Source organism: Microcaecilia unicolor, chromosome 3, assembly GCF_901765095.1.
Source record: "Microcaecilia unicolor chromosome 3, aMicUni1.1, whole genome shotgun sequence".
Classification (NCBI taxonomy): domain Eukaryota; kingdom Metazoa; phylum Chordata; class Amphibia; order Gymnophiona; family Siphonopidae; genus Microcaecilia; species Microcaecilia unicolor.
In genome coordinates this window covers 224357481-224429569 of record NC_044033.1, presented here as the reverse complement: position 1 = coordinate 224429569, position 72089 = coordinate 224357481, and the positions used below count along the sequence as shown (strand labels likewise).

Sequence of the window (72089 nt, the reverse complement as noted above, 5' to 3'; positions counted from 1 at the left end):
TTGCAGCTTGGGTAGTGCAGATGTAGATAAGACCGTGTTGATTCGGATGTATTTCTAATTGGTAAGTCAATCAAGTCTATCATGTAACTCGGGGATTCGCCGTACATGATTTTGTGAACCAGGGTGCAGATTTTGATAGCGATGCGTTCTTTGATTGGGAGCCAGTGTAGTTTTTCGCAGAGGGGTTTTGGGCGAATTTAGTGGTTAGTGCTGATCTTCAGCGGCAGTAACCAGTTAAGTGCTGCTAAATTTCAGCACATAGCCCTAAACAATGATTTAACTGTCCAGGAACCTCTCCTGCCTGATTAAACAACTTTGAATATTGACCCATTAGAATTTTGCAAAAGCCAATCATGAAGCAGAAGTTGTACTCTTCATTGTATAACATCATGCGATTCCTCCTGTTTTATGAGGCATTTTACATAATGTTACATCTCTCTAACCTTGGTAAATGCAGCCTCCCACACTATTATTTTTTCATTGATTGTGAAATCCTCCCCAGAGGAAGCATAGGGTTTATAACTTCCAACAATTTCATATTTCACTGTCCCATTGGGGAGAAAGATCAGATTAATAATACTGTAGTCAATGGGCAGGTCTCCATTTCCATCAAAACTGATCTCTTCACCCAGAATGTTTTTGAAGTGCACATTCTTCAGATAATGATGAAGCTGAAAAATAAAGGGTACATTTTCAGGAATGCCTGGAACTGCCAATTTTCTTTTTATTTATATATTTGTATAAGAACATTTGTAATCTGTTAGTCAGTCTGATGTTCACTCATGGTGACACATATTAAAAATCAAATGACACCTAGATTATTTTCTGGGTGGTGACTCCTAATGTAGATCCTAGCGTCATTTAGTCAATGCATTTATTCTTCCCTATGTGTATCATTTTGCACTTGTCTACTTTTATCTGCAATTATCTCCGCTCTCAAGACAAATCCCTCCTTTCAGTACCCTTCTCCACCACTGCCAACTCCAGGCTCCGCACTTTCTGCCTCGCCTCACCCCATGCTTGGAATAAACTCCCTGAGCCCATACGCCAGGCCTCCTCCCTGCCCATCTTCAAATCCTTGCTCAAAGCCCACCTCTTCAATGTCGCCTTCGGCACCTAACCACTATACCTCTACTCAGGAAATCTAGACTGCCCCAACTTGACATTTTGTCCTTTAGATTGTAAGCTCCTTCGAGCAGGGACTGTCCTTTTTTGTTAAACTGTACAGCGCTGCGTAACCCTTGTAGCACTCTAGAAATGTTAAATATTAGTAGTAGTCTCTCAAAGGTTCACTAGGACAAGACAACTTTGAACAATTTTGCATCATTTGCAAATTTGATCAACTCAGGGGTCCTTTTACTATGGTGCACTGAAAAATGACTTGCAATAGTGTAGGCGCAGGTTTTAGGTGTGCATCAATCTATTTTTTCAGTGTGCCTGTAAAAAAGGCCTTTTTAAAATTTTTGTCGAAAATGGATGTCTGGCAAAATCAAAATTGCCACGTGTCCATTTTGGGTCTCCAAGCTTACCGCCAGCCATTGACCTAGCGGTAAAGACTCACACGGTAACCGGGCGGTAATGACCTATGTGCGTCAAATGTCACTTGGTATTTGTCTGAAATGCTTGTCCGAAAATGAAAATTATTTTTCAGACATGCGCCAAAAATGAAATTACCGCAACAGCCACGTGGTAGCTGGACGGTATCTCCATTTTGGTGCATGTAGACGCTTACGCGGGTTAGTAAAAGGGCCCCTCATTCTTTCCATTTCCAGATCATTTATAAGTATGTTAAAAAGCACCAGTACCAGTACATATCCCTGAGGTACTTCCCTATTTACCTTCCTATATTAAGAAAATTAGCCATTTAACCCTATTCTCTGGTTTCTATCATTAAACCACTGTTCAATTCACAATAGGACACTGCCTCCTGTCTCATGGCTTTGTAAATATTCCTTAGCAGTATCTCATGACGGACTTTGTCAATTACTTTCTGAAAATCTAGATACACTATAGCTGATATTCAGCTATTGGCAGTCAGCATTTTCTTGTCCATTCTTCATGTATTCTCAGATATTCAATGCTGGGCCATGTCTGGACACCGGCACAGACTATCCAGTTATATGTTGCTTGCTAAAACTTATGTAGTTAAGTGCAATATTCAGCCCTTAACCCCATAAAATTTCCAAAAATATTAGGACTAGGGGGCATGCAATGAAGCTACAAATGTAATAAATAAAATAAAAAAAACAAATCAGAGAAAATATTTCTTCACTCAATGTGTAATTAAACTCTGGTATTTGTTGCCAGAGAATGTAATAAAAGCAGTTAACTTAGGCGGGGTTTAAAAAAGGTTTGGATTGCTTCCTAAAGGAAAAGTCCATAAGCCATTATTAAAATGGACTTGGGGAAAATCCACTGCTTATTTCTAGGATAAGCAGCATAAAATGTATTGTACTGTTTTGGGATCTTGCCAAGTACTTGAGACCTGGATTGGCCCTGTTGGAAACAGGATGCTGGGCTTGATGGACCTTCGGTCTGTCCCAGTATGTTAACTGCATAAGAAAGAACTGATTTTTATGTGGTCCAGTTCATGCAGTTACCTTATGCATTTAAGGGCTGAATATCAGCACTTAACCACATAAATGCCAACTCAGGCCCTGGAACACCCATAAGTTAGCTGTTTTCAGCTCAGGCACTAAATGCAAATATTCAGTGGCACTAGTGGGTTAAGTGCCACTGAATATTTGCAGTTAGCTATGGACAAGAAATTTAAATGTCCAAGAGCATCTCAGGGCCTTTTAAATCGCTTTGAATATTAGGAAGACTGTTAATTGGCTCACTTTTATCCACAAATTTATTGAAGCTTTTAAGAAAATGTAGTAGATTGGTACAGAAAGATCTCCCTTGGTTAAATCCGTGTTTACTTTACCTATTCATTTTTTTCAGAACTCTGTGATGTATACCATCTGATCCAGGTGATTTTCTGATCTTTAGTTTGTTGATTTGACCTTTTACATCTTCCAGGTTCACTGAGATTTGTTTCACTTCATCTGAATCATCATCACTAAATGCCATTTCTGGCATCGGTAGTTCTCTTACATATATCTTGGTAAAATCAAAGCAAATAACTCATTTAGGGCATGATTACTGAAGTGCAGTAAGAATTTGCACTTTCCACACATTAACATCCAGTGTCAACATGTGGAAAGTGCAAGGAAGTATGATAGCTGTTGGGGGCATGTCTAACATTCATAAGTACATAAGAAATGCCACACTGGGAAAAGACCAAGGGTCCATCGAGCCCAGCATCCTGTCCATGACAGCGGTCAATCCAGGCCAAGGGCACCTGGCAAGCTTCCCAAACGTACAAACATTCTATACATGTGATTCCTGGAATTGTGGATTTTTCCCAAGTCCATTTAGTAGTGGTTTATGGACGTGCCCTTTAGGAAACCGTCTAACCCCTTTTTAAACTCTGCCAAGCTAACCGCCTTCACCACGTTCTCCGGCAACGACTTCCAGAGTTTAATTACGCATTGGGTGAAGAAAAATATTCTCCGATTTGTTTTACATTTACTACACTGTAGTTTCATCGCATACCCCTAGTTCTAGTATTTTTGGAAAGCATGAACAGACGCTTCACATCCACCTGTTCCACTCCACTCTATCATGTCTCCCCTCAGCCGTCTCTTCTCCAAGCTGAAAAGCCCTAGCCTCCTTAGTCTTTCTTCATAGGGAAGTCGTCCCATCCCCGCTATCATTTTCATCGCCCTTCGCTGCACCTTTTCCAATTCTACTATATCTTTCTTGAGATGCGGCGACCAGAATTGAACACAATACTCAAGGTGCGGTTGCACCATGGAGCGATACAATGGCATTATAACATCCTCACACCTGTTTGCCATACCTTTCCTAATAATACCCAACATTCTATTCGCTTTCCTAGCCGCAGCAGCACACTGAGCAGAAGATTTCAGTGTATTATCGACGACGACACCAGATCCCTTTCTTGGTCCGTAACTCCTAACATGGAACCTTGCATGACGTAGCTATAATTCGGGTTCTTTTTTCCCACATGCATCACCTTGCACTTGCTCACATTAAATATCATCTGCCATTTAGCCGCCCAGTCTCCTAGTCTCGTAAAGTCCTTCTGTAATTTTTCACAATCCTGTTGCGAGTTAACGACTTTGAATAACTTTGTGTCATCAGCAAATTTAATTACCTCGCTAGTTACTCCCATCTCTAAATCATTTATAAATATATTAAAAAGCAGTGGTCCTAGCACAGACCCCTGAGGAACCCCACTAACTACCCTTCTCCATTGTGAACACTGCACATTTAACCCCACTCTCTGTTTCCTATCCTTCAACCAGTTTTTAATCCACAACAGGACATTTCCTCCTATCCCTTGACCCTCCAATTTCATCTGTAGCCTTTCATGAGGTACCTTATCAAACGCCTTTTGAAAATCCAGATACACAATATCAACCGGCTCCCCTTTGTCCACATGTTTGTTTACTCCGTCAAAGAATTGAAGTAAATTGGTCAGGCAAGATTTCCCCACACAAAAGCTGTGCTGACTCGGTCTCAGTAATCCATGTCCTCGGATGTGCTCTGTAATTTTGTTTTTAATAATAGCCTCTACCATTTTCCCCGGCACCGACGTCAGACTCACCGGTCTATAATTTCCCGGATCTCCCCTGGAACCTTTTTAAAAATGGGCGTTACATTGGCTGCCCTCCAATCTTCCGGTGCCACGCTCGATTTTAAGGATAAATTGCATATCACTAGCAGTAGCTCCGCAAGCTCATTTTTCAGTTCTATCTGTACTCTAGGATGAATACCATCCGGTCCAGGAGATTTGCTACTCTTCAGTTTGCTGAACTGTCCCATTACGTCCTCCAGGTTTACTGTGAAGTCAGTAAGTTTCTCCGACTCGTCCGCTTGAAATATCATTTCCGACACCGGTATCCCACCCAAATCTTCCTCAGTGAAGACCGAAGCAAAGAATTCATTCAATCTCTCCACTACGTCTTTTTCTTCTTTGATCGCCCCTTTTACCCCTCGGTCATCCAGTGGCCCAACTGATTCTTTTGCCGGCTTCCTGCTTTTAATATACCAAATTTTTTTTTACTATGCTTTTTTGCCTCTAATGCTATCTTTTTTTCATATCACTAGACATCGAAAGATGTCTGAATGAATGACTTATACATGAAAATGAAAATGTTGAATCAACTGGACATTTAAAAGACATGAAAATGTATCACAATCGTGTTTAATTGGGTGGTGTTGTTATGAATGGCAGCCATCATTATGTGTGTGTATGTATTAAAAACTAAAAAATACCATGGAAGAGTCTGTAAAATATGACATAAAAATAAGTATTATAAATAAATGTCAAAAATAAGATAGAGTACAATGGATAAAGTACAAATGAAAAGAACACTGACCTGTATGCATGAAGCAAAACTCAATGATGGAAAATGATGATTTATGGCTTAAATCCAAAGTAGATGAGAATCCAGAAATGATGAATTGAGGTGGTCTATGTAAAAAGAACCCATGAATACTAGACGATATCACAAAGAGTTAGCATTAAAAAAAAAGAAGAAATGTCCGGTTGATTCAACATTTTCATGTATAAGTCATTCTTACAGACATCTTTCGATGTCTAGTGATATATGCATTCATGTTTTTAAATATTGACTGCGCTTTTATTTTATTTTATGTTCACATATGCATTTCATGTTTTAAGTCTTTGTCTGTGTTTTACATGTTATGTTTGTATTTTATTCTTATATAATGTTTTTATTTGTAGACTCCTGATGTAGGCCTTGTGGCCGAAACACAACGTTGTGTCGAGCCATTCAATAAACTTTGCTTTGTTTTCACTATCACTGTGGTCCAGACTTTGGGAATCCTGGTTTTTATTCCCAGCAAGTAAAGCACTTGCCATGCGGCCATTTCAGGGGGACCCCTTACCGCCACCCATTGAGGCCTCCCGCGTTAATCCAGTGGTAACCAGGCAGCGCACGGCACTGCCCCATTACCACAGGGTACACTCTGCACTATAAAAATAAATAAAGTTTTGTAGCACCAGAAATGACAGCACATTAGGTGTGGGAAGTACTGCCAGGCTGCTGCAGTAGCCCGGCGGTACTTCCTGTTTAGCGAGCAGTAAGCCCGCATTGGGCTTATCGGCACTTAGTAAAAGAGGGCTTTACTCAACTGACTGACTTTAATTATTGACCCCATGTTCCTATCTTACTTTCAAAAGGGTGACTATCATATAAGGAGAAAAATGGTTTTAAAGAGTCAGTAAGGAGCATCTGCAAAGATTAAGACATAACATCAGAAATGAACAAATAATACCACTTCTAATCTAATATCGACTACTAAGCAACCACAAAATGCCGACTAACTTTACTGCCATACACTAATACTCTCATTAATGTCCTCACCTGAGCAACTACACAATGCCGACACTACACAAGATCACAATGCATTCTTCTACCATGTATGTACGCAGTGGCGTTCCTAGGGGGGGGGTGGGGGCGGTCCGCCCCGGGTGCACGCCGGGGGGTGCCGCGCGCACCTGTCCTTCGTTGGTCCATGCTTCTTCTCTGCCCGGAACAGGTTACTTCCTGTTCCAGGGCAGAGAAGAAGCATGGACCAACGGAGAGCAGGCGCGCGCGGCACCCCCCCCCCCAGCGGCGTGCACCTGGCGGGGGGGGTTCCCTCGCGGGGTGTCCTTTCGCCGGGGGGGGGGGGTCCGCGCTGCATCAGGGGGGTGGGGCGCTGCACCCGGGGAGGCAGGGCACATCGGCGATCCGCCCCGGGTGCCAGCCCCCCAGGAAACGCCACTGTATGTACGCACTTGATTGTAAAACCATGTACTAATATGTACGCAAGATCACAATGTATTCTTTCACCATGTTTGTACGCACTTGATTGTAAAACCATGTGCATATTTGTAGTCCGGAATGGCAATTGCCATTACGGCAAATGTAAGCCACATTGAGCCTGCAAATAGGTGGGAAAATTGTGGGATACAAATGCTACAAATAAATAAATAAATAATGTTATTAAAAAAAAACCCTCCTGGAAGCCCAGGTCAGATGTTGTCCCAGTTATTAAGAAAGACAGAGGAAAGGCCAAATGACAACCAGCTCGGTCAAAAGATGAGATGAAAAAGGCTATTAGAGCCAAAAGAACATCTTTAAAAAAAAAAAAACGGATAAAGAATGCAAATGAGGAACACTAGTGAGAAACAAAATGTATGAAAAAAATCCACAAAATAAAATGAACCAAAATGAAAAATTCTGAATGCACACCACTAGTAGTTGCAGTTATATAGGGTGTCTGAACATTGCCTGCAGCATTTGTAATGCTTATTTTCAAAGCATATAGACCTATCAAAGTACCCAAATGGGCTTTCATGTGCTTGAAAGGTCCAAATCCCGATTTTGCAAAGGCAGAAAAGGGACAGCCAACACTTTAGTACATCCAAATAGCAAGGGGGTGTGTTGTGGATCTGTTTGGGGCAGGACTAGGGAGGGCCCAAGCTCAGGAAGTCAAAGCAATAACTGAACAGGAAAAGTATCCAAATCTAAAAAGGACATTCTTACTTAAACCTGTTTCAATCACATCTAGGGTATGAAAAGGTGCTCCGAGTAGGGTTACCATATGTCTGGATTTACCCGGACATGTCCTCTTTTTGAGAACATGTCCGGGCAACCGGGCGGGTTTTTCCAATCTGCCCATTTGTCCGGATTTCTGGACAAACGGGCAGGCTGGTGGGCGGACAAATGGGCAGATTGCTAGCCTCCCCTCCCCTTACTTACTACTGCCCTGGTGGTCTAGTGATCTCTTCTGCCTTCGGGGCAGGAAAGAGCCCCTTCTTTCCTGCCCGGAGCGCTGCCCTGCATGCATCCTTCCTGTTGCTGATCTCAGTGCCGATTCAAAATGGCCGCCGAGAGTTGCAGTGACCTCACGAGACTTCAACTCCCGGTGGCCATTTTGAATCGGCGCCGAGATCAGCAATATGAAGGATGCATGCAGGGCAGCGTTCCGGGCAGGAAAGAGGGGGCTCTTTCCTGCCCCGAAGAGGTCACTAGACCACCAGGGCAGTGGTAAGGGGAGGGGGGTGACGGGGTGTGTGACAGGGGGGGGGAAATGTGAAAGGGGCGGAGTGAGGGCATAAAAGGGGGTGGGTGGGTGTGAAAGGGGGCGGGGAGGGATTGGTGGGGGCAGGGCATGTGTCATCCTTTTTGGGGGACAAAATATGGTAACCCTAGCTCTGAGCAGCTGGACACTGGAGGGAATAACACGATACCTCCTTAAACCCGAAGTAGTTGCTGTCCCCCTCTCTCCCCCCCCCCCCCCTCTCTTTGGATACAGGCTATACATTTTTCATTTACGTGTGTTGTTAATATATTTAGGGGTCCTTTTACAAAGGCGCACTGAAAAATGGCTTGTGGTAGAGTAGGTGTGGGTTTTGGGCGTGCACTGATCCATTTTTCAGCACGCCTGTAAAAAAGGGCTTTTAAAATTTTTGCCTAATATGGATGTGCAGCAAAATCAAAATTGCCGCGTGTCCGTTTTGGGTCTGAGACCTTACTGCCAGCCATTGACCTAGCAGTAAAGACTATCGCGGTAACCAGGGGCTAATGACCTACACCCGTCAAGTGCCACTTGGCATGTCCGATATGCGCGTCCGAAAATAAATCAGATACGCGTATTGGACATGCACCAAAAATGAGAGCCACGTGGTAGTCATGCAGTAAATTCATTTTGGCGCGCCTTAGGTGCGCGATGACACTTACGTGGCTTAGTAAAAGGGCCCCTTAAAAATTTATTTTAGAAAAAGAAATTTATGTTACCTTCCAAGGCAAATAATCTGATAATCTCCGGTGGTCTCCATTCCACATGGTGGTCTTTCCAGAGCCAGAGAAAAGCATGTCTTTCAGTGCATGTGCCAGGGCATACACAGCATTGTAAATGTTATAACTGTTGGCAAAGTGGGTATAGATACAGGGGAATATGTAGTAACGATATTCATCTGTACTGCAGGCTTTTTTGATGCTTTGGGAGCACTTGTTGTCACACAGTCCAATCCACCAATATGTAGTTACATCATCATTAGGAAACATAATAGGATTTACCTCGCGTATAAAATTTAAAAAGCTTGGAATATGTTTCTTTACTCCTGTGAATACCAAGGTGTTATTCTTTAAACTAAGCTCCACTGGATAGATTAATTGAAAATCAATGTCAGTTGTGGTGATCCAGACCTTGCCAGGTATCTCCAGAATATTGATCTCCCCAAACACACTCCATGTATTCTCTGTATTAAAATGACCAATGATCACATTAGTTGATGATTTACGAATAGTCTCATTAATTTTACCATATCTCTTTTGTGAGACAGCATAGATGTGACTGAATATTTCTATGAATTCAATGCAGGCTCCATTCTGCTCAATCCCTTCTTTCAGGATCTGGACAAACCTCAGACTGCTGTCATCATCAGGTGCGATGATACCAACCCAGGTCCAATTGAAATGTTTTAGTAACTTCACAATCCCAGTAATGATGTTAAGAATGCTGGTCATAGTCTGATATAAATATGGAAATGTATTAACATCACTCATGAAAGGGTTCTGAGAAGTATAGCTGATCTGTCAAAAATATAATTAATTCAGAATTATCTTTGTCCTCCAGTGATTGTGGGAGTTAGTTTCTAAGATGTGGTAAAATATCTCATAACCACACCTTAATTTACTTTGGGAGTCAATAACCAAACTTATAATCATGATCACCATAGTATTTTGCCGTTAAAAAAATTAAATATCAATTGATGACTTGGTTCTTTATTCAGGTTTATAGCAACACAAGCTAACCATGATCACTCGATTGAGGTCCCACTTTCTCTGTATTGTCCAACATGTATCTTCTCTAATTCTTCTTTACCCCTCTCCTTTTAATTTTCTTTATATCTATCAATCTCTGTCCTGTCATAAATGGAGCTCCTTTCCATCTTTCAGTTTTAGCCTGCACACTGCTTTGCTCTGTGATGTCAGTTTGAGTGGTATAATGTGTTTTAATAAACTATAAACTAATTAATAATTGTTATCCCAGTATTTTTAAAGCTAAGCACCATCTTGTTTTTCTTGCCACTGTGACATAAGAGTCTATGGCTTAAAGATTTTGATGCAATTCAAGAACAAACAACATTTTTTTATAAGGTATATTTTGGTCCTATTTCTCTGAAGCAGCAGTGTTACTGTGAAACACAGTTAGAAATGGACACTTGAAATGAGAATTTCATGCCAGTTAAGTGCTTTATTCTCCATAGAGTTGCTTATGTTCTTTTGAATGAATGTTAACTAGTTTTGATAAGTTAAAGGAAGGCTTTTTGTCTGTGATGAGTTTATTAAGCAATGAACAAGCTTTAATCTGAAAGCTAGAAGGAAAACTTAAATAAGTGACAGGAACATAGTGAAGAATCAAGTGACTATCAGGTGCATTTTCGAAAGAGAAGGGCGCCCATCTTCCGACACAAATCGGGAGATGGGCGTCCTTCTCTCAGGGGCGCCCAAATCGTCATAATCGAAAGCCGATTTTGGGCGTCCTCAACTGCTTTCCGTCGCGGGGACGACCAAGATCCCGAGAGCATGTCAGCAGCGTACTGAAGGCGGGATGAGGGCGTGCTTAAGAGATGGGCGTCCTTGGCCGATAATGGAAAAAAGAAGGGCGTCCCTGATGAGCATTTGGCCGACTTGGTCCCTTTTTTTTCACGACCAAGCCTCGAAAAGGTGCCCGAACTGACCAGATGACCACCGGAGGGAATGGGGGATGACCTCCCCTTACTCCCCCAGTGGTCACCAACCCCCTCCCACTAAAAAAAAAAATAAACATTTTTTGCCAGCCTCAAATGATATACCCAGCTCCATCACAGCAGTATGCAAGTCCCTGAAGCAGTTTTTAGTGAATGTAGTGCACTTCAGGCAGGCGGACCCAGGCCCATCCCCCCCCCCCCCCACCTGTTACACTTGTGGTGGTAAATGTGAGCCCTCCAAAACCTACCACAAACTCACTGTACCCACGTCTAGGTGTCCCCCTTCATCCCTCAGGGCTATGGTAGTGGTGTACAGTTGTGGGGGGTAGGCTTTGTGGGGCTCAGCACCCAAAGTAAGGGAGCTATGCACCTGGGAGCAATTTGTGAAGTCCACTGCAGTGCCCCCTAGGGTGTCCGGTTGATGTCTTGGCATGTGAAGGGGACCAGTGCTCTACGAATGCTGGCTCCTCCCATGACCAAAATGGCTTGGATTTGGTCGTTTTGAGATGGGCGTCCTCGGTTTCCATTATTGGCGAAAACTGAGGTCGCCCATCTCTAAGGTCAGCGATCTCAACATTTAGGTCGACCATCTCTTAGGTTGACTTAAATGTTGAGATTTGGGCTTCCCCAATCGTATTATCAAAAAGAAAGATGGACGCCCATCTTGTTTTGATAATACGGGATGCCCTTGCTCTTCGCGGCACCGTCCTCAGGGATTGACACCCTTAGAGATGGTCATCCCTGGTCGAAAATGCCCCTCCATGTCACTTACTTTTGATGCACATGGACATCTCAGAAAGGTGAAATGGACGTTCATGTGCTTGAAACATTTAAGTACCGATTTTGCAAAGGCAGAAAAGGAATGTCCAACACTGCAGTATATCCAAATGGCATGTTGTTGGCATGTTTTGGGTGGGATTAAGGAGGGCCTGAAATCTGGACATTCAAAAACAATTAACAAAGGGGGAAAAAGTCCATGTCTAAAAAAGAGGGCATCTTTATTTATACCTGTTTCAGTCATGTCCAGAGTACAAAAACTAGACCTGATTGAGCAGGTGTCCACTGGAGGGATTAAAACATGACACCTCATTAATCCTGCAGTGGCTGCTGTCCCTCTATCTCTCCCCTGAAAGTGAAACTGAAAGGGAATACCAGCTTCAGGTATGATGGGAATTATTAACAAAGCTGGAAGCAAGCCTGAGGAGTAGCCTGTTGGTTAGTGCAATGCAGGGCTTTTTTTTTAGGGGGTACTCGGGGGTACTGAGTACCGGCACCTTTTCCAGTGTCTCCTAAAATTGACCCATGGACCACAAGTTTTGATGAAAGAACTTAGGCTCAAGACACTAATTCTGCCTTTGTCATAGATTCTGTGACTGGTTGCAGGGGGCCTGGCTATTGTGGAGTCCCTCAGTGATCATCCCACCCCTTAAGGGTGGGCTAGCATTTGAGTACTGGCACCTTTTTTGCTAGAAAAATTGCACTGGTGCAATGGACTGTAAACTAAAGAACCAATGTTCAACTCCCACATCAGCACATTAGCCACCTGCAAGCCTAAAGTCTTTAGAAGTGGCATATATTTAGACACAGTAGATGTGAGCCCTTCAGAAATGACAACATAATACAAAATAAAAGAGTTAAAGTGGGATATGAGCCTGAGTCTCCTGGTTCACCCTCCACTGCACTAACCACTGGGCTTCCCCTCTGCTCTGCATGGATGCTTGTGTAACCATTTTCAAAGAATGCTGCCATACAGACATCCATGACCCCAGTTCATAATTTGGACATTCCAGTTTGTAAAACAGTTGTTCATGCTGGGTGTTTCCAGTGTACGGACGCCTTTCTCGCATATTTTCAAACAGGAAATCTTGACGTATTTCCTGTTCGAAAATACATGTTAGATGGACGTCCATTTGGGATGTTCTGACTTTGATGTCATTATTCTCACTTGGACATCCTAACTGGAACAAGAACCACTTTCCCAGAAGAAAGACCACCAACCTGCCACTAGAAGAATTAAGGACAAAGTTTATGTCTTACTTGTCTAAATAACAAATTTTGCCTTTAACTGATGCCGACTTATACAATGCATTGAAAATATGATGCATGTACCTTGACTGTGAGCCCTCTCTGTCATGTGCCTCTAAAAGGAGTACTAAGCTGCACACTGGGTGATAATACATGTTATATGTGGCCAGATCAACATTCAGGATAATGCTACACAGGCAGATGAGAGTACATGTACATTTCTTACACACACTAAAACCGAGTGTGTTTGATAGTCAGCTCGTGGCGGTCAATCTTTTTATACAGTAACATGGTCAGAATTAGCCCCAGATATTCAGTGCTGGGCCATGAGTGATCACTCTTACTGAATATCAGGGACTATTTGAGCCTGTGGTAGCTGCCGGACTATTTTCAAATTGCCCTTTTCTGTCAAAACACTTGTACCTTCTGTTCAAAAATTGGTTTGATCAACTTAGTATATACAGCATAGCATATACATTTGATTTTGCAAGTAGATGTGGTACTGAAAATGTATCTTTCAATTGCCATCCTCTCATTTCAGGAGCTTATAACATTTATATCTTTGTGGAGAGCAATTTGGATTCACTTTTATGAAGATGATGGTCTATCAAAATGGAATATAGAATAAGAAATAACGTAAAATGTTGATGTCCCCTTACTTGTGGGTAGTGATATATTGAGAGTACATTGGATATTTGACTTGAATCCTCAGCTGGAAGACCTTCAATAATAGCAGCCAGTGTGCCAGATGTTTTGCAGCTGTAATTAATGACTGGTATGTCCATGTGTGAAAATATATTCATTGCAGCTCTAAGCGTTAAGAGCGGATGACTGTAAGCGTCATAAATGTGATACCCCAGCGTGAGGTTGGGTAGGAGCTCGGAGCTGTTAATCTCCTCCACTGCAGAAACAAATGCCAGGAAATTGTAGTAGGTCACTGGCTTAAAACTGAAATAAAATTCAGTGTCAGATAACGTAAAATAAGCACCCAAGAAAAGATCTAGAAACATGAATACTAATTGAAACATATTTCTTCTGTCCACCAACCAAAGCTATATGTTATTCAACTATCAGTGGTCTTAAACTGGCCTCAGCAAGATTCTGTACTGTACGAAATTCATCCTGAAAAAAATGGGTAGACCAAAATTTATTGCATGATGCCTCTCACCATATCACAAGTCTCAGATTGGGTAGAGTATCCCTATTTTGCCATGTCAACTCTTGAACTACTGATGCAGGAACAGAGATGATTTAGGTACTTCAAGTGGGTCACAGGAAGAGCATTTACATCACATTTTGGAAGTGTCTTAGGACTTCCAATCTTGCTAATATCATTTTCCAAGTAAATAAATTGGTGAAATGAATAGCATCCTTTATCAAATTTACAAAATCATCCACTAAGTTGAGAAGGTGCACTATTCATTTATTTTCCTCCTCTTGCCCTAGTTTTCTACTTCCCTGCAGGTACCAACCACAATAGTCAGACAGCCTTCCTGCATGCAGAAAACACTAATGCCTCTATCTATCTATCTATCTATCTATCTATCTATCTATCTATCTATCTATCTATCTATCTATCTATCTATCTATCTATCTATCTATCTATCTATCTATCTATCTATCTATATACCACCAATCAATCTTATACTGATAGATGAAATTCTGCAGGTGAATAGATGGAAACACTTGATCATCCTTCAACCTTTTTTCACTATTAGTTTCTCCTGTAGCAATAGAAATGGTTTCACCGCTATATGAGGTTTATACAGATGCAGCAGCAACACAAAGTAGAGGGTGAAACACAGCTCACAAGACGGGAGTTATGGTTAAATGAATTTTAGTGAAGGCACCAGAAATCTGACCCTGTTGAGGTGTCATTTTTGTGGACATTTAAGTTTTTACAGATGCACCGTTCTATATCTTTATGTCATCATATACTTTTAGACAGACCACCAGTTCTTTTATATATAAGGTGGGTGTTCTCTTCCTTCTTCTTGGTTCATTTTAAGACTCCTATTGACAATTATTATTTATACTAGGAAAACAGGCCTATTTCTGACACAAATGAAACGGGCGATAGCAAGGTTTTCCTCGGAGTGTGTATGTTTGAGAGAGAGAGAGAGAGAGAGTGTGTATGAGAGAGAAAGTGAGTGTGAGAGATGGAGTGTGTGTGTAAGTGAGAGAGAATGAGTGAGAGACAGACAGACAGAGTGTGTGTGTGTTTGTGTCAGAGAGAGAGAGAGAGAGAGAGAGTGTGTGAGAGATAGAGTGTGTGTGTGTCTGTCTGTGAGAGAGAGTGTATGTGAGAGACAGAGAGTGAGTGTGTGTGTGTAAGAAAGTGAAGCCTTCAAGCCTTGAAGCATTCATGTGCTCTGTAAGGTTCCATCTCCTCAATTGACGACACATAGTTCCGGAACGTTGCTGGAATGCTTCAAGGCTTGAAGGCTTCACTTTCTCGGTTTCAGAATATTGGAGGTGCGTTTTATTATATAGGATAAGAATATTTATTGCAGTTTTATTTAAGTAGCATGTTTTATGTGAATTGGTATTGGCTTCTTTGGTGCTTCAATGGACAATTTGGTTACACTGAATTTGCCCCAGATATGATAGTGCCTGTTTTATATATTCCCTTTTTTTTTGCATACATATATTTTAATATTTAATTTGGTTTCTCTACATGTCCCACACATACCCTCCTGTTTACTAAGCCCCGCTAGCAGCTGCTGAGAGCTAATGCTGACACAGACCATTCGCTTTGAATAGGCTGTTTTAGCATTGCCTTGCGGCAGCCGCTAGCACAGCTTAGTAAACAGGGGGAGATAGTTTTTTTAAAAATAAGCACTCTATATACATGCATCCACTTTATGTAATGATGTGTTATACATTTAGGATTAGATTCTATATATGGCGCTGAAAAAAATCGACGCCAATGGAAAACATGTTTACATGTATTCTATAAACTGTGTGTAAATGTATGCGCGGTTTATAGAGTACACCTAATCCCATCCACATGCCTAGAATTTAGGCGCAGACAATTACACACATGAAAACCAGAATTAAATGCCACGCCTAATTTTGGGCATGGAATGGATTATTCTTTAACACTGCACATAAATTTTAGGAATGTCCACGACCCACCCATGCTCCTCCCATAGCCACACAACCTTTTGGGATCCGTATGGTATACGTTACGTGTACTACTTTATAGAATATATTTTAACCCCATGTATGCACCCTGAGTAATAAGTATTGATTGTGATTGTTTACATTCCAAATTCCTTTTCGAATTTGATAATCAGTTGCAGAGGTCCCACATTTCATTTGTACTTTTTATGTGGACTTGGTGATGGTCTCAAGCATATTTTTTTGCATTGTGATAGCCTATAGCTTAGAGTTTATTCAGACTTTCTAGTCCGCTCTAGCTGCCAAGGCAGAGCAGAGCAATTTACAAAATTACAATCATAAGAAAAAAAGGAAAGAAACACCATAATTTGATAGTAAAGCTATACTTTTGAAAATCCTGGGAACAATAATTGATCAACATCTCTCATTTGAACCACAACTATCCAAATTACTGTCTAATGTATTCAAATCATTATGGAAACTAAAAAGGTTAAGAGCTTATTTTCAAAACACAATTTTCAGATCATTAACTCGGTACTATCAAAATGTGATAACTGCAATGCAGTCTATGGAGGACTCAAGACCTCACTAATCAGAAAATTACAAACTGCTCAAAACACAGTAGAGCGTTTTGTACTTAAAGCTACTCGATTCTCCAAAGTGACCCCGCTTATACTCAAACTATACTGGCTACCTTTAAGTTCACACATTACTTTTAAATTATGTGCATTCACTCACCAAATAATTTATTGTTCATCCCCATCTTACATGCAGAATCTTATAGCGCTAGAAACATGCAATGCTAAAAAATCATCCGGAGACTTTCTTGTATTATACTTCCCTCAATGTAATGCAATCAAATATAAAACTATCCACAATGCTGGATTTTTATACCAAAGTACAACCAGATGGAACTCTTTGCCCAATCAACTCTGTCAAACTGAAGACTATCTCATATTTTGTCCCTATTGAAAACTCACTTGATAAGATCAACCTCTAACATTAGAAATAACTAACCCTCTAACTAAACTTGCAATAACATCAACTCTGTCCATGTTCACATTCTATCCTATGTATTACAAACATGTTATATGATTTCATGTTATGCTGTTATTAGTAACTAGTAAAAAAAGGCCCGTTTCTGACACAAATGAAACGGGCGCTAGCAAGGTTTTCCTCGGCTCCCCTGCCCCCCCTGCAGCCACCCATGTCCAGCGACACTCCTCTCTCCCCTGCCCCCTCCAGCCACCCATGTCCAGCGACCCTCCTCTCCCCCTGCCCCCCCTGCAGCCACCCATGTCCAGCGACACTCCTCTCTCCCCTGCCCCCTCCAGCCACCCATGTCCAGCGACCCTCCTCTCTCCCCTGCCCCCTCCAGCCACCCATGTCCAGCAACCCTCCTCTCTCCCCTGCCCCCACTCCAGCCACCCACGTCCAGCAACCCTCCTCTGGACATGGATCAGCTGTGAGGCATGTTTTTTTTTCCCCCTGGGTTCTGAAGTTGACATCATAATGGCTACGGTGATGTCAGCCTGATCTATGGAGCCGTCCTGACCAACTCGGAATGAGCCACGGTCCCAGGCAGCAAGTCAGAACGTTGGAGGTGAAAATTATTATATAGGATTATATATATATATATATATATATATATATATATATATATATACTTCGTTCTATGTAATCAGAATGCTTGTCAGTTCTACTTTTGTTATATTGTGAGCCATATTGAACTTGAATCCTATTTGAGATAATGTGGGATATAAATGTCATAAATAAAATAAATTTATACAAAGAGCAGAGATAGTGAATTCAAAAAGATACTACAGGCTATAGAGTCATGCTGGGAAATCCATCATCCTGGGTCCCTGAAAGCCTGCTTAAAGTGGAGAGCTTCTTTCTGGTTCGCTTTCAAAGATTTCAAAGAGAGTTCACTGTGGAGTGAAAGGGGGAGAGAATTCCAGATATAAGGGGAAAGGAAAAAGAATGTGCTATGGCTGGTAGGTTCATAATGGGCAAATCAGGGTCTGGGAAGGACAAGGCAATGATCATTAACAGATCGAGGGAGCCTTGTAGGGGAATAGGGAATAGTAAGATGTGTGAGATAACCTGGAAGACCTACTCTAAGTGCCTTGAATGTTAAGAGTGCTATCTTGTAGGTAATACATTTTCAACAGGCAACCCGGTGGTAACGTCTTAGTAACAGAGTGGTATGGTTTGAACAGAAGGCATGGGAGCAGGCAATCCACAGGAGTGGATGAACACAAACACCCACGAAAGTCAAAACAATCAAATGAAGAGTGGGAAGTGGACCAATGACTCCAGGGAAACAGGGTTACGATAGTAAAGAGAATAACTTTATTCACAGACTCAGTAAAGAGAATAAAGTTATTCTCTTTACTATCGTAACCCTGTTTCCCTGGAGTCATTGGTCCACTTCCCACTCTTCATTTGATTGAACAGAAGGCATGGCAGAGCATTTTTATAGCAACATTCTGAAGGGATTGCAGCTTTGTCAGAGAGGAGTGGGGCAGGCCAGCATATACAACATTACAATAGTCAAGACGGGACATAAAAAGTGAGAGAATTAGGGCATGAAAATGGTTAATATCAAAACGGTGACGCACAGTGTGCAATTGCTGGAACAGAAAGAAGGACCTAGTGAACAAATGAGAAATTAGCAGAAGAAAAGAAAGAGAAAAGAGTCCCAAATGATCCCAAGATAACTGAAACTGGAGACCTGGGTGACTTGTGTTCCACAGAGGGTAATAGGGGCAGGGAGAGAGAGGGGGGTATGAGATCCAGAAATCCAACAAATAACTGTTTTATCTACATCGAGCACCAACTGGTGACATGTTAGCTGTTTCGCGACTGAGTCTAGACAAATCTGAAGAGGAGTGATTGATGGGGAGGAGGTCAGATAGACTGGAAATATCAAAAGAATATCATCTGCAAAGAAATAGGCTGAGATGCCCAGGGATTGAATAAGAGCAGCAAGAGGATTAAGGAACGGGTTGAATAGCAGTGGAGAGAGTATGGATCCCTGGAGAACTCTGCAGAAGAGGACTTTGTGATCTGAGGAGGATAAGCTGGTAGTGACTTTAAAGGAACAGTTAGATAGGAATGAAGTGAACTAGGGGAGAACTGTGCTGGAAATACCAATTGAGGAGAAGTGAGAAAGAAAAAGGAAATCATTAACAAGGTCAAATGCTGTTACATTATGTATTTTTTAAGACTCCTGATGCAGTCACTGTAGCCAAAACATAGCTATGCCAAATCATGAAATTATCCATAATTAAAGACTGTCAGGCCATTCTGTGCCCCCCCCCCCCCACTGTATTTTTTGTTGGATATCCAACAATATCTAACAGTAGCTGATTGAATGGACTCTGAACATACAATATCTTTTAAATGTATGAAAATGAAGTAATTCTTTTCCTGTCATGAGATATGTGAATGTTATATGGGAATCGGGGGGGGGGGGGGGGGGGGGAATTAGGGAATAACTTGAACCGGTCAAAAAACAACAGCAGCCAAGTGTTGTTTACATTTCATGGGTCATGATTTTGGAAAACTAGTCCTGAAAAAAGGTTTAGTGGTACAAGTAAAATATATTCTTATTAAGCAATAAACATTTGGACAGAGAATGCCAAAAAACAATGACAGAAGTTTGGAGACTTATTAGAATTTGGCAACCATATGTACGAAATGACATTGTAAGGTGGAAGTATTTTGGAATCATATATAGTCAACATATTAAAATGGAGTGTTCGGTGGGGTGAAAGGATAGTGCCACGGTGCCACCTGCCGTGTTTGTGACATTGTAAGGTAGAAGTGCTTCAGAATCGTATTATTCAAAATATTTTAAGAAATTTGGAAATTAAGAAGGTTTTATAAACATTTGCCCCCCCCTGTTACTAAGCTGTGCTGATGGATGTCGCGTGGCAATGTCAACACAGCCCATTCAAAGTGAATGGGCTGTTGCTGGCATTAGCGCACGGCTGTCGCTAGTGCAACTTATTAAACAGGGGTAAGTAGTATTTTCCAGAGAATGAATATCTGAAGGTCAAGGCGTCATTATAGGAAGTTGAAATAAAAAAAAGGTTGGTGGATAGCTAAAATGGAAGGGTTAAAACCAATGGTGCAAATTAATCCCCCCTGTTTACTAAGTCGCATGGCAATGCCAACACTAACACAGCTCAGTAAACAGGGAAGTAAACATGCAGGGAACTTTAGCATAAGAAGGAATGGAGCAGAAAACCACAGACTGAGTGTGACTGGTCAAAGCATAAAGGTGTAGACTGGTTGGAACAAGAGATCTTCACCTGCTGGTATGTTCTGTTTCCATAAGACACAATATATGAATATACCAAGAAATTATAAACAAAATTACGAATTTATACTTGTTTCTACCATAAGAATTTATCTGTAGTATTTTCTCATCAATTTACCTAGACAGTGTTGGAACACATAAAAGAATGTTTTTGTTGAAATTTAGTGGTTTGTTGTCAGTTCAATGACTCCTATAATTAGCAGGCTAAAATTCAGAGAAGAAACTGCAATTAATTTTCCATGAAAAGGTGCCTAAATTAGTTGCCTACTGCTGAAAACAAGTGCTAAACCCATATGGACCAATATTCAGCTACTACAGTTGGTGTTTGTTCTTTTTATTTCATGATTTTCAGCATTTGCTATATTGCGAGTGATCATGTGATGACGATCAGGCTTAATTTTGAAAGAGAAGGGCGCCCATCTTTCGACACAAATCGGAAGATGGTCATCCTTCTCACAGGGTTGCCCAAATCGGCATAATCGAAAGCCGATTTTGGGCGTCCTCAACTGCTTTCCATTGCGGGGATGACCAAAGTTCATGGGGGTGTCGGAAGCATAGTGAAGGCGGGACTGGGGTGTGCTTAACACATGGGTGTCCTCGGCCTATAATGGAAAAAAAGGGCGTCCCTGACGAACACTTGAGCGACTTTACTTGGTCTTTTTTTTTTACGACCAAGCCACAAAAATGTGCCCTAAATGACCAGATGACCATCGGAGGGATGACCTCTTCTTACTCCCCCAGTGATCACTAACCCCCTCCCACCCTAAAAAATCATTTTAAAATATTTTTTGCCAGCCTCTATGCCAGCCTCAAATATCATACCCAGCTTCATGACAGCAGTATGCAGGTCCCTGGAGCAGTTTTAGTGGGTACTGCAGTGCACTTCAGGCAGGCGGACCCAGACCCATCTCCCCCTACCTGTTAGACTTCTGGAGGAAACAGCGAGCCCTCCAAAACCCACCAGAAACCCCCTGTACCCACATCTAGGTGCCCCCCTTCATCCCTAAGGGCTATGGTAGTGGTGTACAGTTGTGGGGAGTGGGATTTGGGGGGGGGGGTTGTGAAGTCCACTGCAGTGCCCCCCTAGGGTGCCCGGTTGGTGTTCTGGCATGTGAGGGGGACCAGTGCACTATGAATGCTGGCTCCTCCCACAACCAAATGGCTTGGATTTGGTCATTTCTGAGATGGGCATCCTCAGTTTCCATTATCGCCGAAAACCGGGGATGACCATCTCAAAGGACGACGATCTCTATGGTCAACCTAAATGTTGAGATTTGGGCGTCCCCGACCGTATTATCGAAACGAAAATGGATGCCCATCTTGTTTCAAAATACGGGTTTCTCCACCCCTTCGTGGGGATGTCCTGCGAGGACGTCCTCAAGAAAACTTGGGCGCCCCGTTCGATTATGCCCCTCTATGTGGTTTTAAGATTTCTATTATAGGTGCTTTATAATCTCCATAATGGGCTCACAATCTAATTTATATATTGTACCTGGAGCAATGGAGGGCAGACAGCAGCAGGAATTGAACCCGGTTTTCCAGGTCTGTAACCCTCTGCACTAACCATTAGGTCACTCCTCTACTCTAACTACTGCAGACAAAAATATCCAGTTATTGAACGCCACTATAGTGGCCAGCGTTGAATTTCCAGATCAGGTGGTCAGCAGTGGAACTTATCCAGATAGTGGCAATATTATCTGTTACCTTGATAACTTAGGACACCCTGGCTCTCTCCGCACAATGCAGAGATGTCTGTAAGGATATTCAGAGACAGTATACAGATGGTGCTTCTGAATATCCCAATCATAGTAACGTGGTAAATGACTGCAGATAAAGGGAAAGGGAAGGGAACTGGGACTTGATATACTGCCTTTCTGAGGTTTTTGCAACTACATTCAAAGCGGTTGACATATATTCAGGTACTTATTTTGTACCAGGGGCAATGGAGGGTTAAGTGACTTGCCCAGAGTCACAAGGAGCTGCAGTGGGAATCGAACTAAGTTCCCCAGGATCAAAGTCCACTGCACCTGAACAGTCCATTCAGTCTGCCCAACAAGATAAACTCATTTTACATGGTATGTGATACTTTATGTGTATACCCGAGTTTGATTTGTCCCTTCCTTTCTCAGGGCACAGACCGTAAAAGTCTGCCCAGCACTGGTCACGTGTTCAGATAACAGGTGCTCTTATAGGAAAGGTGCTTTGGAATATTGACACATTGATTTCTTTTCCTGCCCTTCTTCTACTCCATTTGGACTTGAAATTGACAGTAGCATCCTAAATATAGGTAATCCACCCTTGCCAATTTCAAAAAGGTCCAACTAAGATCATTAACTCTCACAGCCAGTGGCTCTGCAACGTAAAAATTCCCGAGCCTGATAGGAACGAGGCTAACAATTTTACTTACTGCAGCTCTTGAAACAATACAGGGGGATCTGTGAAGGAAAACGATCGAGTAAGGCGTAAATTGTTCACAGTTACTATTCCTCCAAGTATGACGTCTCCATTCTTGTGATATCCTGGTGATGTCATCAAATCCTTCCCTAATGAACATGAACCGTCAGCAATCTTCCATAGGACCAGAAAAAGTATTAAAAAAATCAGAGTAGAATGAGTTTCCATCTTCAAAACTGCAATAGTTTATCCAATGAAGCATCTGCCAGGACTGTATTTAATTAATTGACCTGATAGAAGATGTTGTGGGGGTTCTTGCTGATCCCACACAAATGCATCTTTAAATCAGTAACAGAGGAAAAAAAAGAAGACGTTAAAGCCAATCATATTTTCTCATTAGAAATAGATACATAAGCAAAGAAACAGAAACCAAATTAATGGGTGTGGGGGAGAGAGGGGTCATTAAAGCCTTTTGCTGATTTTTGAATCTAACTTTCTTGCTAAGATACAGGAGCTTTATAGTGTCGTACTCTTAGAGTTTACTCTCTTGGGAAACCTGCTTTTAGTACTATATATTTAACATTAAATATAGTTTGCTGCTGTCTTTTCTTTTTTTAAAGCTAAACTCATTTCAACTAGATTAATGTTTGTCTATCAGTATAATAACATCAATTAAGGGAACAGCACATGTGGGGAGAGTTTTTATAACAGGGCAGTTAGACTCAAGTTAGGAAAAAAGAACCTATATTAAGCCTATTTACAAATACAATAGGCATCTATGTGCCTTTTTCAGAACTAGTCCCACTCATATAACTACACAATTGCCCATAGAAACTTGTACACATGCACAAATGCCTACACCCAAATTTACACCCTCTCAAAAAAAGAAGTAACTGTATCTGTGTGCTCCAAGTATTGAACCTTGTATTTTTTTAAATCTGTGCACACAACACACATTTGCTTCTATTCTCTACAAACACCTATGCACAGATTCCCTAAAAGTAGGGCATATTCCTTCGATGTACAAACTTTTTCCATGTAGATGTGCTTACAAAATATGATTAAGGCCCTTTACATGTGGAAAAATCTCTATCAAATTATAGGATAGGCAGTCGTTGCCAGAGAAAGTGGTGAAGGCGGTTAGCTTAGCAGAGTTTAAAAAGGGGTTGGACGGTTTCCTAAAGGACAAGTCCATAAACCGCTACTAAACGGACTTGGAAAACTCCAAAATTCCAGGAATAACATGTATAGAATGTTTGTACGTTTGGGAAGCTTGCCAGGTGCCCTTGGCCTGGATTGGCCGCTGTCGTGGACAGGATGCTGGGCTCGATGGACCCCTGGTCTTTTCCCAGTATGGCATTACTTATGTACTTATATATACAGTGGGGGAAATAAGTATTTGATCCCTTGCTGATTTTGTAAGTGTGCCCACTGACAAAGACATGAGCAGCCCATAATTGAAGGGTAGGTTATTGGTAACAGTGAGAGATAGCACATCACAAATTAAATCCGGAAAATCACATTGTGGAAAGTATATGAATTTATTTGCATTCTGCAGAGGGAAATAAGTATTTAATCCCTCTGGCAAACAAGACCTAATACTTGGTGGCAAAACCCTTGTTGGCAAGCACAGCGGTCAGACGTCTTCTGTAGTTGATGATGAGGTTTGCACACATGTCAGGAGGAATTTTGGTCCACTCCTCTTTGCAGATCATCCCTAAATCATTAAGAGTTCTGGGCTGTCGCTTGGCAACTCGCAGCTTCAGCTCCCTCCATAAGTTTTCAATGGGATTAAGGTCTGGTGACTGGCTAGGCCACTCCATGACCCTAATGTGCTTCTTCCTGAGCCACTCCTTTGTTGCCTTGGCTGTATGTTTTGGGTCATTGTCGTGCTGGAAGACCCAGCCACGACCCATTTTTAAGGCCCTGGCGGAGGGAAGGAGGTTGTCACTCAGAATTGTACGGTACATGGCCCCATCCATTCTCCCATTGATGCGGTGAAGTAGTCCTGTGCCCTTAGCAGAGAAACACCCCCAAAACATAACATTTCCACCTCCATGCTTGACAGTGGGGACGGTGTTCTTTGGGTCATAGGCAGCATTTCTCTTCCTCCAAACACGGCGAGTTGAGTTCATGCCAAAGAGCTCAATTTTTGTCTCATCTGACCACAGCACCTTCTCCCAATCACTCTCGGCATCATCCAGGTGTTCACTGGCAAACTTCAGACGGGCCGTCACATGTGCCTTCCGGAGCAGGGGGACCTTGCGGGCACTGCAGGATTGCAATCCGTTATGTCATAATGTGTTACCAATGGTTTTCGTGGTGACAGTGGTCCCAGCTGCCTTGAGATCATTGACAAGTTCCCCCCTTGTAGTTGTAGGCTGATTTCTAACCTTCCTCATGATCAAGGATACCCCACGAGGTGAGATTTTGCGTGGAGCCCCAGATCTTTGTCGATTGACAGTCATTTTGTACTTCTTCCATTTTCTTACTATGGCACCAACAGTTGTCTCCTTCTCGCCCAGCGTCTTACTGATGGTTTTGTAGCCCATTCCAGCCTTGTGCAGGTGTATGATCTTGTCCCTGACATCCTTAGACAGCTCCTTGCTCTTGGCCATTTTGTAGAGGTTAGAGTCTGACTGATTCACTGAGTCTGTGGACAGGTGTCTTTCATACAGGTGACCATTGCCGACAGCTGTCTGTCATGCAGGTAACGAGTTGATTTGGAGCATCTACCTGGTCTGTAGGGGCCAGATCTCTTACTGGTTGGTGGGGGATCAAATACTTATTTCCCTCTGCAGAATGCAAATAAATTCATATACTTTCCACAATGTGATTTTCCGGATTTAATTTGTGATGTGCTATCTCTCACTGTTACCAATAACCTACCCTTCAATTATGGGCTGCTCATGTCTTTGTCAGTGGGCACACTTACAAAATCAGCAAGGGATCAAATACTTATTTCCCCCACTGTATATATCAACAGCATTTCTCTGTTTGTTGGCACAAGAAAATGGGTAGGGGTTTTGCTTGCCAACAATGGTTTACAATCAACAGTGTCCCCCCATCAAAGATCACATTAAGTCCCTCATGATTCAAAAGTCCCCACCCCCTATCCCCCACCCCCCACTTTGGGCCTACCTTCCTGATAGTCTAACGGAGTCCATTGGGTGTGGAGCGTTCCTGATCTGCTTCTGCACATGGCCAACAACCTTTATACATGGTCTTGTTTTATTGGTGGTACTGTGAGACGATGAATGCAGCCACTGCCATAGGCAGGAAAGAATCAGTATCACTTCTGCCTCAATGGACCCTGCTAGACCATGCGGGAGGTAGGGCGGAAGGGGGATATGGATCATGGGGTGGGAGCAGAGGGTGCTCGAATCCTGGGAGGACATTTGAAAGTTTTCATTTTGTATCATCTTCCAAGACAACACAAGGAGATGGGATTCCTGAATTAAACAAACATTCCCTCAAATTACATGATTCATGTCCAAAATGTAGGCGTGTAGAAATATTGCATGTGACACTATTCTATAAAGAAACCCTGTTAGATATCCAATCTATCTTTTTGAATATCAATTGAGTCCAACTAAGAAAAGTTTTTCAGTGTTAGGCCACAAACCTCAGCTGTGCCGCACTGTGTCCACACACTCTAACACAGAGACTTATGCACTCACTTCGTCATCGGCTCAACAGCCTCCACCGACCTCAAATGCTTGATTTATGTTACAATGTAAAGAAAAACGAATAGCTTATTTTTCTTATTATAGTTGATGAAATTTAGCTAATACTCATTTTAAAGATGATAGCTTCATGTGTAGTCAGCAATAGAGGTACAGTGCTCCGATATGGCACGCGTTTCGCAAATGCTTTATCAAGGAAGACCCCTAAAAGAGATAAGGGTAAAAGTACTAAACCAACCCTGTTCATATTTAAGTTCCCAATCCACTATTTTAATCAGTATACTACTTTACCTAACAATCATCTTTTACCAGCCTGCCGACATCATGACCTACAGTCAAGATGACGTCGTCGTCCTACCAAGGATTCTTATATGCTCATGACTTGTGACCCCCCCACCAATCACAGGGCAGAAATGAATTAAAGAAACAATTATATCAATGACATCCACTCAATCTCTACATTCAACCCATTGGAAATAACTGTGTTTAATGTAAAAATGTTGTTCTTTATAATTCAACAGGACTTCCTGATTTCCTCCCTCCCACCCTGTCTTAACCTGACCTATAACTGGAGATCTGATACCAAATGATTTTTTAATATCCAATGAGTAACCAAGGGAACCTGTTCAGCCCTAATGCTAATCCTTGACTTATGTTCATTCAAGTGGATTTTTATAGGTCTACTACTCTGCCCTACATATACCAATTTGCACAGACATTGTATGATCTACACTACATTAGAGCTGATACATGAAGTGTCCCTTCTGGCCTTTATCACTAATCTTGTCTTATCGTCCTTCCAAGATGGTCCTGCCAGCGTTAATGGACACCACTGGAATCTGTCACAGGGGATATGAGTACCTGTACCAGTGGCCACCCTATCCTGGCCATATCTCTGTTTGGATAATATCTCACCTATGTTTCTCCCTGGCTATAGGCAATTACTGGAAAACTATTAAACACTGGGAGGACCTGCAATATATGCCAATGGGACCTTAGAATCTGGGTGAATGACAGTGAATTATATGGCATGACAAAAGTTAGCGTGTCCTCCTGAGTAGGGCACTTGTCTTGTAATAAAAGTTCCCTTTGTGCAAAACGTGCCCTAAGGACAAGGTATGCCTGACGTAATGCCTTGTGGGGATAACCCCGCATTTGAAATCTAACAGTCAATTTTCTTGCTTGAGTCTTAAACTCTGAAAGATCAGTACACAACCTCCTTAATTGTAAATATTGGCTAACAGGTAGATTAAACTTAAGGTTATAAGGATGGAAACTACCAAAATGTAAAAAGGTGTTTCTTTCAATTGGCTTCTGATATAAGGATGTCTGAAAAAAAAAAGTCGCTCTTTAGATACCAAGAAGTCCAAAAATTCCAACCTTGACCAATTATATTTCAGCGTAAACTGAAGATGGATATTCAGAGTGTTAATCCATCTGCTAAAAAATTCCTCCTTAGAGCCATTCCAGAGAAAAAACACGTAATCCAAAACCGCTTCCAAAATAAAACTTTTTGAAACTGGTGAGAAGTGTACAGTAGCTTGTTCTCAAACTGAGCCACATATAAAGTGGCCACTGATTGGGCTAACATAGCCCCCATGGCCACCCCTTGTATCTGTTGGTAAAATGCCCCATCATACCAAAAGTAATTCTGTTTTGTAACAAACTCTGATAGATGTAATAAAAACTCAGTGGGAATCCGAGCGTCAAGAGGTCTTTGAGATTAGGCTTCCCTAATAGTGTCCAAAGCTCCTTGTTGGGGGATATTAGTATATAATGATGTCAAAAGATCCCAACCACAGCCTTATCTCACCTACATATAGGTGTGTTCTCCTGAATTATATAACAACACGCATAAATCTGAGTATCACCCCAACATGTCTACACTCCTTCCATGGCCATGCCCCTTTTTAGCTACACATGTTGAAATTTACATCCCCCTTTTTAGAATATGCCTAAGAAGGAGTGCACATAAATTCCAGTTATTAATTATTGAGGATAATTGGCCATTATTGCTCACTAATCAATTAAGTAGCATGTATAAAATGGCTGTACGCACAATTTAATGCACGCCATTTGCCATGCCTTATATAGAATCTGGGGGATGATGCCTTGAAGACAGATCTGGGTCAATAGTATACTTCAGTCTTAAGACCTGACCTATTAAAAATTATTTATTGTATTCACAATCCAATCAGGGAGTAACTGATGGGTGACACATTTCTTTAAAGATTTATCAATAAATGATATTTCACCTGGTTGTAGTATACTTCTGTTTCTTTCCATAGGCCATGATCTCACTTTACCCAGCCTGCATGGATTTTGCAAAGAAAAGTTCAACCTTTGCTAAATTATTAGAATTCTCTAAAGTTGTGAATAAGCTTGTGAAAAATGCTGAGCCAGCTGATACAGTACTGAGGCCCCGATGATCAAAGGTAAATGTGGGTGCCTGCATTTACCTTCGCGCATATGATCAGAGTGGTCTGGTGCTGCAAACAGTGCCCACACCAGGCAAAAGCGCAGAGCTCATTTAAATCAGATTTAAATGAGCTCTGTAGTATTGTGCCCCTATGATCAAAGAACAGCACCCTGATCGTAGGGGCAGAATAGAACCTTAACCCTACACCAGCTCAGAGCTGGCATTAGGGTTAAGGCACCCTCTGGCTGCCTCTGGCTGCCACTGTGTCCTGGCTGCCATTTGACCTCTGGACACCCCCATTGCTGAGGCCCTGGTGATCTAGAGGCCTCCAAGCCCCCCTGACACAAGAGCATGGGAGGGCTGGAGATCCAGTAGATCTCCAGCCCCTTAACCCCCCCCCCCCAAATCCCTGGTGGTTCAGTGGGCTGCAAACATAAGCCTACCCATCTGGGTGTGTCAGGCCCCTCTGTGTGATGGAGGAAGGAGTAGCACTCCTTCCTCTTCCAGCACCACCTCCAAAATAGCAGCGCCCTGCCCTGTGCATCCTGGGCAGGGCTGGACTTCCCTACCATATAAGGGAGTTTCTCTAAAACTCTCCAAAATGGTGGCACCCTGCCCTGCCCTGCGCATTTTGGGATGCACTGGGTGGGGCTTCCCTACCATGTAAGGGAGTTGCTCCATTATTTGGTAAAGAAGCCATGCACAGTGCATGCTTCTCCCTCCTCCATCACATGGAAATACAGGGGGGAAGGGGCTGCTAGACCTCCAGGATGGGAGGTTGTGTTTGCAGCCCACTGGGCCACCAGGGATTTTGGGGGCAATTAGGGGGGCTGGAAATACACTGGATCTCCAGCACCCTATGCCTTTATATCTGGGGGAGTTGGAGGACTTGGCGGGGGCTCTAGACCACCAGAGCCTCGGCAGTGGGGGTACGGGAATCCCATGGACCTCCATCTCCTGTGTTTGACAGGTCCGGGCTTTTGACAGCCCAGACCTGTCAAACAAAAGTGTAGGAAGATGCACTCAGGCACAATCCTCCTGCACTTTCCCCGGATGATCAATACTAATAACGTGCTTAAATTTACATGTTATAAGCATTGATTATTGGGGAGTTAATTCCCCACTCTGTTCCAGCACTGTTTTTAGGAGCTGTTTTGGAACAGTGTGGGAAATTGATCATTGGGGCCTGAAGCTGTATTTTCAGAAAGAAAAATTAAAACGATATGGGAGAGATGATTTTATAAGATGTATGTGCCAATTACACGTGTTGGATGCATAATAGGTGTAAAATGTAATTCAGCATGCAGATACCAGTAGCACTACTTATACAGAGACACTATTTTTATGTAGAAAACCTAAGGTCCTGCTGAGGGGTGCTAGAAAAGACACCTAGAGACTCTGTCAAAATAATATGGGCTCCAAATTTGAAGCAATTTAACTGGACAGAAGAGGCTTAGATTTTCTTTGGAGGCTGAATGTTTGCACTTGTTCTCTCTATTCCCATTACATTGGACTGATCACTTCCTATTAACCTTCTCCTTTATACCTACCATGCTCCACCACAGAAAGGTGATAAACTAATATAGAACCTGAGATCTAAGTGAAATTACTGCCTAAATACTACTTGATAATTCCTCACTTAATCTGGACAAGTTCTGCAAACTCCCAGTAGAAGACCAAGGTCAGACTTGGAATAACTCACTCCAAGCATCTCATGACACCTCAACCCCCACCAGAATCTATGCAACAACATAGGGATCCCTCCAGCAATGCCTTCTATTCAACCACTCAGGAGTGTTGTTCCACAAAGATGGGGCTAGGTGGTATGGGTAGAGGGGAGGGGAACAGCGGAAGTAGGACTGGGGGATGGGGGGAAAGGAACAGAGTAGAAGATGAGGCTGGAGGTATGGGGGAAGGAGAAGGAGATGGATGAGAGGGGAAGAAGCAGGAGATAGAAAGGACTAAGGGTATGGGTAGAGGGTAGGGCAACAGAGCAGAAGGTGGATGGGGCTAGGAGGTGTGGGTTGAGGGGACAGGAAGAGGAACAGAACAAGAAATTTTGCCCTTGATATTTAGCTGGCGGCTGACAGCATTTTTTAAATGCAAACCATAGTGGAGATGGCTGCTGGGGCTTATGTGGGTTCCGGCCAAAATTAATCCAGGGCCTGCATGAGACAGTTATACAGACTCTGGCTGAATATTGGCCAGGACCCACATAACTTTTAAAGTGCTTTTAATGCCACCATCTCCCTCCTGGCACCAAGCTTCCTCCCCACCCTCCCTTCCTCCAGCCCAAGCCATGTATAAGCCAAACCACCCAGAAGGACACCAGTCCCCCACCCCCAATACCTTCAGTTTAGTAGGCCCCCCTGAGGCCTACCTCTTCTCCCTGGTGGACTAGTAGATGTTTAGGGGTAGGAGCGCAGCCCCTTTGCTCTTGCCCCTTGCGCTGGGCTGAGAAATTGGTTGCTGTGATCTCTCATGGCAGCTTATGGGGAGAGGTCGCTTGGTTTATACATGGCGTGGGCTGGAGGGAGAGACAGCGGGAACGATGGAAGGGGGCTAGGAGGGGATGGCAATAAAAGCACATCTAAAACGTTAATCAGGTGCCAACCTATATTCTGTGCTAGCATCTCCATCGCTCAGTGTCTAATTTAAAACTGCTTTTGAGATGTCCTAAATTAGGCCACTGAGGGATGTAGGTGCTGAAATTGAATATTAGAAGCTTCCTCATAACTCAGGGCTTCAGCCTAATGTTGTCCCCCATACTGCTCTTAATCTGCCCATTTTTTTCAGCAGTTGTCAGAGTTGATATTCAGTTTACTACTTCTTAATATTGGGGTTAGGTGGCCCCAGGGTATATAAGAAGGCTTGCAAGACTAAGAGATATATGATAGATTTTGATCTCCCTCTCTCTCTCTCTCCCTCCCTCCCTCCCTCTCTCTCTCTCTCTCTCTCTCTCTCTCTCTCTCTCTCTCTCTCTCTCTCTCTCTCTCTCTCTATATATATATATATATATATATAAACCTGATCATTAATTATTGTCCCCCCTGTTTACTAAGCCCACACTGTGTGACTAGTAAATGGGGGGGAGGAGGGTATATGAATTAAATATCCAAATCAAAGCTAATTCCACAAATTTGAATGAGCATAGCTTGAACTTGCACAGAATTAATAAAAAAGCAAAACATTCATTTCAGGGTTTTTTTGTTAGGTATTTCCTACTATTCATATCGGGCCTCAATAGGATACTGCAACATTTGGGCATAAAGATACATCCCAGCAGTCCAGCACTGGAAGCTTGTATGGCAAATATCTCCACTGCTACCATGTATTTTCCTCTTGTGCTCAGATATGTTGGGATAAAAGTTATCCAAACACTGCAGAACACCAACATGCTGAAAGTAATGTACTTGGCCTCATTGAAACTGTCAGGTAGATTTCTTGATAAGAATGCAGTGATGAAGCTGATAGAAGCCAGAAATCCTAGGAAACCCAGAACACAATAAAATGCAATCATTGACCCTTCATTACATTCAATTAGTATTGCCCCAATCTCTGATTGCATATTATGATATGGGAATGGGGGAGCAGAAAACAACCAGATGAGACAGAGAATAAATTGAAAAAGAGAGCAGGAAAGTATTATAGTATATGAGATCCTAGAACCCATCCATTTCCGGAGCTTGCTTCCAGGCTTGGTTGCATGAAAGGCCATAATCACAGTGATGGTTTTTGCCAGTATGGAAGAGAGTGAGATAGAGAAAGTCATCCCAAAGGTGGTGTGGCGGAGAATGCAGGTCACAGGGTCAGGACGTCCAATGAATATCAAGGAGCATAGAAAGCAGATCATAAGGGAGATGAGGAGGATATAGCTGATGCCCCGGTTATTGGATCTCACAATAGGTGTGTCTCGGTAATGAATGAAGATTCCCAGAATGATTGTATTGATAAGAGAGAAGATAATGCTGCTGGTAGTCAAAGCCATCCCTAGAGCTTCTTCATAGGACAGGAAAATTATCAGTTTTGGGATGCAGGTGTCTCTCTTGTGATTGGACCAATGGTCCTCTTGACATTTCATACAGTTGTTCATATCTGAAGAAGATGAATATAGTCTCAATATCTCATAAACAGCATTGATTTTGGGATAGTGCATGAACATTAAATTAATTCTCTATACTTCAACCTACAGCAGTAGAGTTTCTCTATAATATCCTGAAGTTCACAACGGTGATGTAGTTTTGATGTCCATCAACCAGTTACAATCAGAATCAGCATGTACAGTAGACAGACACTTTGCCAAGAATAATTTCAACTCATCTCACTACGTAAAAAAAACAGATAGCTGCTATTGTTTTCTTTATATGCTACTCTTTTTCTTTCTTTTGTTTTTCATCTATTTGCTAGAAAGTGAGCAACATTAACACTGTAAGACCAGTATTCACAATGATTTAACCAACTGCAAATGGCTTCTGACAATTCATTTGTGCAGGGCTATCTGCTGATATTCAATGGCATTCACTGGTTAGTGGATCCAAAAAGGGGGAGTTGCTGGCCATGGGAGGGTCATGGGCAGTTAGGAGACGTCCCTTTTATTGATGCACCTTTTTATGCAATAAAGAGGATCCATCCCTAATTTAGGCACGGGGAATTATAACAAGCTTTTTTTTGTTGGTGTAAATGGTCACCCCTAAATGTAGTTGCAGTTCCTGGTACAGAATCTATTATACAAAACTTTAAGCTTTGGACCTGATTCTATATATGATGTGCTATATCTAGGCTCATCCGATGGACGCGCCTAAGTGCATTCTATAACCCGCACCTAAATTCAAACACTGTTTTTAGAATATGCTTAGGCTGGTTGGATGTGCACAGAATTAGGTGCGACCATTTATACCAGTGAAAAGCTGGTGTAAATGCCTCTGCCTGTATCTACTCGCGTAGGCCTGAATTCTTTAACCGCAACCCCATTTTGGGTGCGCATGTTGGAATTTACATGCACATGTTTATAGAACATGCCTAGAAAAAAGCACGGGTATTTACTGCCTTTTTGAAGGAATTCACTCAAGGCATTGTACAGTAAGATTAAATCAAACATGAGTAATAGACGATTACAGCAGTAAAAATATTCAAATAATATACAAAGTATGGCATAGTATACATGGAGGGGCATAATCGAACGCGAACGCCCATCTCCATGGGTGCCTATTTCCGTGGGCAGGACAAAACGTATTTTCGAAAAAAGATGGGCGCCCATCTTTTTTTCGATAATACGGGTTGTGAGGGGCAAATGCCTAGGAGTTGGGCGTTTTTCAGCTGGGTGCTATCGGTTTTCAGCGATAATGGAAACAGAAGGCGCCCAGCTCAAAAATGAATAAATCCAAGGATTTGGGTCATGGGAGGGGCCAGGATTCGTAGTGCACTGGTCCCCCTCACATGCCAGGACACCAACTGGGCACCCTAGGGGGCATTTTTACAAATTAAAAAAAAAAACAGTAAAAGAGCTCCCAGATGCATAGCACCCTTCCCTTGTGTGCTGAGCCCCCCAAATCCCCCCAAAACCCACTGCTCACAAGTCTACACCATTACCATAGCCCTAAGGGGTGAAGGGGGCACCTACATGTGGGTACAGTGGGTTTTGGGGGGGGGGGGTTGGAGGGCTCAGCATTAACCAGCACAAGTGTAACAGGTAGGGGGGAATGGGCCTGGGTCCGCCTGCCTGAAGTCCACTGCACCCACTAACAACTGCTCCAGGGCCCTGCATACAAATTCACCACCATTAGCACACCACAACTGAATCTTCCAATTTCGGACACCCTAAAATTTCTTGGAGTTACCATTGATCGACACCTAACACTTGAGAATCACGCGAAAAACACAACCAAGAAAATGTTCCACTCAATGTGGAAATTAAAAAGAGTAAGTAAAAAGAGTAAGACCTTTCTTTCCAAGGACCATCTTCCGCTACCTTGCACAATCAATGGTACTCAGCCATCTAGACTACTGCAACACACTCTACGCCGGTTGCAAAGAACAAATAATCAAGAAACTTCAGACAGCTCAGAACACTGCAGCTAGTCCCATATTTGGTAAAACAAAATATGAAAGTGCTAAACCCCTACGAGAAAAGCTACACTGGCTCCCACTTAAAGAACGCATCACGTTCAAAATATGTACCCTAGTTCACAAGTTATCATTCACGGAGAGGCCCCAGCCTACATGTCTGACCTGATAGACCTACCACCTAGGAATGCTAAAAAATCATCCCGCACATTCCTTAATCTTCACTTCCCCAACTGCAAAGGACTAAAATACAAGTTAGCCTACGCGTCGACCTTTTCCTATCTGGGTACACAATTCTGGAACGCGCTGTCACGCAACATAAGAACGATCTACGAACTAACCAACTACTGAAGACCCATCTTTTTAACAAGGCATACCATAAAGAGCAACAAATGTGAATTCCTACACACACATACAGAATTGTCTTACAATAATTGCTTGACACACTACTACCATGTTTTATCATTATCATGTTACTCAAGATCCTCTTGTAACACCAAATGTTAATCTTCTTATATATTTTCTATTACTCACATGTATTGTAAGCCGCATTGAGCCTGCAAAGAGGTGGGAAAATGTGGGATACAAATGCAATAAATAATAATAATAATACTGCTGTCAGGGAGCTGGGTATGACATTTGAGGCTGGCATACAGGCTGGAAATAATAAGTTTTAAAAGTTGTTTTTTTTTTGGTGGGAGGGGGGTTAGTGACCACTGGGGGAGTCAGGGGAGGTCATCCCCGATTCCCTCCGGTGGTCATCTGGCCATTTAGGGCACTTTTCTAGGACTTGTTTGTGAAAAAAAGGGTCCAAAAAAGTGTCCTAAATTCTCACTAAAAATGCCTATTATTTTTCCCATTTCTGTTCGGCCGATAACCATGCCCAGTCCCGCCTTCACCATGACTCCGACACCCCCTGTCAACTTTGGCCATTTCCGCGGTGGAGTGCAGTTGAAGGCGCCCAAAATCGGCTTTTGATTATACCGATTTGGGCGCCTTTGCGAGATGGGTGCCCATCTCCCGATTTGGGCCGAAATATGGGCACCCATCACTTTCAATTATCAGGCGGTTAGTGTCAAAACAATACATAATAGAATATTTTTTTTAACTTCTTGTTTATTAACGTAGATTCAAAGTAACCAGACAGATTCAACTTTGATACAATTCAATGTACAACATGGCATGTCCTCTGTCTTTTATCAATAACAGGTATACAACAGTTTATAGAATTTTAACCCCTTGTCCCCCACCCTCCTCCCTCCCACCCTATCTTTCCAACCCACCCACCCCCCCTCCATCCCTACCCCTCTGCAGGAATTCAAAATTCTGCTACAGGCTACTGGAGTCAAGGTGTCCCAAAATGGTGCCCAAACCGTACAGAAATTATCTCCCTTAGAACCTGCTAGGTCAGCAATACCACTGTGTTCAAGTGAGCACATGTAGATCATTGAGGAACGCCACTGCATTACTGTGGGGAATTCAACCAGTTTTGCAAAGTCACTTTTTTCCCCATCAACATAGCTTTGTGCAGAAACAAACGTAAACCGGGCCTTGCCCGCTCCTTTATGTTGTAGTCACCAAACAACTGTTTTGGAGTTGGATTCCATCTCGCTCCCCACATAGCAGAGACATGCGACGACAAATCCTTCCAGAACTTCTGCATGCCTGAGCAAAACCAGAACATATGGCTCAAATGAGCATTTTCTTTCCCACACTTAGGGCAGCAGTCCGATTCACGCAAGGTGGCCCTGTAGGCTCTCCTTGGCGAAACATGAAGACGAAGAACAAATTTGTACTGTATTTCCCCCCAGCTGACAGTTTCGGTCATTTTGTAGGTGCTAGTTAATGTCGGTTGGATACTTGTATACTCAACTCCCTCGTCCCGAATGAAGTCTGTTGATTGTGAATGCTCCCGCAAGTGTGCATGGAAGTATCTCAAGGGCACCCGTAACTGTGCATCAAGCCCAAACATTGCATTAACACATTCCCAAACTTCAACTGTCAGATCTTTCCTAGGTAAAGAGTTCACATAGTGACTTAATTGCATGAAGGCAAATGTGTCCCTCTCCCGCAAGTGGAACTCTCTGCTTATTTCTAAGAGGGACTTAATCGTTCCCTGGTCTGATACCACCTGGTTCAAATAAATAATACCCTTGGCTGCCCACTTTTGAAATGTTCTAGAGGTGTCTCCCACTGGGAACTCGGGGTTGCCTCGTATAGATAACAAGGGGGAAACTGATTTATTTAAGTTAAAGAATTTACAGAGCCATCTCCATGGTTGCCGTAGTGGGTAAAATATGGGCGCAGCCATACCTAGATTTGAAGGGCACACCTGCCCCTGATGAAGCCAATTAGCAAAATGCAAGGGCCCAAACCAGTTAGTTTCATCTGCTGTCAGGGAAAAGTAGTTGGTAGCCCGGAACCAATCCAAGATGTAGAGTAACATAGTAACATGTGACGCATTCCGCTTGCCACTGAGAACCTATGGGGGTCCATCAATCCCAACCCCCCCTGGGCTCTTGGGAGGATGGCTCTATTAAGGGTCATCCGTGCCCGTTTCCCTTGCCACAGAAACAAATTCAATTGTGCCTTCAGCCATCGTTCGTCCCTAGCAGTCAAAAACATGGGGGGGGGGGGGGGGGGGGGGTTGATAAGCATATATCCAGACTGGAAACAGGACCATGTTATAAAGTGCTACCCTACCCATCAAGGAAATGGGCAGTTCCCGCCAGCTCTGCAGGGTCTGGGCCACTCTTCCCTTCAAATGTGACATATTGTGCTCATATAGTGAGTTAAGATCAACTAGAATTCTCACTCCCAGGTATGTCACCTCCTCCTGGGCCCATTGTAACGCGAAGGGTCCCTTCCATCCCGATGTTATCTCTACTTTAGAGGGAAGAGCTATAGATTTTTGGAAATTTAAAGCAAGTCCCGAATACATCCCAAACTCATCAATAGCTGCTAATACCCGGGAGAGGGACTGTTGTGGGTGGGTCAGGGTCAAAAATATATCATCTGCAAAGGATAAAACCTTTACCGATTGTGTTATAAGACGAACCTCTACGATGTCTGGATCTACCTCTATGATACGCAGGAGGGGCTCCAGATATAATAGAATCAATAGTGGAGAGAGGGGGCACCCTTGCCTAGTTCCTGCTCTGATTTGCAACAGAGGGGACTTTGACTCATTAATTAAGAGCTTAGCAACTGGTTCTCTGTATAGGGCCTTAACTGCTGCGAGAAACCATCCCCCTATTCCTATGTAGTCTAAGACCTGGAAGAGATATGACCACCACACTTTGTCAAACGCCTTTTCGGCGTCTAAGCTAACCAGCAGCAATTCAGTGTCCCGTGCGTGACATTGTGCGATGGCCAGGAGTACTTTTGTACGTTACGCACTGAATTCCTATTTTTCATAAATCCCACTTGGTAATCTCCTATCAGAGTGCTCATACAGGGTGTTAAGTGATCTGCCAAAACTCGGGCCAGAATTTTGAGATCAACATTTATGAGGGAGATAGGATTGTATGACTCCACTCTATCACTAGGCTTACCTGGTTTTGGTATTAAGGTAATTAGTGCCTCATTACCTCCCGACGGTAATCCTCCCCGTTCTATCACCTCCTCAAAATATTCAATAAGTGCCCCACTGAACTGCGGCGGTAGGGTCTTATAATATTCCACCAGGAACCCATCTGGGCCTGGGGCAGACCCCAGTGAGAGCGACCTCAGCGCCTTCTGTATTTCCAGCGCCTGTGACAGTTTCGAGAGCTTCTCCCCAACAGACGGAGGGAGGTGAGGAAGACCTGCGCCTACCAGATAGTCCTCCACCGCCATGGTAGTGAACTCTCCCTTCCCAGAATATAATTCGGAAAAGTATGAATGAAACACCCTTGTAATCCCTTCTGCGGTGTGTATCCTAGCCCCACTAGGTGGAATCACTGATGTAATCATTTCCCGCTGGCTGCGCACCCGCACCATCTGGGCTAATAGCCTTCCCGGTTTGTTCCCATATCTATGGTAATTGAACCCTCTCACTGTTAATCTCTTTTGAGTTTGTTTGTGGATTAGGGAATTTAGGGCAGCCCTGGTGGTGGACCAAAGGTCCCGCATTTCCTGGGATGGGTTCTGCAAGTAGCACGCTTTGGCTGAACGTAAACTGCGCTATAATTGAATTATTCCTGCTGAGAGCCTCTTTGCTCGAGCATTCGTGTACGCAATAATAGCCCCCCGCATTACAGCTTTGGATGCTTCCCAGAAAACCACTGGGGAATCACAAGAATCAAGATTATTGGCTACATACTGCTCCCATTGGGTTTGAATGTATTCCTTAAATTTTCTTTGTGGAGATAGGCAGGGTACCTCCAGAAGTATCCCGATGTCCCCGGGGCAGCGAACACCATTTCTGCCCAGATCAAGGAGTTGTCAGTGTTTTCCATTGGACCAATCTCAGCTTGTGTAACTCGAAAGAATAAAGATTGATGTGTTAATATGTAGTCCAGTCTCGACCAGGACTGATGGACTCTAGATTGGTGGGTATAATCTATCATGGAGGGATTAAACAGCCTCCAAGGGTCTACTAAATCTAGAGACTGGCATAGAGTGGATAGCTCCCTCTCCCCCCTTCTGTCACCCCGCTGCTGTCCTACTGATCTATCTACCTCTGGATCCATGGTCTGATTGAAGTCCCCCGCCCACACCCAGGGGGCATCGGTGTATTGCATGCCCAGAGAAATGAGAAATTGGAAAAAGAGGGGAAGTGGTCATTAGGGCCATATACAGCGCACAAATACAGTTTTTGCCCATAGAGTCAGCTGAATCAGAACCACCCTGCCTTCCTGATCTTTGTATATGAGCTTCGGATTACAAAGAATGCCCTTCTTAATCAATATCACTACTCCACTTCTTTTAACTCCCGAGGAGGAGTAGAAGCACTCTCCCACCCACTGCTGTTTGAGTTTAGCATGTTCCTGGAGGCAAGCAATGGAAGCTTTATGACGTTTCAGTTGGGTCACTATCTTGGTTCTTTTGATCGGCGAGGAGATACCTGATACATTTCAAGATATTAAGCGCACTGGAACCTTATGTGGTCAAGTTTAATATCACACCTGTCAATGCCACACACTCTCGGTGTCCCCAAAGCCCTTCTCCCCGGGGAATCGTGCATTCCTTGTGTTGTACGTAGTGACTCCAGCATAAACTCCCACTTCACCTTTATGAAATCCTGAAGCTTTACCTACCCCCCTCCCCATCGCCCTCTCTACCCTCCCCTTCCCCTCACCCTTCCAAAACATAAAACACCCGTTCTGTTGACGGGCTTGGGGTCACTTCCATGCTTAAGACCCCTCCGTCTCTCGCTGTCAACAAACACAGAAACTCCAGCTCCTACAGTGCCAAGGTACTTTGCACCCTAAATACCTGCAAAAAATTAGTTCTTATGTCCGATACACTTGTGTTTAAGGAGTCCTCAGGTGTCTGCATCCTCCGTCTTCACGTTAAGCTGATTATTTTCTAAATGCTGCACATAGTCGTTTGCTTCTGCTACAGTGATAAACACTTTCCATCCATTTCCCTGCTTGATTTTCAGTATCGTGGGGTACAGCAGCATGAATTTAATTTGTTGCTCGTGTAACCGCTGGCAAATGGGATTGAATTGCTTCCGTTTGTCCTGCAAAACGGATGAATAATCTTGAAAGATTCTGATCAGCTTCCCTTCATACTTCGTGGATTCGCACTTCTATCGGTACCCTCGTAGAATTTCCTCCTTGTGTAGGTAGTTATGTATTTTGATGAGTACCATACGCGGTGTCTGGTGGCCATCTTGCCGTCACCCTACATGATGGGCCCGTACCAGACATTTTTTCTGTTCCATTATAGCAGAAAAACATATAGATTTAAAGCCCTCCCAATTGCCACTCAAAACACACCTCCCACATGCCCCCTTGCAATTTAGATGAATTGCAGAATAAAATGTTGCAATTCTGAGTTTTGAAGATTCTGATTTAGATGTTTTAGTGAGAAAAACTTCCATCTGCCCTTTTGTACTGCTTTTGAGACATTTTTTTCTCTTATGAGAATGAGCACCAAAGCAAATAACCCATAGTCATCATGCCATATGACATTACTCACCACTTTGGTTTGAGATCTCTCCCTGTGGACACGGAATACAGTCGAAGCAGCAGATAGGCTCACTTTCCCTTGTTAATTTCATGAAGCCAGGAGGGCAGCTCTCACTGCATTTGGCTTGAGGAGGTGTCTAAATATTGAAAGAAAAATCTGGGTAATTTGATATAACAATCACATTGGTTTTTTTTAATTTTTTAAAATATTATTCACCTGTGATTGCTAAAATGCAGTTTTCCATTTCTGACCACCTATGGGACAACTCCTACTATCAAGCCTCTGGAATGTGAAATTCAGATTGAAATGGAAATACCATGTGTACTCTTCTTATTTTATAGGTTACTTATAAAATTAAGGCCCTTCCTTACTAAGCTGTTCATATTCACTCATGCTTTCAATAATTCAGTACAGTCCCAAGTTAGAGTTCTGAACCAGCAACTTTACTTAATTTTTCTCTCAGCAATAAAGGACAGTAATTATAACAGCAACATGAATTGGGCAGAGGCTAACAGCAACAGGTTATTTACATGATATTCTCCTCCTCCTCCCCTTCAACTGTCTTGGTTTAGTCAGAAATAGGGATGGACAGCTCAAAAAATGTGTTTTGTGATTCATTTCCCATATTGTTTGCATCGTTGTTTATTATGTTTTGGTTTAGGTGATGACATTAATAGTGTGCTTGCTTTTGAGATACTGCACTATTTGCAAAGAGGACAGACTATTTCAGAAAGAATGGACACTGTTTCCTGATAATATGTTACATGTGCAGTTGTTGATGTATGCACCACGGCGCATGTATGCACACGCTATTGTCAAATAATGTACAATCTTTCTGAAAGAGGTTCTCTAGCCACTTCAGCTAGCACAGCACAATGGGCTGCTCTCTCAGGGCTCCATTTAAAGCAAATAATTTCTTTCCTATTCCTCATGAGTTGCCTGTGTGAGAGTGTGGAGAGCTGCTGCATGGACAGGGCTTTCCCCCAATTTTTCCATGGCTCATATTTTGGCTTTTCCTCATGAAGGTCTGAAGATGGAATTAGCTCTGGCCTCTTTGAATATCCAGGTGGCAGCACTTGCTTGTTTCACAAGATGCAGAATTCTTCCGTAGCTGCTCACCTGGATGGTGTTTATTTTTTGAAAAGAATTATTTATCTCCATCGTCCCTTGCAGATGGTTTGTATGGAATGGAATCTTAATCTGGCCCTCAAATCCTTGCAAAGTGTGCTGTATGAACAGCTTACAAGATTTACACTTAAGGAACTTACTATAAAAACAGTCTTCTAGTAGCCATTGCATTTGCCAGGAGAGTTTCTGAGTTTCAGACACTCTTGTAAGTATCCTTACTTTTTATGGAATCAGATTGCCTCAATGACTGACAGGAAAGTAGACTTCTAAAGCATACTGTGGCATTAATCAGCAGGGCCGTGCCTAGGGTCTCTGGTGCCCCCATGCAGACTATCAGTTGGCGCCCCCCCCCCCCCCCCCCCCCCATGAAAATAATCACTCACCACTTGATACACTGACAGGAATTGTCAGCAATATTCTTAGAAACAAATTGCTATACATTGCAAAATAAGATAGCAGATGTAAATTCTCAAAGTGGACATATTCCAAACACTAAAATGAAAATAAAATTATTTTTTTCTACCTTTGTTGTCTGGTGACTTGATCATGCTGGCCCAGTACCTGATTCTGCTGCTATCTGTCCTCTTAATTCCGTTTCCAGGGCATCCTTTCTATTTATTTCTTTACTTTCCTCCTTTCTTCTTCATTTCTTGCCCTACATCTGTAAGTAAAAGCTCCATCCTCTGCAGACTGTCCAGTGGATCCAGCTTCTGCCTATTTTCTCCATCCATGTGCAGGTTTTCTCCCTTTTCCCTCATCTCTCCTCTCTTTTCCCTTCCCTCCATCTATGCCCAGCATTTCTTCTCTCTCGCTTCCCCTCCATCCATGTCCATCCTTGTCCCTTTCTGCCCTTTCCTCACCTCCATCCATATCCAGCAAGTCTCCTCTCTCCCCTCCATGTCCAGCAATTTCTCCTCTCTCCCTGGGCCCTGCCTTCCCATCCATGTCCATCCTTGTCCCTCTCTGCCCTTCCCTCCTCCATCCATATCTAGCAATTCTCCTCTCTCCCCTCCCCTCCATTTCCAGCAATTTCTCCTCTCCCTGGGCCCTGCCCTCCCATCCATGTCCATCATTGTCCTTCAATGCTCCTCTCTGCCCTTCCCTCCTCCATCCATCCTCCCATGTCCATCTGCCCGCCCTCTGAGTCTGGTTTCTTGTATTTAATTTAAATTTACCTCCATCGTGGCAGCAGCTGCGCAACGTCAGTGAAAGAGCTGCCAACATCTCCAGCCTTCCCTTCGCGCTCGTTCATTCCCTCAGTGTCCCGCCTTCTTCTGACATCATTTCCTTGCGAGGGTGGGACACTGAGGGAACGAATGAGCGCGAAGGGAAGGCTGGAGATGTTGGCAGCGCTTTCACTGATGTTGCGCAGCTGCTGCGATGTCGGAGATAAAAGATTTAAAGCCCCCAGGGCGGCGCGGAGCTGAGGTAAGCAGCAAGGGTAAGCACCGCGGTGGCGCCCTCCAGAGGTCGGCGCCCTCCTGCGGTGCTTACCCCGCTTACTGTGTTTGCATGGCCCTGTTAATCAGCCCCTGAATGCCTAAGATCCCATCAGGGCAGGACAAATACCCAGCTCTTTACTTCAATCTCTAGGAGGCCAAAGGAAAGAAATCCAGAGGCACACCATCAATAAAAAAAATATAGATCAAAGGCCTTTGGGAGAGAGAACAGAGAGTCTCACATAATGGCAGTGAGGCCACCCAGAACTGTCTCAAAATCTCCCAGGCCTTGTGCTCTTTTATTAAGAATGCAGTAGGTCACAAATTAACTAGTTACATCACAAATCATGGGACAGAAACTTTGAAAAATCATTAGATAGATTATATTCTGCTTACATCTGCAAGTTCAGGGTACTTTCCGAAACTGCTTGTAGTGGTTCCAGTAAAAATCTAACATTTATAGGAATGCAGAACTATCATACATTATTCCATGCATCATCTGTATGCTCAGTCTCTTTAAACATGTTTATTTCTAATAAAATTTCCCTGCATCTGGTAAAGACAGCATTTAGTAATTTTCCATCTTATTTACTTTTACTAACATTTAACCTCTAATATTCCTCTCTATGAATGGGGGGGGGGGGGGGGGGGGGAACCATTATTTACAAACATAACCTTAATATCACCTCTTCCCTCCAATCAGATACCTCTTATCACCCCACCATACATATTTCTGGTGTTTAACAGCACCCACCCCTCTCCCACATATTCAACCCCCTCCTCTTCATATTAAAAAAGTCACTGTGGTGGTTGAGTGGCCCTCCCACCTCTCTTCCACCCCTCCCACACATTTCCTGGTAGTCTAGTAGTCCTCTTCCTTTTCACCAAGTCCTCTCAAAAATCTCTGGTTCTGGAAGGAGGGTTAGATTAGGTAAGGTTAAGTTGGGGCATTGTCAAGCTGTGAAGGGTGAGTGTTTAAATAGCGTTTATTAGCAGCTGATTTGTTGCACGAGCTACAAAAGCTAGTGCCCCTTAGTAAAAGACCCTGTAAGCCTTTACTTAGACAACTAAATCAGTTTGAAAATTGTCCGCCTTCTTTCTTATGTAGTGTCTTTTTGCCCATTTCTAATATCCTCTTCCAGAATAGTTCTTCTTCTCAGCTTTCTCTAAACATATACATTCATGCTTTTATCAATTAAAACGTATTTGCAAGGTCTACTACTCTGTTATTTTTGCATCGTGTAAATTGTGATAATCCAGTTTCATAGCTGGAGTTTAAAAAAAACATGCATGATTCAACATGGTCCAGTGCCTTCCCTCTTTCTCTAATGTTTCTTAAATCTGACCTGGGTGAATGTACTCTCCCATACAATCGCCTCCTCATTGATGATGAAATTCTGCCCTTGGGAAGCATAAGGATTATAACTTCCAACAATTTCACGATGCAGTACTCCATTGGGTAAATAGACGATATTGATAATATTGTAGCCAGTATTCAGGTCTCTGTTCTCAGTAAAAAAGATCTCTTCATCCAGATTGTTCTTAAAGTAGACATTCTTCAGATAATGATGAAGCTAAAAATTAGAATTTCAATAATAAACTTATCTGTCACGTTAACTGCCAAATTCAAACATATTTCTGCTCAACTTTATTATTATTATGTAATTCTATACACAGTCTACCAAATTTTAGAGACTGAATGTTTATATCTAGGTATCGGTTCAAAGAAGAGCAACCAACATGATAGAAAAGAACTCCTCTCATATCAGGAAAGGCTACAGAGGATAGGATGGAAAAGAGACGGCTAAGGGGAGATATGATTGAGTAATACAAAATCCTGAATGGTGTAGAATGAGTAGAAGTGAATCGATTTTTTTTTTTGCTCTTAAAGAACAGAGACTAGAGGACACTCAATGAAGTTACATGGAAATACATTTAAAACAAATAGGAGGCAATATTTTTTCACTCAAAGAATAGTTCTGGAACTCGCTGCCGGAGTATGTGGTCATAGTGGTTAGGGTATCTGGTTTAAAAAAAGGTTTAGAAAAGTTCCTGGAGGAAAGGTTCATAGTGTACTATTGAGGCAGACATGGGAAAGCCTCTGGATGCTCTAAGAATGGTTGCTTGGACTATTGCTACTATTTAGGTTTCTGCCAAGTACTTGTGACCTGGATTGGCCACAGGATACTGACTACATGGAACATTGGTCTGACCCAGTATGGCTATTCTTATGTTTTTAGGTATCACCATAGGATGTGGTTTGTAACAAGAAGTGCTGCTTTTTGAAGTTGACATCGCGAAATTGTATCAATACCTAACACAAAAGAGGACAACCACATTCCTCAAGGTCCACAACCCAGTCGGGTTCTCAAGCTCTACACAATGAATATGGATGAGACTAATTTGCATGTACTGGTTCCATATTAGCATATTTGTTGAAAATCTGACTGGGGTCTGGTCCTTGAGGAACATGGTTGAGAGCTCCTCTGAACAGAGACCATTTTGCTAGAAAATTGCTGGATTTGGTATTCTTGTGAGTTATGCTAACAAAGCTACCTCTATGTAGATCCAGAAAAACTACAAAAGTATATAGACAAACATAAGATGAAATGTGCTAGACATCTATATTGCAATGCTTTTTCTACTTTTTCTGCAGCAATTTCTTCAATTGGGGCAGTTTTGTGCATACCATGACAAGAATAAACCTCATTCCTAAGCCAGGGCATGTGGAGTATGATCTCAGTCTCTCAAATTTACTGCTAACAGTCGCCATAGTATTTGCCTTGTGCCAAAGAAAGCTACTTTCTGGAGTTCATAAGATGCAACACGTATAGGAAACTTCTCCAGGTGTGTTTGGAAGTTCTTTTTGATCAAGCATGTGGCTCCCAAACCGATTAAAAATATTTCTGCATTTTTCGGTCGCATTTTCTTAATTTCAGACTGCATGTTTTGGTACTTGAGGATCTTCCCTCTCTCCATGTGATTCACTGAGAAATTGCATGGAACTGGCACGTCTATAATCAATGCCATTCTGATGTTTTTCACTTTTACTACTATATCCGGTTTTCTGGCATCCATTTCACTGCCATTAGGATGCAACAACATGCATTATCGGTATGATGGCAACTATCTCAGGAGAGAAAGATGAATCATTTCTAGCAGTCTAAGAAGAGCACTCGGACTCAACATGTGGTCTGTGTTTATTATCTAAACAATATTTTAGACACACATCTTTTAATATACATTCTGTTGGAAGATTTTAATGATTATCTGTTTTGAATAGCTGGACTTTATTTTTCATTGATATATGATCCTATATAGAAGCAATTCAAACTAGAGGTCTCTGTGAATCTTTACGAGGAATATCTATCTTGCTTTGGAACTGACTGATGTAAAATACTGTTAACCTATTGCAACACTGAGATGTATATTATCACAATACTAGTAAAAAAGGCCCATTTCTGACACAAATGAAATGGGCGCTAGCAAGGTTTTCCTTGGAGTGTGTATGTTTGGGAGAGTGTATGTGAGAGTGAATGTTTGAGAGTCAGAGTGAAAGTGTGAGTGTGTGAGAGAGAGAGTGAGTCTGGGTGTGAGTGTGTTTGTGAGAGAGTGTGTGTGTGAGAATGAGAGTGTGTGCAAGTGTGTATGTGAGACACAGTGTGAGAGAGAGTGTGTGTGTGTGGGCGAGAGAGTGTGTGTGAGACACAGATTATCTGTGAGAGTGAGTGTATGAGACCAAGCGAGTGTGTGAGTGACTGTGTGGCACATAGAGAGTGAATGTGATACAGTGTGAGACAGAGTGTGTGAGAGTGAGAGTCAGAAAGACATTGTATATGAGAGAGAGTGTGAGCTGTGCCCTCCCAATCCATGGCCATCTGTCCCCTGCCCCCTCCATTCATCCTTTTCCAGCAATTCCCCTCTCTCCCTGAGCCCTGCCCTCCCAATCCATGGCCATCCATGTTTCTCTGTCACCTGCCCCCTCCATTCATCCCTATCCAGCATTTCCACTCTCTGCCTGAGGCCTGCCCTGCAATCCATATCCATCCATGCCCATCTGTCCCCTCCATTCATCCCTATCCAGCAATTCCCCTCTCCCTGAGTCCTGCCCTTCCAATCCATGCCCATCCATGCTCCTCTGTCACCTGGCCCCTCCATTTTTTCCCTATCCAGCATTTCCCCTCTCTGCCTGAGGCCTGTCCTGCAATCCATATCCATCCATGCCCATCTGTCCCCTCCATTCATCCCTATCCAGCAATTCCCCTCTTCCTGAGTCCTGCCCTTCCAATCCATGCCCATCCATGCTCCTCTGTCACCTGGCCCCTCCATGTTTCCCTATCCAGCATTTCCCCTCTCTGCCTGAGGCCTGCCCTGCAATCCATATCCATCCATGCCCATCTGTCCCCTCCATTCATCCCTATCCAGCAATTTCCCTCTCCCTGAGTCCTGCCCTTCCAATCCATGCTCATCTGTCACCTGGCCCCTCCATTTTTCCCTATCCAGCAATTGCCCTCTCTCCCTGAGGCCTGCCCTGCAATCCATATCCATCCATGCCCATCTGTCCCCTCTATTCATCCCTATCCAGCAATTTCCCTCTCTCCCTTAGTCCTGCCCTCCCAATCCATGCCCATCCATGCTCCTCTGTCCCCTGCCCCCTCCATTCATCCATTTCCAGTAATTCCCCTCTCTCCCTGAGCCCTGCCCTCCCAATCCATGGCCATCCATGTTTCTCTGTCACCTGCCCCCTCCATTCATCCCTATCCAGCATTTCCCCTCTCTGCCTGAGGCCTGCCCTGCAATCCATATCCATCCATGCCCATCTGTCCCCTCCATTCATCCCTATCCAGCAATTCCCCTCTCCCTGAGTCCTGCCCTTCCAATCCATGCCCATCCATGCTCCTCTGTCACCTGGCCCCTCCATTTTTCCCTATCCAGCATTTCCCCTCTCTGCCTGAGGCCTGTCCTGCAATCCATATCCATCCATGCCCATCTGTCCCCTCCATTCATCCCTATCCAGCAATTCCCCTCTTCCTGAGTCCTGCCCTTCCAATCCATGCCCATCCATGCTCCTCTGTCACCTGGCCCCTCCATGTTTCCCTATCCAGCATTTCCCCTCTCTGCCTGAGGCCTGCCCTGCAATCCATATCCATCCATGCCCATCTGTCCCCTCCATTCATCCCTATCCAGCAATTTCCCTCTCCCTGAGTCCTGCCCTTCCAATCCATGCTCATCTGTCACCTGGCCCCTCCATTTTTCCCTATCCAGCAATTGCCCTCTCTCCCTGAGGCCTGCCCTGCAATCCATATCCATCCATGCCCATCTGTCCCCTCTATTCATCCCTATCCAGCAATTTCCCTCTCTCCCTTAGTCCTGCCCTCCCAATCCATGCCCATCCATGCTCCTCTGTCCCCTGCCCCCTCCATTCATCCATTTCCAGTAATTCCCCTCTCTCCCTGAGCCCTGCCCTCCCAATCCATGCCCATCCATGCTCCTCTGTCCCCTGCCGCCTCCATTCATCCTTTTCCAGCAAGTCCCCTCTCTCCCTTCCATGACCCCCCCTCGCATCCATGCTCCTCTCTCTCCCATGTCCCAGCCTGGCCCGCCCTCTTCTCCCCCCCCTTCGCATCCATGCCCCCCCTTCGCATCAATGCATCCCCCCCCTTCGCATCCATGCATCCCTTTTTTTTTTTTTTCTTCTTTTTAACTTTACCTCCGTGGCGGTTCGTGCAGCGAAGCGTCAGGGAAGGAGGCGGCGCTCCCGACGTCTAGCTTTCCCTTCGCTGTGTTCCGCCTGAAGGCGGAACACAGCGAAGGGAAGGCTAGACGTCGGGAGCGCCGCCTCCTTCCCTGATGCTTCGCTTCCGGATTTGTTTGGTTTGAGGCGAGGGCAGGGCAGAGACGGCTGGCTGGCTTGAAGGCTTCACACCACAAATCCATGAACCCTTCAGCCTGGGAGTGACGTCAGATGGCTTCATGGCTTCACAGAACGTTGTCCTCAGAACGTTGAGGGTGCGTTTTATTATATTAGATGCTGTACTTGAGCATTGATTGAAGACTTTGGAAAACTTTCCTTGACTACTATTGGTTCACAATGGCTCAAGCGGCTCTCCTCTAAATCATTCATGTGCGTCATGGTGCCGAGAGGATTTCTTTTGGATATCATTCCTCTACTATTAATTCAATCATTCCTTCCTCTAGTAACACACAAAAAAAAGCACAAAAGGGCCCAAGAATTGGAAACAATGATGCAATCTTTAATGGAAAGGACTCAATCCATTAAAGATTACATCATTGTTTTCAGTTCTTGGGCCCTTTTGTGCTTTTTGTGTGTACTACTTAGCTTTGTGTACGTTTGGACTCTCTGTTTTTGCTGCTGCTGTTCCTCTAGTAACACTCAGACGTAAATAAAGGACTATGTCGCTTTATATCATCTTTGTCTTATTTTCATTTAGATTTGTATTTTCAACTTGTTGAAGATGGAGACTGTTTAGGATAATTATATAATCTGAAATCAAGCCTCCTGTTTTGTATAATTGGCTTACTGCATCATTACTGCCATTGATTCCACAATTATTCTACTTATATTCGGTTTCATCGATACAATCAAAAGGATACTATAAGAACTGTCAATGTATTTTATAACGGAATACAATCAAGTTTTTGATGTTTCTATCTTCTAGCTACTGGCCACTATGCTGGATTGCACTGTGATAGACTTAGCTATCTAGATTTCTATGTGAACACTGGACTTAAAGCAGGGACTTAGGAAAAGTAAACCCAGTCTAATTATCTACTATAATAAAACTCACCCTCAACGTTCTGAAGACAACATTCTGAAGTCACTCAGTCACTCCCTGAAGGGTTCGTGGATTCATGGTGGTGAAGCCACTTCACTGACCCTTGCCCCGCCCTCGCGTCAAACGTCATGATGACGAGGGCGGAAAACAGTCAGTAAACTAAAGGAAGGGATCGCAACCAAGCAGGTGGAGCGTGTTTCCCTACTCCTCCCCCTGCCTAGGAAACGCAGGCTACCAACCTCCTGACCCACCGGCGGAAAAAATCTGGAGGGAAACAACCTCCAAAGCTCCGGAGTCCAAATGACTCCGGAGACCACTGTTCGAGGTCCAACACCCCCCCCCAAGCCACCCACCAAAGCTCCGGAGTAGAAGCCCCACCCACAGAATGCTGGACGTCCAGCACCCCCCCGCGCCGCCCCCCACAAAGCTGCAGTTCAAAAGATGCCCCGCAACACCCCCCAAGCCACCCACCGTTGCGTTGCTTTGCTGGCGGAGGAACCAAAACCCCGCCAGCACAAGTCCTGTCTGCTGACTATGGCATCATCTTCGGCGTTGCTAGCCTGTGCAGGCAGGGCTTCTGTGCGTCTGATGACCTGCACGTGCAGGACGTCAGACACACAGAACCCCGCCCTGCACAGGCTAGCAACGCCGAAGATCACTGGAGTGAGACTCAGCAGACAACACAGGACTTCTGCTGGCGGGATTTTGAGAACCCCGCCAGCAAAACTACGCGACGGTGGGTGCGATGGCGGCAGGTGGGTACATCGCGGTGGGTGGGATGGCGGGGGGGGGGGGGTGCATAGCGTGGAGGAGGCGCTTCCTTCGTTCTTCTTCAAAGCAGGATCCCCCCCCCCACAAAACTGAACTATACAACACACACACACACACTCACTTACTCACTCACTCTCTCTCATCTGGCAGCATTTCCTGAACCCCCCCCCCCCCACACACACACTTACTCACTCTCATTTGGCCACACTTCCTCAATGCCCTCCCCCAACACACACACACGCACACACACACACACACTCTCTCATCTGCCAGGACTTCCAGAAACCCCTGCCCCCCCACTCACTCATCTGGCACACTCACACACACACTCACTCTCATTTGGCCACACTTCCTCAACGCCCCCCCCCCCCCCAAAACACACACATAAGTACATAAGTACATAAGTACATAAGTAGTGCCATACTGGGAAAGACCAAAGGTCCATCTAGCCCAGCATCCTGTCACCGACAGTGGCCAATCCAGGTCAAGGGCACCTGGCACGCTCCCTAAACGTAAAAACATTCCAGACAAGTTATACCTAAAAATGCGGAATTTTTCCAAGTCCACACTCTCTCATCTGGCAGCGCTTCCTGAAATCCCTGCCCCCCCCCACTCACTCATCTAGCAACCCCCCCCACCACACACACACACACACACTCAGTCTCTCATATGGCAGCGCTTCCTGAACCACCACCCCCCCACACACACTCTCATGTGGAAACGCTGATAAAACGCCCCCCCCCACACACACTCACTCATCTGGCAGCACCACACACCCCTCTTATTCCAAGCTGAAACCCCCAACACACACACACACCCACACACCCCTCCAACACACACACACACACACTCTCTCTCTCACTCTCATCTGGCAGCGCTTCCTGAACCCCCCTCCCCCCCACACACTCTCTCTCTCTCATCTGCCAGCGCTTCCTGAAACCACCGTACACACACACACAGACACTCACTCTCTGTCATCTGGCAGCGCTTCCTGAAACCCATGCCCCTCCCCCCCCCACACACACACTCACTCACTAATCTGGCAGCCGTTCCTGAACCCCCCCCCCCCGCACACTTACTCTCATTTGGCCCCGCTTCCTGAACCCTCCCCCCTCACACACACACTCTCACTCTTCTGCCAGTGCTTCCTGAACCCACGCCCCAAACACACACACTCACTCTCATCTAGCAATGCTTTATAAACCGCCCCCCCCACACACTCACTCACTCATCTGGCAGCACTTCCTGAACCCCCACATCCCTCTTCTTCCAAACTGAACCCCCCCCAACATACCTACACAAAACACACACACTCTCTCTCATCTGGCAGCGCTTCCTGAAACCCCATACACACACACACTCACTCTCTCTCATCTGGCAGCACTTCCTGAACCCCCCCCCCCCCCCAAACACACACACACACACTCTCTCTCATCTGGCAGCGCTTCCTGAAACCCCATACACACACACACACTCACTCTCTCTCTCTCTCTCTCTCTCATCTGGCAGCGCTTCCTGAACCCCCTGCCCTCCCCCCCCCACACACTCACTCACTCTGTCATCTGGCATCGCTTCATGAACCCACCCCCCCACACACTCACTCTCTTACTCACATCTGGTAGCACTTCCTGAACCCCCCGCACCCCTCTTCTTCCAAGCTGAACCCCCCCAACACATCCCCCCCCACACACACTCTCTCTCTCCCCCTCCTCCAGCACACCAATTGCTTGGGTGCAGTGGCGGGAATCTCAGACAACAGAGAGGTGGGGGGGCTGACACCAGAGAGAGAGAGAGAGAGAGAGAGGAAGGGAGGTATCTCTGTCACACACACACTCTCTCTCTCACATACAATGTCTTTCTGACTCACACTCTCACACACTCTGTCTCACACTGTATCACATTCACTCTCTATGTGTCACACAGTCACTCACACACTCGCTTGGTCTCATACACTCACTCTCACAGAGAATCTGTGTCTCACACACACTCTCTCTCGCGCACACACACACACACACACACACACACACACACACACTCTCTCACACTGTGTCTCACATACGTACTTGCACACACTCTCATTCTCACACACACACTCTGACAGACACACTCACACCCAGACTCACTCTCTCTCTCTCACACACACACACTCACACTTTCACTCTCTCTCTCACACACAGTCACTCTCACATACACTCTCCCAAACATACACACTCCGAGGAAAACCTTGCTAGAGCCCGTTTCATTTGTGTCAGAAACGGGCCTTTTTTACTAGTGTTCTAATAATTCTCTATATAATGTGGTTTAAATTATTATTGCTTGCTATTTGTAATACATAGACAACTTTTCTCATCAATAGTTCCTTTCTACCAACAGATGAGAAAAGGATTATTTACTAGAAATGTAAGTGAATTGGTGGTTTTGATTAAGTAACCTATTGCTACATTTTTTTTTCATGGACCCCTGTCTATGAACTCCAACATTGATGCTGGACTGCCACATTACTGTTGCCTTTTTCCTCTATAGACATTTCTCATCAACTCTACTGTTAAGTGATTCACACTTGTTTTTTTTTCTCATCTTAAATCCTCTAAATCATGTTTAATATGTGCAAGATACTTGTCCATTTGTATCCTAAAATCCCTTAGCACATAATATATCAGACTGAATAGTGGTTGAAAAGAAGGACAAGCAGGTGTGAATCACTGACCTATCAATACCAGGTGTCAGTATGATGATTATTATGAATATATAAAAAACAGAGAGGACTATACAAGAATCAGATATTTAAAAATTTGATGTCTAATACATGCTTATTTTAGTTTCATAGTCTGAAAAAATGGGGAGAATGAAGAAAAGAAAAACAGAGAAATGAGAAAGAAAGGGAAAGAAAGACAAAGACCAAAGCTAGTGATATGGAGGGTGATTGTCAAAGTAATTTTCCTGGATAAATGCTCAATTACTTGGGTAAAATAAGCTAATAATTACCCTTCCATAATGTCCCCAGATCAATCCAGAGACTTGTGGGTTATGCCCCTCCTCTAGCAGGTTAGATAGAGAGAACTCAGAAGTTTGCCTCAAGAGGGAATGTGCAGCCACCTAACTTCAGTATTCTCTCTATCTAGCAGGTAGAAGGAAGCATACAGTGCAGCTCTGTGGTACTCAGGCTCCTATCCCATTCCCTCGGGGGTGTTGTGCTTTGTTGGGATTGAGTTGCTGGAGCACATTTTGGGTTACACCTGGTGGTGCCAGGTCTCTACCCTTCTCCCCCTGTCAGCCTGACTAATTTAGTGCTTTAGTTGGAATTGGCTGTATTAGTCTCCTGCCTCTTTAAAAAAAAAAAAAAAAAGAAAAGACAGACGGAACTGGTCTGCAGTCCGGTTTGAAATTTGCTTGCTGAGACAGCTTTCCGTTCAGATTTATTAGAACGTGAGCAGGATTGTGACTGAGGAGACAAGGTAAGGCTATTTGCCATGTCTGTTCCGTCGGAATCGGTGAAGCGCTGTTCGCGATGTGGGGCGCAGAGATCGGCGTCGGGGGCCTGCGAAGCCTGTTCCGTGGGATTGGAAAAGTCCGCTTCGGATTAGGGAGACCGCGTGTTGGGTTCTGTTGCACCGGAGGAAAGCGATACGGACTTGGCGGGAAAGGGTAGGTCTGGGTCGGCGCGTGTCTCCGCCAGCGCCATTTTCTCTCTCAAGCCGCATGGTCAAGAGAGCGCGGCAGCAGGATCAGCTAGGGCCGTGTCTTAGGGAAACAGCATGGGGATAGGGGGATTTTCCCTGGAATTTGTGCTGCTCATGCACAAGGCATTTTTACTGCACTCCAAGGGGGAGCGTCATCCAGCAGGCATTTTGGGGGGGGGGGGGGTCCGGTGCCCGCGAGCTCAGAGCTGGTTCAGAAGCCAACCAAAAGGAGCCGTTTGAATTTTGAGGAGCCTGCGTTTTCCAATTCGGGACATTCAGAGTCGGATGGTGACCCAGGGTCAGGGGAGTCCTTTCCAGAGGCCCTGGAGGAGGGGGAATTGCCCGCGGGAGAGGGGGATGACCCCACCGTGGCGAGGCTCTTTAGAAGAGAAGAGCTGCTTCCCTTCATTATGCAGGCTTTACAAGTCTTGAATCTCTTGGCTCCGGAACCCGCGGTTACGGACGCGGTCAGCTCTTCATTCATGTCGGGCACTAGGGCTCCGTCGAGATCTTTTTATATCCACGAGGCGATGCAAGTGCTCATTTGGGCACAGTGGCATTCTCCTGAGGCCGGTCTTCGAGTGGCCCGGGCTATGGCCAAGCTTTGTCCGTTAAGACAGGAGGACTTAGAATCTTTGAGAATGCCGGTGGTAGATTCTGTGAGTTCAGCCGTAGCTAAGAAGACCGCATTACCCGTAGACGGTGCAGCTCTGAGACCCGCAAGAGAAGAAGCTCGAGGCATCGGTCAAGGCTTCGTTTGAAGTGGCAGCATTGAGTCTACAGGCCTCGGTCTGCGGCTCGTATGCGGCTAGAGCGTGCTTGTCTTGGGTCCAGAAGGTGGCAGCCCCGGATGATCTGATTGAAGTACTTCTGCTCCTGGAGTCGGGCTTAGCTTATTTGGCTGATATCTTATACGATATTCTTAGAGCCTCCGCTAAGGGAGTTTCTTTGGCGGTTTCGTCTCGACGCTGGATTTGGTTAAAGCATTGGGAAGCTGATCTGCCTTCTAAGTCTTGGTTGGCCCAACTGCCCAACTTCCAAACAGGGGAAGCTCCTGTTTGGGCAGGAACTGGCTCAGATAGTGAAGGATCTTGGAGACTCCAAAGGTCGGTTGCTGGAAGATAAATCTAAGTCCTAGGCGAGACCATTTCAGCCGCGCTTTAGGCCCGGGAGGGTAGGGGGCTTTCAAAAGTCCCGGTTTTCTCAGAAACAGCAGCAGCCCTTTCATCAGGAGTGCAGAATCTCCCCTGCCGCTCCCTGAAGTCAGCCAGGAGGCAGAGGTACGCAATGATGGGGCCCTGGTCCAGTCTTCTCCCGCGATAGGGGAACGGCTGTCCCAGTTTGGAGAAGAATGGGCCAGGGTAATTACAGACAAATGGGTACTGGATATTATACGAGATGGCTACAAGTGGGAGTTTGCTCGTCCCTTGAGAGACAGTTTTCTCAAGTCCCCTTGCAAGTCTGCGGTAAAGTGCGCGGCCGTGAGGGATACCTTGGCAGAGTTGCTTTGCCTGGAGGCAGTGGTGCCGGTGCCGGTGGACGAAATCGGCCAGGGTCGCTACTCTATTTACTTCGTAGTGCCAAAGAAAGGAGGGGCCTTTCGTCCAGTATTAGATCTCAAGGCAGTCAACAGGGCACTTGCGGCGCGGCACTTCAGGATGGAAACCCTTCGGTCAGTACTAGCAGCAGTTCAGCCGGGAGAATTCTTGGCAGCTCTCGATCTAAAGGAGGCCTACTTGCATATTCCTATATGGCTTCCTCACCAAAGGTTTCTGCGTTTTGTGGTATTGGGGCAGCATTTCCAGTTCAGAGCCATGCTGTTTGGCCTAGCCACGGCGCTGCGCACGTTCTCCAAGGTAATGGTGGTAGTGGCGGCTTTCCTGCGGGCCAGAGGAAGGCAAGTTCATCCTTATCTCGACGATTGGTTGATTCGCGCCCCGTCTCACGCAGAATGTTTGCAGGCGACACAGTCAGTGATTGAGTTGCTTCAGTCTCTTGGTTGGGTGATAAATGTACAAAAGAGTCATTTTATTCCAACTCAGATTCTGGAGTATCTGGGAGTACGTCTCGACACCCATCTGGGCAGAGTTTTTCTTCCGGAACAGCGCCGGTTGAAGTTGGTGAAGCAAGTTTCTTCCATCCTTCAGGCTCCAGCTCCATGAGCCTGGGACTATGTCCAGTTGCTCGGATCAATGGCTGCGACGATCGAGGTTGTCCCATGGGCTCGGAGTCACATGCGTCCGTTGCAATGGCATCTTCTCAGCTGCTGGTCTCCGCTGTCCAAGGAATATGTGATTCGAATTCCCTGGACTCCTAGAGCTCGTTTTGCTCTATGATGGTGGGTCAGGGCAGAGAATTTGCTTTGAGGCATGCCCCTGGAAACGCCGGAGTGGCGTGTGGTGACAACGGATGCCAGTCTGGTTGGCTGGGGGGCTCACTGTCTAGGGCATGCGGCTCAGGGGAGTTGGACGATGGCGGAGTCAAGTTGCAGATCAACCTATTGGAACTTCGGGCAATCAGGCTGGCACTGTTGGCATTCGAAGGGTTGCTCAAGAACCAGCCAGTAAGAGTGCTCTGCGACAACGCGACGGCGGTAGCATATGTTAATCGGCAGGGGGGAACCCGAAGTGCTCCGCTGGCGCAGGAGGCGGCGGTGCTTTGTCATTGGTTGGAGTCCCATCTAGTGTTGTTGTCAGCTGCTCACATAGCGGGAGTCCTCAATGTGCAGGCCGACTTCCTCAGTCGAAACCGGTTGGATGCCGGGGAGTGGGAACTCTCCCCGACAGCCTTTCAACTGATTTTGGATCGTTGGGGGACTTCGGTACTGGATCTGATGGCTCGTTGCGCCAATGCCAAAGTGTCCCGGTTTTTCAGCAGGGGCAGGGAGTTCGGCTCTGAGGGCGTAGATGCTCTTCTCCAGCCGTGGCCGTTGGAACTGCTGTATATTTTTCCCCCGTGGCCGATGTTCGGTCGATCACTGGGCAGAATCTCCCGTCATCTGGGGCCAGTGATTTTGGTGGCGCCGGATTGACCCAGGTGTCCTTGGTATGAGGATCTAGTTCATCTTCTGATCGACGAGCCGTTTCATCTGTCTCATTTGCCGGATCTTCTGTTTCAGGGTCCGGTAGTCATGAAGGATCGCATGCCATTTGGGCTTATGGCCTGGCTATTGAAAGGTCGCGTCTGAGGAGTAAAGGATACCCAGAAGCAGTTATTGAGACAATGTTGCAGGCACGCAAACGTTCTACTTCTACTGCGTATGCCAGGGTCTGGAGAACGTTTGTTTCTTGGTGCTCGGCGGCTGGCATTCCTCCTCAGTCATCCTCTCTTGGGGTGATTTTAGCTTTCTTGCAAGAGGGGATGGATAAGGAGTTATCGCTAAGTACATTGAAGGTTCAGGTAGCGGCTTTGGCCTGCTTTAGAGGTCGGTTGGGGAGGCATTTCGTAGCATTTCATCCGGATGTTGTTCAATTTCGTCGGGGAGTAGGACACTTGAGACCCCCACGAGTTCTGGTAGTGCCGGAGTGGAATTTGAATCTGGTCCTTAGGGCACTGCAACGGCCCCCATTTGAGCCCCTGAGTAAAGAATCTCTGAATGATCTCACATTGAAGACAGTTTTTCTGGTGGCAATGGCTTCAGCTAGACGAGTGTTGGAGATTCAGGCGTTGTCGTGTAGAGACCCTTTTCTTTGTTTTTCGGAAGCGGGAGTCTCAATAAGGACGGTGCCGTCCTTTCTGCCTAAGGTGGTTTCGCGTTTTCATGTTAACCAAGAAGTGGTGTAGCCGTCTTTCAAGTGCGAAGATTACCCTGACAACTTTCGAGCGTTCTGATGCTTAGATGTTAGGAGGGTCCTCCTGGGTTATCTGGAGGCGACTAATTCTTTTCGGACCTCAGATCATCTATTTGTGCTGTTTGCAGGACATAAGAAAGGGCACATGGCCTCTAAGGCGACGGTGGCGCGATGGCTTGGGGATGCGATTGCGTCGGCTTACCTGTTGATGAGGAAGTCTTCGCCTCTTAACATTCGTGCACACTCCACAAGAGCTCAGGCTACTTCTTTTGCAAAGTTGCATTTGTGCCGTGCAAGGACATTTGTAAGGCGGCGACTTGGTCGTCCCTGCACACCTTTGCAAGACATTACCGTCTGGATATTGCGGCTCGGTGGGAGGCGAATTTCGGGGTGTCGGTTTTGGCGGCCACGGTTGGCCGGTCCCACCCTTGCTGAGGATTGCTTTGGTACATCCCACAAGTCTCTGGATTGATCTGGGGATGCTATGGAAGCTAAATTATGTCTTACCTGATCATTTTCTTTCCATTAGTCCCTCAGATCAATCCAGAGGCCCTCCCTGGGATTCGTTGTCGTAGTATCTGATAGAAAACAGTATGATTCATTCGATTCTGTTCATGTTCCTTTTCATTTGAACGGTTACAGGGTTTAAAGTGAGTTTATAGTTACACATTGTTATGTATAGCACAGCTTGGAGAGTTTCTCCCACGTTTATGCTGCAGTTATAGAGGCAGGAGACTGTTCTATGGTTTAATTTCTTACTGCTTTGGTATCGTGTATACTGAAGTTAGGTGGCTGCACATGCCCTCTTGAGGCAAACTTGTGAGTTCTCTCTATCTAACCTGCTAGAGGAGGGGCATAACCTACAAGTCTCTGGATTGATCTGAGGGACTAATGGAAAGAAAATGATCAGGTAAGACATAATTTTACCTTCTCTGCCTTGCTAAAAGTTAATGACGAGGATGACCTAGGGAGCTTGACCCGTACTGAAGCTTGGTGTGAGAGCAACTCTACTACTTATCATTTCTATAGCGCTACTAGACATATGCAGCGCTGAACAGAAACCATTTTGCTAGAAAATTGCTGGATTTCTTTTCACCAAACATACTAACAAATAATATAGCTTCTTTATTATCTTGGTTGAGTCCAAGAACTCTATGGGGCCCTTTTACTAAGCCATGTAAGCATTTATGTGCTCCCAGCGCGCGCCAAAATGGAGTTACTGCCAACCTATCGCATGGCTCTTATGGTAATTTCATTTTTGGCGCATGTCCGAAATGTGCATCTGAAAAATTATTGGATGCGCACATCAATTTCTCCAAGTGGGTTAGTTTAGTATAATTGGCTTATTCTACCATTACTACCATTGATTCTGCAATTGTTCTACTTTATATTCAGTTCCGTTGATGCAATCAATAGGATATTATAAGAACTATGTATAAATTTCATAACTGAATACAATCAAGCTTCTCACATTTTCATCTTCTATCAACTGGCCACTATGCTGAACTGCACTGCGCTAGACTCAGCATTCTGATACAATCTTTGTTAACACTAGACTTAAAGCTGGGCCTTACGAAAAGCAAATCCAGTCTAATTATGTGCCAATTCTTCTCTTTATAAGGTGGTTTAAATTATTTACTAAGAATGTTAGTGAACTGGTGGTTTTGATTCAGTAATCTATTGCTATATTTTCTTTCATGGGCCTCTTTTATGATCTCTAATATTGACACTGAACTACCACATTTGATTCTGTTTCTTCACAGATTTAAAGTTGTTTTTCACTATAATTTAATGTCCGTTGTCATACCTATCCCCACATTGGGGTAAATTCTATAAGGAGGTCCTAAAAACCATTGCTTTTGCTAAAGGTCCAGGTTAGTGTGGGTGCAGTGTGCACTTTGTCCTGTGTTTAGGGCTTTGGAAGCTCTGCTGTGTTTGGTGCTTTGGAAGCACGGCTGTGTTTGGTGCTTTGGAAGCACTTTTGGCTTATGTGTTTAGCTTCCCTGCCTTTCCCTTGTAGCTTCCCTGCTTTTCCCTTGTGGCTCCCCTGCTTTTCCCTCTTGTGCTTTGGAAGCACTGCTGTGTTTGGTGCTGTTAGAAGTAATTCTGGTTTTGGTGCTGTTAGAAGCACTTCAGTTTGCTATTAGAAGTACTTCTGGGGGAGGAAGTGACGTCACGTAGCTGAATGGCCGCTTGATCTTCGAGCTCCGTCCTTCCCCACCTTTAATTAAGCATTCTATGCGATAATCTCGATCATTTTCAGCCTGAAACGGTAGAAACGTGGAGACGATCGCTCCCAACGTTACAAATGAGTAAAAAAACCAGCCTGCCACCTCGCGATGGCGAGCGACTCGCCACGAGGCAACTGCTACGAGGCCTATCCCACCCTGCTTCCCCTAAACTGCGGAGCTCACCAGAGACGGAGCCGTCTTGCTCCCGGGCAGATCGCGGTGACTCGACTCCAATGACGGCCCTCCCATCAGAATTGACGAAGTGCCTTGAGGTAATTCGCGCCGAAATCCAGGCTTCTAAGGAAGAAATATTAGAACATGTGGATGCGCTGAGTGTGGACCTAAGGGAGCTGGGAGGCAGGGTGGAAGCGCTAGAAGAGAGAGCAGATGATCAGATGGAGAAGAATGAGGAGGTGGACAGGAGATTGATTAAGATGGTTGAACAAGCAGAGGACTTTAGATTCCAGTTGGACGATATTGAAAATAGAGGTCGCCGCCAAAATCTCCGGTTTAGAGGCGTTCCGGAGAATGGTGGGAAGGAGGATGTCCAGACAGTGGTGCGGGAGATCTGTGAAAAGCTGATGGGAGAAAACTTTGATGTCGGAGCAATGGGCATCGATAGAGCCCATAGAGAGTTGGGTAAACCTAGAGAAAACAGACCGCGGGACATGGTCGTCCGATTTACATCGTATGCCAGTAAAGAGCAGATATGGCAGAAAGCGCGCCAGACTAACATGGTGGACTACAACGGAGCACGTGTATCGATATACCAGGACCTCTCTTTATTTACTTTAACCCAGAGAAGAACAATGAAACCTGTTATTGAGATCCTGGTGAAGGAAAAGATACCCTATAGATGGACTTTTCCATTTGCTATCTGTTTTGAAATAAAAGGAGAGCAAGTCCGCTGTCGTAAGGTAGAAGCAGCATGGCAGTGTTTGTATGTGGCGGGTTTGGCCCCAACTGAAACTATGTCGCAGGAGTTGGCCCCATCTACAAAAGCCAAATTACAGCGGTGGAAGCGAGTGGAGAAGGTTGGGAAGAAAAAAGCACCGCAAACATGAACATGGTCAGCTTGACTTGGAATAACTTAAACTGTATCTGTGGTGTGTTGCTCCCTTTTGGGATCAATGTGAGGAGAGGGATCAGACCATGAAGATAGGAGGTTGTCAAAGGCTGGAAGGTGGAGGACGCATAGAGCTGTATGTGTGCAAAATGCGGTGGGGTGGGGGGCGGGGTGGGGGGGTTAGGCGAGATAGGAAATGTACTTATAACTAGTTATTGTTTAAACACGTTGCACTGTTTGGCTGGTGGAGTTACTTGCTCTAAGTTCCCAAGAGGTGCTGTTGCACCAGTTGGTGGGTAAAAGACAGAGGGGGGGGGGGGGGGGAACAGAGAAGGGAGGTGGGAGGGGGAAGAGAGGATAGGGGAGAGGGAGGGAATAAGTGGGGAGGGGGGATTAGGGATAAGTACAAACCTTTCATCACTGAAGTGTTATGACATGAGTAAATTCAATGACGGATTTTAAATTTCTTACTTACAATGTAAAAGGGTTAAATTCCCCATACAAGAGACATGCAATTGGCCGTGAATTAAGTGTAATGCACCCACAAGTGGTTTTTCTTCAAGAAACCCACTTTTTGAGGAAAAATGAGGGCTTGCTCCGCCTCAGGCAGTACCCGAAGGTATATTGTGCATCAGATGTAAAGGGGACTAAAAAAAGAGGAGTAGCCATTATGTTTCGAACAGATGTTCAAGTGCAATTGAAGCGTGTAAAAAAAGATCCAGAGGGGAGATATCTCCTGCTGCATGTTCTTTTGGAGCAGGAGGAATACACTCTGGTCAATGTGTATGCTCCAAATGAGCGGCAGGAGTCATTTTTCAGGCGGCTCCAAAGGGAATTGAAAAATTTTGTTAGAGGCAAGCTGCTGATGGCAGGAGACTTTAATGCCACCATGCAACCGAGACACGACCGTTCGGCTTCTCCTGCTCCAATTGACTACAAGGTATCTCAGGCATTGAGAGATTTAGTGGAGGCAATGGGCCTTTATGACTCGTGGAGATTGAGACATCCTAGGGGGAGAGATTACACCTTCTACTCCCATGTGCACCTCTCTTACTCTAGACTTGACTATGTGTTTATTGACAAGACCTTATCAGAGGGAGGGGGGGACTCACATATTGGTCATATCACTATCTCAGACCACGCCCCAGCTTGGGCCATAGTACCATCTCTGACAGATGAGGTGCGGCAAAGCAGGTGGACGCTGAACAACTCCTTGCTGCAGGACCCGGACATTGTGGCTAAATTTACCCCAGTTTTGCAAGAGTATTTTGATACCAATGTGGATTCGGGTCCTGCATTGAGTGTAGTGTGGGATGCGTTTAAAGCAGTCTCAAGAGGCTACTTTATTAAATGTGCTAGTCAGAAGGCTAGGGTGCGAAGAGAGCGTTTGGCACAATGTGTGGAGAGGCTGGGGGGTTTGGAGGCCCGGTATAGGACCACGGGCTCTGTGGCGGACTTCCGAAGGCTCCAAGCGGTGCGACTGGAGTTGAGGGAGCTACATGAGGAGAGTTTGAAATATGTGCACGCACGCCTAAAGCAAGTATATTATGAAAGCACAAATAAACCTGGTAGACTGCTGGCTCATAAATTACGAAAGATGAGAGCAGATAGACACATTCTGAGAGTGAAAGATGAGAAGGGTAAGATGCTACATACATCAGGTCAGATCAGGGAGCGATTTGCTCAATATTATGAAACCCTATATAGAAGGGATGCTGCTGTACAAATTGGGGAAATTGACAACTATTTAAAGGAGAGGGGTCTCTCGGTCTTGTCAGAACAGCAGAAGCGAGAACTTGACACCCCAGTAAAGGCGGAAGAGGTACTCCAGGTGATTAAAACACTACCAACAGGGAAGGTCCCAGGATTAGATGGCTTTACAAACGAGTTTTTTAAAAAATTTGCTGGTCAGCTAGCGCCATATTTGGCCTTGGTTATCAATTCGGTAAGAGACGGGGCTCCACTTCCTAAAACGATAATGGAGGCTTGGGTGGCGGTTATACCAAAACCAGACAAGGACAAAACTGAATGTGCATCGTATCGCCCCATTTCAATACTGAACACGGACGTTAAAATACTAGCAAAGGTACTGGCGAACCGTCTGAGTAGAGAACTCCCATATCTGATTCACCCAGATCAAGTGGGGTTTGTGGCTAAAAGGCAGGCAGGGGACAATATAAGGAGAACTTTGGATCTGCTTTATGCAGCGCAGGTGAAGGACAGACCACTGGTGCTGTTAGGATTAGACGCAGAGAAGGCCTTTGACCGGGTCCACTGGGGATTCCTGGACAAAGTATTACAAAGGGTAGGGATAGGTCAGTTCTACAGATCCTGGATACAAGCCTTTTATACGACACCACAGGCCTGTGTGAGAGTTAATGGGGGGAACTCCGGAGCTTTTCTCTTGAGTCGAGGCACGAGACAGGGATGCCCACTATCCCCCCTTTTATTTGCATTGGCAATGGAGCCTTTGGCGGATGCAGTTCGGGAGAACGTAGATATTGCTGGAGTTCAGATAGGAGCGCAAGAACACAAAATAGCATTATTTGCAGATGACGTTCTCCTGACCTTGACTAAACCATTGATTTCTCTGCCAAATGTAATGAAAGTGATAGAGGAATACACTAGAGTCTCTGGGTACAAACTCAATGCCAGTAAATCAATTGGCTTGGCGGTGGGAATACCAGCGGAATTGATGGAAACGTTAAAGACATCTTTTCCTTTCGTGTGGGAAGACAGGAACTTAAGATATTTGGGAGTCCGCATTCCCGGGAACCTGTCAAATCTTTTTACAGATAATTACCCGAGCCTTAAGAAAGAAATACAGAGGGATCTGGATCGATGGATGTCAATGGGACTGTCCTGGTTGGGGCGAATTGCGGCAATTAAAATGAATGTATTACCCCGGATTTTATATCTCTTCCAGGTACTTCCTATGCGTTTATCTAGATCCTTCTTGTCGAGTTGGCAGGAGAGTTTGATGAGGTTTATCTGGAATGGGAAACGCCCACGCTTGCCCCGAGCGTTACTATATAAGAGTAAAAGGGATGGAGGCTTAGGGGTTCCTAACCTGTTTTGTTACTATAACGCGGCACAGTCTAAAGCAGCAATTGAGTGGTTTAGAGCAGAGGACCACAAACTGTGGGTACATATGGAACAAGCATTGATAGGTTCTCGCAAGCTGGGGCACCTGATGTGGATAGATGGGAAGGCTAGAGGCCGGGTAGATAAATTCCCACCCACAGTGCAGGCCACTTTTTATTACTGGGACCTAATGTTTAAGGAACGTCAGCCTCCAATATCGGGACTGGCGCCAATAGTGGACAATCCGATGTTTGAACCGGGACTGGGGCATACCATATTCAGTAAATGGGCAGAAGCTGGACTAGATCTATTGGGGCAGCTACATGTGGGATCCGATATAATACCATACGAAACATTAGTGCAGGACTACGGACTTAGAGCGAGTGATCGTTATGCTTACTTACAGCTGCAACACTTTCTCCAGGGGCCTATATACTTGGGATGCATGGCTAGAGAGATACACCCTCTGGAGGAGGTGTGTGTTGCCTCACAAGGTATGAGAGGTATGATAACGAAATTATATGCATATTTGATAGCACAACTTAAACCCTCCATTTTACATCGTGTGAATTGGGAGAGGGAACTACGGTTTACCCTATCAGAGGTAGACTGGTTGAAATTGGAGAGAGGGATATTGAAGTCCTCAACGGCAGTAGCTATAAAGGAAAGCACCATAAAAGTCTTTTACAGGTGGTACCTTACACCTATGAGACTGCACCATATGTATGCTAATGTGTCGCGAGAATGTTGGAGGAAATGTGGAGCAGTGGGGTCGATGGGACATATATGGTAGACATGCCCTAAGGCGCAGGCCTATTGGAGGGGAGTGCGTGCAAGATTGCAGATGTGGGTGGGGAAATCTGTACAGTGGCATCCCTTGATTTTCCTACTAGGACAAAGACCAGAGGGCCTCACCTCGAACCAGTAGCTTCTGGTGAGAGGAGCTCTGCATGCCACCCGCATCAATCTGGCTAAGAATTGGAAGGTGGTATCAGTCCCTCCAATTGCAGAATGGATTACAAAAGTGAAATATATATGTGAGATGGAGAGACTGACGGCTCTGAAAAGAAAAATTCTGCATAAATGGGAGGGGATTTGAGGGCCCTTTGTTAAAGCTTATCCTGGATAATAGACGAAGGGTTTGAGAGGGGAGGGGAAATAGAAGGGAGGGGGACAGGGAATTTGGGAGGGGGAGGGAGATATTAGAGAGGAGGGCGATAGGTAGGGAATGGGGTGTTACTTACAAATAAAAAGTAAAAAGTTGAAGTATAATATGTATTTGACTACATACTGCAAACTATATTGTAGATTCTTTGTTATGCAACTGGCACATTGTTATGTGTATTTTTGAAATGAAAATGTGTTAGGTAAGCTATGTTCAGAATTAACAATGTTCAATAAAGACTTCTAAAAATTAAAAAAGAAGTACTTCTGTAGCTTGGTGCTCAGAGCACCTGTGTTAGTTAGTGCTGTAGTGCACTGCTGTAATTTGGTGCTTAGGAAGCACCTTTGTTAGCTTATGTGTTTAGCTTCCCTGTTTTTTTCCTTGTGGCTCCCCTGTTTTCCCTTTTAGCGCTAGGGGCACTCCTGTTAGTTTGGTGCCTAGGGGCACTCCTGTTAGTTTGGTGCCCAGGGGCACTCCTGTTAGTTTAGTGCTTAGGTCTGTTAGTACTGTTAGGAACACTTCTGTTGGTTCCTGTTGGGAGCACTTATGTCAGTTTAGGATTTGGGAGCACTTCTGTTGCAAACCTGTTCTAGTATCCTGGTCCCTGTGTCATCCGGTATCCGGTAAGTCCTGCTGGCCACTCGAACCCAAGGGCTCAACCCTTGGGGGGCAGTGGCTAAGTGCAGGTGAAGCTGTACGGACCAGTCCAGTGTGCTCCCGTCCAGTGTGCTCCCATCCAGTGTGCTCCCATCCGGTGTGTGCCAGTCCAGTGTGTTCCAGTCTGGTTTGTGTTCCAGTCCGGGGTGTTCCAGTCCTGTGTCCTCCAGTCCGGGGAATTCCAGTGCAGGTGTTCTGGTTCACTGGGCGGTGCCTGCAGTCCCTGCCGGTGCCGGTGTGCTTGCCCAGTGTTGGTTGGTGGGTTTTGCCTGCTGCTGTCACTCCTCATCAGCAGCCCAAGGGCTCACGTTTGCTCCAGAGCCCGGCCCAGTGGGCTCTGAACCTGAGAACCTGACACAAGTAATATGATGCGCTCAGCGTGATTCTCTAAAGAGTGCACCCAAATTAATTTGTACATCGCTAGTCACCATTTACAGAATTTGGGGGTTATGACTTCAGGGGGTGGTGTAGGGAATAAAACTTCTTTCTTGCACCTACTATTTACCTATTTACTTAAAATATGGAAAGACTGTATTACTTGTGTTTTTCTCAATGATGCCCTTCGCTATGATCACACTTCACCTCTTCTGAAACAATATAATTATCTCTTCGTTGAGCATTTGATCACTTATAAAATTGCCACCCTCACTTGGCATCCCCAACTATCTCTCTCTGTTGGGGTCCTGTTTACTAAGCTGCACTATAGGAGTGTTAGCATTTTTCACACACGTTAACCATGCATGTGCCTACAAAATTCCTATAGACGCCTACACGGTTAGCACGTAGGTTAATTATAGGCACGTTAAAAACATTAGTCAACAGGGCCCTTGTTTAACTATTCCTTATTGTCCCTCCACATTCCTCCATTCATTAAACGATCACCGTTTTCCAAAATGTGCCCACTTGAATCAACACTTCACAGCGCATTCTTCTTCTTGTCTCCTCCTCATACCTGGAACAATCTTTTGCTTTCTCTCTATAGCTTTCCTTCTTTTAAGGATTTTTAAACTGAGCTGAAAACCTGGCTTTTCTGCTTAGCTTTTGGTGAAACAGTTTGCTGAAATTACCAGTGATACCCTTCAACCCTGTCATCCTTTTGTATGTTTGCTTTATCCACTTTTTGTAATGCTTATATCTCTTAACAGCCTGCTTTCCTATACATTAATGGAGTTCTTTTCATATTTCCTACATTTTAGCTTGTACACTGCTCTGTTCTGCCTGGTATAAAAAGTTGTTACAAATATATAAAAATTCAAATGGAAGTTTGATTATTAACTCTAAATGTCTATTTTTCTAGGAAAATGCCTGAATTTAGAATTTTGTTACTCAATGGAGATGGTATTAATCCAAGAGTAGCCCAGAACCAGGAAAGCATGAAGCAGATACAAAGGCAACGTTGAAAATATTACACCAGTTCCTAGAAAACCAACACATCTCTTACTAGTAAAACATAACAAATAGGATTTTTTACACAGAAACTATATATCAGCAGAATTCTGCAGTTCAGTCATATATACACAGAACAGTGATAAAGCCTCAAATACAAAATAAGTGACCACAAATTAATTTATGCTTCTATTGCCATTATAGATACATAGTTCAATGCATCCCATCCCATATCATGAATAGGGCAGTTATAAAAGGGGAGGCATGGGACTGAAATGACTACTTATATCCAGAGTAATTTTGAATATACATACCTTTCGCCAAGTTTCAGAAGAAGCTTCAGTTCTGAGTAATACCATGAGCTGGTTCGGGTCCTGCGTCTGAATTTTGCTAGTCTAGTTGTGTCATCCGTCTTCTTCAAACCATTATCCAGCATGTTTTCCTCTCTCTTTTGTCCCTCACTTTCAACCCATGACCCAACATCTCACATCCTACCTTTCCATTTTTCAATGTTTCACTTTCCCCTCCACCTCTGCTTCTGATCCAGTATCTCTCCCTGTTCTTTGTCCCCTCTTCCCCCATTGTCCATCATGCTCTCTTCTTCCCCCCTCCCCCCTTGCCCAGGTCGGGTAAACATTTCACCATGCAACATCCCCCACCCCCACGATCCAGCATGTTTCCCTCTCTTTTTCCTCCCTCCTCTTCACCCCATGATCCAACATCTCACCATCCTATCCTCCCATTTTACAGGATCTCACCTTCCCCTCCACCTCTCCCCTGGGGCCAATATCTGTCCCTATTTTTCGCTCTTCCTTCCCCTCATTGTCCTGCATGTCTCTCTCCTGCCCTCCTTTCTTCCGTGCCCGGGTCAGCTAAACATTTCCCCATATGTGGTGAAAATACCAGTGGAACAGAACCCCATGTTCTGTAATTTCAAATGTAACTCAAATCCATGACCATGCTCAGCCCTGAACCTACCATTTTTGCACCCCATTTTCCAGGACGTGGGTAAAATTTAGGCACAGATCACATGTCTAAATTTATGTGCACACCTTAATTGATTCCAATTAGCACCAATCATTACTTATTAGCCAATTTTTGGCACTAATTGGCTTATTATTCAATTAAGATGCACACACAATTTGAGAGCATGCCCAAATTTGTACGTGCATCTCAAAGAGGCCTTTTATAGTTTTATGCGATATATGTTTAGAAAAGGTGAAAAGAATTCCATTAGCCATGCTTTGTAGGCTTTTCCCCACTTCTTTACCTATTCTTCTTATGAAGAATCTTATCATGAAAAACATTCTGTGATCATTTTTGGTTCAGTGTCTCTTAGATCAGAAAATCTCCAGTACACCCGGCCCCCTTTTCCTCATAGTCTTTCCTTTCACATTTTGCTTTATCTCACTTTCACTTTCTTCTGAATAATGCAAGATAACACATGATGTTACCTTCCATGGCAAATAATCAGATAATTTCAACATTTCTCTACTCCATGTGGTGTTGTTTTTAGAGCCAGACATGAACATGTCATGCAGTGCGTGTGCCAAGGCATACACAGCGTTATATACATTGTTGTTCATCCCAATGTTATCAGTGTCACAAGGTAGAGTATGTAATTTTTCATCAGAACTGCAGAATCTTTTGATGTTTTTCGGACACTGGCTGTCACACAGGCCCCTCCACCACTGCTCAGTGTCGTACTCACTTGGAAGCAGGCTAAAGTTCACCTCCTGGATAAATTTTAGAAAGCTTGGGATTTTCCTCTTAACAATTGCAAATGACAAGGTGTTGTTCTTTATATCAGTTTTTCCTTCAACTTTAAAGGGCAAATACATTTCAGTTTTGGTGATCCAGACCTTGCCAGGGAACAGCAGAATATTGGGTAGATAGTATATATTCTCTGCATTACTATAGAGAACGATCACTTTAATTGATTGCATCTTGATGATCTTTTCTATTTTAGATTTTTTCTCTATTGTTATTAAATTGCTATGAGTGTGACTGATAGTTTCTATGAATGCAATACATCCACCATTCTGCTCAATCCCTTCTCTCAGGATCTGAATCGCCCTCAGGCTGCTTTCGTCATCGGATGCAATGATACCAACCCAGGTCCAGCCAAAATGCTTCAGTAACCTGATAATTCCAGCACAGAGGTGCAGTTCACTGGGGACAGTCCGGTAGAAAAAAGGAAACTTAGCTGTGTCACTCATTAGAAGACTCTGCGAGATGAAACTGATCTGTTCAACAGTAATAATAATAATCTATCATCATCTTTGTCACTGTGAGATTACACCTTAAACAATTTCTCTACAATTTTTAAGCTCCTACATTTAGATGATTTTTCAGCAGAATAACCATTGCCCCAGATACAAAATAAGTACCTGTATATATGTAAACCGCTTTGAATGTAGTTGCAAAATACCACAGAAAGGCGGTATATCAAGTCCCATTTCCCTTTCCTTTTATAAAATGGTCCTACAGGTTAGTGAAGAAACGTCAGTGCCAAAAAGTGAGGTGCGGGATCCACACCAAATGCAATTCTAGAAAGGGTGTGTTCCCTGTATAGAATGGAGCTTAGTTCTCAATTTTTCAGTGCAAATTTTGAATTCCTTCCTTACTGATTAACACAGGAATTGCATGTGAACTCTTATTGTCTAATTGTTCTTAATGGACGCACACTAATGGCAACATTAATTTATGATTCTAATGTTGTATTACCACGTGGTATTCAAAATATTCTGCTTCAAACAACTGCTGCTGTTGTAAATCACACTTGTTTATTCTTACTTTTATTATTGATGATATCTTATAGCAGAAACACTAATCTCCAGGATACATTATGTAATTCAGATGTGTGGTCGAAGTATGAACAGAAACTGGGAATCCACAGGAAGTGTGGAAGGTGCAGTGTATGTCAGAATATGATTGAGGGTTCTCAGTTAATATGGAACAATGGAAGTAAAAGCTTAACCACCAGAGGAAACACAGATTGTGAGTCCATGAATGTGATCTATGCCTGTGTATGCCCATGTGAAAAAATCTACATAGGACACACCTCACGAAAGTTAAAGACGAGAGTGATAGAACACAGACATGGCATAACCCATAGAAGACCGGAAGCACCAATGTCACAGCATTGCATTACAACAGGACACACATTTGATCAACTGAAATTTATGGTGATTGAACAGATACAACAGGGAAAGAGAGGGGGGGGATATAAAATCAAAACTATGGCAAAAAGAACAAAAGCTAATTTACCAGCACAACACAATAGAACCATATGGTTTAAATAAAAATGTAGAATGGAAAGCGTTTTCCTAGGAAGTAGTTTTTCAAGTACTAGAAGTGAAAGCAATAGCCCTTTAATATAAGGGAATAGCTGATTGGATAAGAACAAGCTTGAGCGTTTGTTACAAAAACCGCGGCCATTTTGAAAATGTGCAAGGAGGATGTCAGAGATAGTGTTTCCTTCCTGAAGCAGCAGTGAGAGCAGCGAAACGAGACGTTCTTGTTGAAGGGACAGAAGGAATTTGAAAACATCACAATGGGAAAGAGGAAAGAAGCAGTGACATGCAGCTTGTAGCTGACAGCTCACGGAAAACCCTGAAGCTAAGTACAGACTGTTTATGTTTGGGGAGAATAGAGATCCTACAGAGGAAAGGCTGAGAGAGAAGCTGGGTTGGAAAATGTGAAGTTTGAGCACTGCATTTAACCCTATTTAAATGTAAATGTATGACAGAATCAGTTGCAGAAAATATTCTGCTTGGTACAAGGGGAAGCTGTGTTTCAGAGGGCAGGAATCACTGGTTTTTCTCCGAGTGGGAGTTTTTTTCAGTGATTTAGAATCCTGACCTCTGAAAGATTTTGATAGCAAATACA

General features: G+C 44.3%; 1 protein-coding gene across 1 annotated transcript; it reads right to left on the bottom strand.

Annotated features, from left to right (window-relative positions):
- Positions 1–32016: 32016 nt before the first annotated feature.
- Positions 32017–49703, bottom strand: LOC115464416 (vomeronasal type-2 receptor 26-like). The gene is made up of 4 exons (XM_030194798.1): positions 49608–49703; positions 44917–45144; positions 41013–41139; positions 32017–32915 (listed from the first exon to the last, which is right to left on the bottom strand). The coding sequence occupies exons 1-4, from the start codon at positions 49701–49703 to the stop codon at positions 32017–32019; spliced, it is 1350 nt and encodes a 449-aa protein (XP_030050658.1).
- Positions 49704–72089: the final 22386 nt, after the last annotated feature.

Bases quoted from the DNA above. Each gene is read 5' to 3' on its own strand.
- LOC115464416 (XM_030194798.1), bottom strand. From the start codon at position 49,703: ATGACGCACATGAATGATTTAGAGGAGAGCCGCTTGAGCCATTGTGAA. The intron at 45,145-49,607 runs GTACAGCATCTA...TCTAATTTTTAG, and splicing joins AGTCTTCAATCAATGCTCAA to CTTCATCATTATCTGAAGAA. The intron at 32,916-41,012 runs GTGAGTAATGTC...CATCTTCTTCAG, and splicing joins AGAGATCTCAAACCAAAGTG to ATATGAACAACTGTATGAAA.